Raw genomic sequence first — 72089 nt, 5'->3', positions numbered from 1 at the left:
TTGGATGGGAAAATAAGCCACACAAGGAAAGCTATAAAGAAATAAGTGACATAAAGAACAATCACAATCCTTTGGCTTTGGGCACTGGAAAGTGTTTATCAGTTGACTACTGATGAAGCACAGAGCTTCTGAAGGAGCAGGTCATGGAGACATCTTCTCCCTACCCCACACTGCTGCAGTTACTGGCAATACGAGGTGAGGAAAAGATGTTACTGCCCAGAGTCAGCAGCATGAACTTCTTCCGAGACTGGCATGAACCTATTTGGAAAAAGTAAATTATAGGTGTTATTTGCTCAGTTACATACATTAGTATCTATTTGTGTATATTTGTGTCCTGTTTCCTAGTGACCCATCTTTCCGTTTTACAGAATTTGGTTCCTTTGCCCCATATGAATTCTTCAGTAAGTAAATACAAAGCAAGACATTTCAGAATTATTAGTCAGAAATGTTATCAATGCAGATATTTCAATGTGTGTAACTTGAACTGAAAATCCATTTCCCTCCAGCTACAGGCATGTTTTTGGAAGTTATCCTTGATACGTCTGATTAGAGATTATACTGTCTTCTTATTGTTATTGTAACCAGAGCTGACAGGTTATTGATGCCTGCTCATCAAGACAGATTGTTGTTTAATAGTCCATCAAGATTTTGGCTCTTCCTTTAAGAAGGTTTTATCTGTTCTACCCAATATGGCAGACTTTGCCATCTAAATCTCTGTCTCCTAAACCATCTGGTCTTACAATGAACCCAGGGTCCATTTCAGCAATTGCTGTCACCTGTGTCAGACTGACATTTGCCTTTTCTATTATATATTTAGGAACGCAAAGCTAATATTTCAAAGACTATTCATCTCAACCAGAGATGTGCCCTAAAATTCAGGTACTGCCAAAAGTGACTGGTAGTGCCTGGCACCAGAATCCACATAGCTGTGGTTAATAAAAGAAAAACCAGCACACTTTCCAATTGATTCTATTCTGTCTGTGACAATACATTTGTTTCTATAAACCAAGGCAATAAAAGATCAATAAGAAATGATCAATGTTCTAGGCAATGGGTATCCTAAATACCTTGATTTAATCACATTAGATCACACCACATGCATCTATCAAAGTTTCACCTGTTCCGTGTACAAATATGTATTAATTTTAAAATAACTAAAAATGTAAAACACCAAAAAAGTGAAATATAATCTACAAAAATGAAGAAACTCAAACATCTCGGTAATGTTCTGCTCATAAATAAACTTTACAAAAAGTCAGGATCCCCCTTATCTTTAAACTACACATCTCTGTTTCATCAAGTTGACTCACCATCTTCCTAAAATGATTCATCCTCTCTCAGCTAAGCCAGCCACGCTCTGAGTCTGCTGCTGCCACCAGGACCCAATCCTTGGTAGGGAGTTTCTGAAGGATCAGAGCTGTAGTTTCAAGGCCCCTCATGGTCTCCAACTTCCATAAAAGAGGCCACTGAAGCACAGCCTACTCTTGTTTTAAAAACGAAGCTGGATCCTTTGAAGCAGAGGTACCTAGGCAGCTCTAGCTCCACACTTGATCATTCTAGTTGTATGTCCAGCCCAACTGTTGTGGCCTTCCAGATTCATGGCCACACACACACCCCACCTCATCCCACCCCCAACAAACGCACACACAACATGGCCTGTATGCTAAGATCTCTGATTCAACTCAAGTCTTAGACTATTACTTCTCGCTGGCTCAGCATCTGCTGCCTAGAACTCAATGCTGACATGGTACATTACTTTTAGAGAGCTTAATCAGCCATGGTGAAGAAAAGGGCTCTTTGAGGTCTCATATTGAAATTGTTTAACTAACTATGGCCAGGTGTGGTGGCTCACACCTGTAATCCCAGCACTTTGGGAGGCCTAGACAGAAGGATCCCTTGAGCTGAGGAGTTCAAGACCAGCTAAGGCAACATATCAACACCTCATCTCTACTAAAAACAAATTAAAAAAAAAAAAAAAGCTGGGTGTGGTGGTGTATACCAGTAGTCCCAGCTACTTGGGAGGCTTAGGCAGGAGGATAGTTTAGACTGGGGATATTGAGGTTGCAGTGAATCATGATCACACCACTCCATTCCAACCTGGGTGACAGAGAGAGGCCCTGTCTCAAAAAATAAAAAACAAAAAAGGTAACTAACTATAAGTGTCTTAGTTGTTCATGACACTGAATCTACATTTAGATTATGAGCAAACAACAAAAGGAAAAGAGAAAACTGACTTTTATGCTCATATATGCTTTCTGTGTGGGTTTTTTGTTTTGTTTTGTTTGTTTGGTTTGGTTTGGGTTGGTTTTTGTTTTTGAGACAGTCTTGCTCTGTTGCCCAAGCTGGAGAGCAGTGGCATGATCTCTGCCCACTGCAACCTTCACCTCCTGGTATCAAGCGATTCTCCTGCCTCAGCCTCCCAAATAGCTGGGAGCAGTGGCACGATCTCTACCCACTGCAACCTTCACCTCCTGGTATCAAGCGATTCTCCTGCCTCAGCCTCCTGAATAGCTGGGACTACGACCATGTGCCACCACGCCTGACTAATTTTGTATTTTTAGTAGAGATGGCATTTCACCATGTTAGCCAGGCTGGTGTCGAACTCCTGACATCAGGTGATCCACTCACATCGACCTCCCAAAATACCGGGATTACAGGTGTGAGCCACCGTGCCCCGCTTCTGTGTGGTTTTAATACCATTTTAGCACTGCAGTTGCTCTTGCCACATTTGAAAACATTGTCAATAATATTTTACAGGTCATACTTTTTCCTCTCAAGAAAATCCCTGCCAAAAGTGCAGACATTTCAATGTGTGTAACTACCATCCATTCTAGAGGTTCACATTACCATCAGGACTTGCCTTCACAGATTTGTACCAGAGTCCACCCACTCCCTGAATCAACCAAGCCTATACCTGCCTTGGTTTTTGCAACTGCTGTTTCTTCTGCCTGAAATGCTCTGGCTGCAGAGCATTGAGTAGGTTGGTCCTTCCCATCCAAGTCTCAGCTCCGAAGTCCCCAGAGAGGCCTTCTTTGACTGCCCTGTCTCGCAGATGTTGCTCCCCGACAGGATGTGCTATTACCATACCCTTCTTTAGTTTCTTCATAGCACTAGATATTGCCTGAGTTATCTTATTGATATATTATTAATAATCTGCCTCCTTTGTGATATATTTATGTCCACGAGAAGAGGGATCTTACCTGTCTTAATCACCATTTTCTTCTTAACTCCTAAAACAACGTTGGCACTGAATAGGTATTTATTGAATTACTTGTAAATTCTTCCTGTGTTAACCGTCTTTTAGGTCTACCTCATTACTCTTTCTTTGCACCCGACTTCTATAAAACTTTTTACTGCAATGACTTGAAACTCCTTCAACTGAATTGGACATAAATCCTGCTCTACATAAATATAAAATTAGTATTTTTATACAGAAAATTAGAAAACTTAGAAAAGCATCAGGAAGAAAGCAAATAACAACCATAATCCCACAATTCAGTGAATGCCATGATTAATATTTGATTCCTTCTAGCACTTTCCTAAGTACACATGTATATATAATACTTACAAAACCATTTTCGTTATGTTTTTCCTATCTCACATTAAGAGTTATACCATAGTTCATCAGTTCTGCTAAACGATTTTAGTGGCTATCTATGGGGAGATAAGCGGGGTTTTATAAGGAGGAGATTGTGGACTGCAATAAAGGATATTTTCACTGTTTACTCTGTGTACAATGATGTTTTCCTAATTTTTAAAAAAATAAGCATGCATTCATGCATTACTTTTGTAATATGAAAAATAAAAGAACATGGCAGGGCGCGGTGGCTCAAGCCTGTAATCCCAGCACTTTGGGAGGCCGAGACAGGCGGATCACGAGATCAGGAGATCAAGATCATCCTGGCTAACACGGTGAAACCCCGTCTTTACTAAAAAAATACAAAAAACTAGCCGAGCGAGGTGGCGAGCGCCCGTAGTCCCAGCTAATGTTGTCCCAGCTGCTCGGGAGGCTGAGGCAGGAGAATGGCGTAAACCCGGGAGGCGGAGCTTGCCCTGAGCTGAGATCCGGCCACTGCACTCCAGCCTGGGCGACAGAGCAAGACTCCGTCTCAAAAAATAAATAAATAAATAAATAAATAAATAAATAAATAAATAAATAAATAAATAAATAAATAAATAAATAAATAAATAAATAAATAAATAAATAAAAGGACATTATCCCAGTTGTAACTGTCATGGCCATCTTTAATATAATTCTCTTTTTTTGGTGTTTTGAAGCAGACCTCAAAATTCTTTGGGTTTGAGTAATATGTAGACCCTGTTTGTAGGTGTTGCCTTGGCCCATTGCCATGTAAAGGTGATGTGACTGTCTATTGAGGCATGAATCTTGATTAACTCACATTCTTAATTATGCTAAGGGAATTCTCCCAGGATACCTACAATAAGCACTCCCATTCCTAAAAGGAAATAATGAGACACAGACAGCCATCATTAGTCTGTGGCACTCTTGGATCCTGTCCAGCAGACATTGCAAGGGTCCTCTCAACCAGGGTGGGAATGTTCCTTGATTAGGCCTCAATTCTGATCCATGGTACCCCTAACCCCTACCCCTAGCACATTGTTTCCTGTGTTCTTAGCTCCACCTTCTAGAGGGTTTTTGTTTTTTGTTTTTTTTTTTAGACAGAGTCTCACTCTGTCATGCCCAGGCTAGAGTGCAGTGGGACAATCTTGGCTCTCTGCAACCTCTGCCTCCAGGGTTCAAGCGATTCTCCCTCCCAAGTAGCTGGGATTACAGGTGCCACTAGCACGCCCAGCTAATTTTTTGTATTTTTAGTAGAGACTGGGTTTCACCATATTGGCCAGGCTGGTCTCGAACACCCAACCTCAGATGATCCACCCGCCTCAGCCTACCAAAGTGTAGAGGAGTTCTTTTCCACTGTGAAAAAAAATAAAACGTGGGGCCCGATTTACTATGCCAAAACAAAAAATATATATAAGCTGAAAGCTGAGCCATGCAAGAAGCTGCCTTTCCTGTTGTTCCTAAGCCAATAGCTACAGACAAAAGGTTAAACTTCTCCATAGGTAGCCACTCTGTGTTCACCATATCTTACGTAAAGTGCTGATTTACTGACCACAAGACAAATACACAATTAACTATTCCCCTACCTGCTTCTTTTCTCTTGCAGCATGTGGACTATCACACACTCCCTCTTTCCCTTCCAGCCCACTTTTCGTCTTTAAATACTGAAGCCCTCGAAATCATCTTTGAAGAAAGGCACAGACCACAGACTTCCTGTGATTCCATGTTTATTTGTTCCGGGTATGTCCTTAACCTTGGCAAACTAAACTTCTATATTGATGGACATCTGTCTCAGATACATTTTGGTTTACAGATTGGTGACCAACATGGGGAACTCTGAATGGAGGTGGCCCTGACCTTTGACAAATCTATCAATGCTTGGTACCAGCTTGAACTGTCTTTATTGCTCAAACCAATGGGACAATTTGCTGAGGTGCAGAGCTTTCCTCTCCAGAGAATCCCTGATCTCCCCAAATGTGGTTGAGATCTAAGATTTATCTTGCTGTACAATTCCTTTTCTGGAGTTTCACTCACTTCCCACAAGGAAAGTGAGTTTTCCTGTTTCCATGTTGATGCAGTGCAGGCAACGCCTTTCTGGATTTTCAGCTTGCTTCCAAGAGGAAAGGCAAGTTTGAGTTGTTTTTTTGTTTTTTTGTTTTTTGTTTTTTCTGCTTCTAAAAGTAGCTGAATTGGGATTTTGTCTTGAAAATTCTCTTTAATGGCTAAAAGTTAAGATTGACAAGCAGCTGGTCTTAATTCCTCTTTACATTAGAGCACTCAGTAATTATATTCTTTTGTTTGTTATTGTTGTTGCTTCAGTCTTTCTCCCATCAGATTTGACCACCTTTACCTGACTTGGTCAAATCTGAATGAGAATTACGAATTATGGGAACAAGTCCTCCAAATTAGCTAAAATTCCTTACAGCTGAAAAAAAAAAAAAAATCACTTTGTTTCTCTGTTTGCTTCCTTTCTTAAAAAATTGTTCTTTTGTTTACTTTTCTTCAACCCTATTCCTTCTTCCTCTTTTGTCATCTTTGGAACAAAGTGGACAAAAAAAATCTAGAGAAGGCTCCTAATAACTTGGACCTCTTAACTCAGAATAAAGGTGCCACTTACCCTTTTTTGGGGTGTTCTGCTTTCTTTGTGGAGTTTCAAGAGTCATGGACAGATAATTCTCAGGTCTAAAGTTTTGCTTTCTTGTATGGCATTACTTGACTTCTTTGCCTTTTTGAGGATACCAGAGATTACTTTGTACTGTAAGAAGATTTGACCTTGGTGTGTGTAATGGTGGACAAGAGCTACAAAGTTGGGAGTAGCTGAGGATTTTACAGAAAATGACCATTACTACCGAAGACTACTTGTTTCTTTGAACATTCTTGAATATAAGAATGTTGTATATGCTTTCTTGGCCCCATTCCTTAAAACGCTCCACCCTAAAGCCAGTAATCTAATGAAGCTACAGTTAAAATATCACCTATCAAACTATTGATAAAGGAAATTTACATCATTAAAGGATATCTTTTTTCTTTTTTTCTTTTTTTTTGAGACAGAGTCCAGCTCAGTTACTCAGGCTGGAGTGCAGTGGCAAATCTCAACTCACTGCAACCTCCACCTCCTGGGCTCAAGTGGTCCTCCTGCCTCAGCCTCCCAAGTAGCAGGACTGCAGGCATGAGCCACCAAACCCAGCTTATTTTTGTATTTTTGTAGAGATGGGGTTTTACCATGTTGCCCAGGCTGCTCTAGAACTCCTGAGCTCAAGTGATCCACCCACGTCAGCCTCCCAAAGTGCTGGGATTACAGGCATAAGGCACGTCACCTGGCCAAAATCTCCAGTTTTTAAGAGCATCTATGTCTCTGCACCTAAACCACTAGGAATTTTAACTAAGGGGAAAACAATGGCTTAAAGTTTATATAACAGACCTTGCCTTTGTTTCGATCTAAGAACGTGCTTTTGAGATGTACATTGTCTACCTTGTTTTACCTAAAGTTAGGTCTTTGGAGATCCAAATTTTGTTAACAAGTGTGTAGGATATGGAAGAGGTAATCAATAAATTAATAGTCTAAAGTAGGGAAGAGAAAATTTTTGAAAACAGGCAAATGAAAAACTTTAAATTCATACAATCTGTCCGTCTGAGTCTGATATGCCTATATGTTTATGTATATCATGTGGAAATTATATTTCACTAGCAATTATATAAAAGAGCTCTAATTAATGGCATAAAGAAAAGTAAGCATTTATCAGACTAACAGAAACTAATTCAGAGGCTTTTCAGTTCACATGACTTTAGTAATCTTTGGTAAGATTAATTTGGTAAATATAGTCTCAAAATTCTCTCCAATAATTTAAAATCTGAAAGTCATGTCATGTTAAATTGAATAATCCTAGGATTTTTACTGAGAGTAGGGTTACTAAGAGTTAGAATAGACCAGGCGTGGCGGTCACACCTGTAATCCCAGCACTTTGGGAGACTGAGGAGGGCAGATCACGAGGTCAGGAGATCGAGACCAACCTGGCCAACATGGTGAAACCCCATCTCTACTAAAATACAAAAAAAAATTAGCCGGGCTTGGTGGCACACACCTGTAGTCCCAGCTACTCGGGAGGCTGAGTCAGGGGAATTGCTCGAAACTGGGAGGTGGAGGTTGCAGTGAGCCAAGATCGTGCCACTGCACTCCAGCCTGACGACAGAGCACGAATGTGTCTTAAAAAAAAAAAAAAAAAAAAAAAGAGTTAGGATAGCAGGAGAATAGGATGTTTCTCGTGAGGTTTACAAAAAACATGAATATGTGGTTTTTGCTTAAGAAAATGTAATTTTTTCTAGTTTAGAGGAACTTTCTGTAACCAAAACACCACTTCAGTTGTTCACTGCTTACAGTCCAATTAACAAGAACATGGTCTGGTATGAAGAAAGTGACTTTTTATTCCAAAGCCAGCTTAGGGGAAAAAGTACAGGCTTCCTGCCTTAAGAGTACCACTTTGCTTTTGGAGGCAGAACACAGACACTTTTTAAAGAGAGTGTGACATGAATGGCACACAGGGAAGAAAGTGAGCAGGCGGAGGTCTGCATAACTCGCTTCAGTGCCTTATCTGCTGGGTGGTTGAGCTGACAACTGCCGGCACCTTCCTGGAGAGAACTAGGTTGTAAAGGTGCCCAAAACTCTCCAAGTGAGGGAGATTTTCAGAGCAGGTATACTTTGGGTTGTAGATTGACCGTTGTCTCTCAGGTAACTTCCTCATGGGTGAGAGTTCCACCCTGAAGCTTCTAAGCACATAGTTAGATGAACTTTCCCTGTAGGAAGTGTCTGGTAAGAGGAAGGTAAAAGGTTATAATGGCATTTCTAAAGCACTAAGCAGAAAGTAGAGGGTGGGGAAAATGGAGAAAAGATAAAAGAAGAGAAAAAACTAAAACACGACAATAATTCATTCTCTTTTTCTTAGAAAAATGGAGTTCCTTGATTGCATTGCTACTGGTGTGGAGATAAAAACTACTGTTCACATCCAACCTTTTTTTTTTTTTGGAAACTGGTAAGTTTGTGTTGATATTTCATGGTTAGAGTTCCAAAGTAAAGGCTATCGGATCTTTATTTGTATGGGTGTGTATGTGTGCTTAGGTGTGTTTACATGTACATACATGTGTTTTGCTATGTGTTGTGGCCATAAGGTACCAAACTGGCTTAAAAATAAAGGAGTATTCATTAAGTAAATAAGCCCAAAGGATTCTCAAATTTATATAACTTAAGTAAATCTTTAATAAATAGGCAGGCTTTAAAATTATTAGCAAAATAAAATTAGAAATGTCTTCAGAATTGTCAACATACATTATTTCAAGCTTGTCCAACCCACAGCCCGTGGGCTGCATGTGGCTCATGATGGCTTTCAATATAGCCCAATGCAAATTCGTAAACTTTCATAAAACATTATAAGAGTATTTTGTGTGATTGATTGATTGATTGATTTTTTTTTTTTTTTTTTTTTTTTTTGTAGCTCATCAGCTATCACTACAGTTAGCACATTTTATGTGTGGCCCAAGATAATTTTTCTTCTTCCAATGTGACCCAGGAAAGCCAAAAGATTGGACACCCTTGCATTCTTCTTTAGATGTTTTGGTCAAGTGGTTGTGTATTTATCTCTGCTAAATATTATAAGGTGTCAAGATTTTGCATGATGCTTATAAAATCATAAAGCAGCCCAAAAGGGAATTATCTTTGTACAATTTTTTGATAAATAAGGCACTTAATATTGTTGGATTAATGAAAACAGCTAAATCCTGTGTTGTTCACAAAACACACACACACATTTATTTAACTTTAAGGTTCTTACTTTGGTATAAACACCTGAAACTCACAGGTTATAAAAATGGTTAACAGAGAAATAACTTTAAATGATGACTATCACAATTTTCATAAGTAATCTAGGTAAACTACTAAAAAATTAATTAGGCAAATGTAATGGAATAAATGCTTGTAAATAAACTTGTAATATACCTTAGAATCTGAAATTAAATAATAAATATGTATTAAATGTCTGGGTCATTTCTGATTTTTAAAAAAATTACATTATAGGAAACCATTTTTCTAAAAGAAGTGTTCTTATTGGCTGGGTGCAGTGGCTCACACCTATAATCCCAACACTTTGGAGGCCAAGGTGGGCAGATCATGAGATCAGGAGTTTGAGACCAGCCTGGCCAGCATGGTGAAACTCCGTCTCTACTAAAAATACAAAAAAAAATTAGCCGGGTGTGGTGGTGGGCACCTATAATTCCAGCTACTTGGGAGACTGAGGCAGGAGAATTGCTTGAACCCAGGAGATAGAGGTTGCAGTGAGCTGAGATCATGCTACTACACTCTAGCCTGGGTCACAGAGCAAGACTCCATCTCAGAAAAAAAAAGAAGTGTTCTTATTAAAAAAATAATTCTTGTCTAAGTCAAACATTATTTAAAGGTTATTTATAAAACAAGGTAAACAGAACCAGTAAATAAGAGAAATGTAAAGAAAATTATGAATATAAAGGAGATTTTTTGGTAAGAAAAGTTAAAAGGAAAAAAAATCTATATGAGAAAGAATCTTGTGTGAGGAATTTTTTTGTCCCAAAATAAAATGACTGGTTATTAAACACTGCATGTTCTCACTCATACGTGGGAACTGAACAATGAGATCAGACTCGGGAAGGGGAACATCACACACCGAGGCCTACACACCGAGGCCTATCATGGGGAGGGATTGCATTGGGAGTTATACCTGATATAAATGACGAATTGATGGGTGCTGACGAGTTGATGGGTGCAGCACACCAACATGGCACAAGTATACATATGTAACAAACCTGCACGTTATGCACATGTACCCTAGAACTTAAAGTATAATAATTAAAAAAACAAAAAAACAAAAAATAAAAATAAAAAAAATCATGTATACCTAGGCTTACAATTAACAATATGTACATTTTTTATAATTTATCTTTTCCTGTTTTTCCTCTGATTCTTTTTTTTTAGAGAGAGACAGGGTTTTGTCATGTGGGCCAGCCAGGCTGGTCTTGAACTGCTGAACTCAAGCAATCTGCCTACCTCGGCCTCCCAGAGGGCTGGGATTATAGGCATGAGCCACTGTACCCAGCCTGCCTCTGATTATATTTATTAAAATATATGTCTATTAAATCAAATAAAAAAGAGCTTATATTTAAAAAAAAAAATGACTGGTTATTAAAGAAAGTGGGATGAAATCAGAAGTCCAACCATTTTATAAACAGTTTGTGTAGGTCATAATAAGGTTTGTATAAAGAACTGTGAAAAAAACTTTACATGATCAAGTTGGCTATAATTAAAAGGAAATTATTTATACTAGTCTTTCTAGCGATTGGCCTTTAATATTAAAAATATATATTAATAAACTAAATAATTATTTAGAAAAACAAAATTTTCTTAAAGTATTAATTTATTCTTAATAAAATTATAAGAGATTTTAACATTTTTAACCCAAAAGCGCAACTTCTATTGTGTCTCGCTGTTTTCAGCTTTCTCTCCCCTTTGAGAAGGCCTGAGATAATAACTCCCTCCTTCAACTTTTTCATGAGCTCCTGTAATTTTTTTCCTCAGGTTCTAACTGTAGTTGTGGCATGATGCTAAAAATGTTTTAAAATCCAAAAGGTCTAATGAAAATGTTTTCTTCCAACACAACATTCTGTGCTCTTGACTTTAAACGCTTCTATTAAATAAAAAAAACTTTCACTTATGACCTAGGTCACACTCTTTCTAATTATTCAAGTCCTAGAAAACTGAGATTTTAAAAAATTAAGGTTATTACATCCATGTACTTTTCCGTATTCTTTTTAAAGTCTTTGTGCTGTTAAGTTACAGGGCTTTGACTCCTGGGTCTAAAATGGACACCAAGTCTTGCTAATTCTTAAACACTGACATCAGCTAAAGTGTTATCTTCAGACCTGAGAGAATATGACGATCAAAGTAAACTGCATTCATGAGACACACGGTCAGAAGTTAAAACTATTCAACCCCTCTAGGCCCAGGAACTACTGTGAAAGAGCAGGAACTATTGTGAGATTATAGGGCTGATTTTTGGAAAGAAAATTAGTTCAAAGTTTCTCTGTAAATTAAAAATGAATATCAATGGCAGCTATGCAAGATGAGCGTCTGAGCCCCTGTGTCAGATTAACAAGGTTTTCTTGGAGCATTAACCCACTCTTTAATTTAAAAAAAAAAAAAAGATTATTAAAAGGTTTATAGAAATTATATCTTATGGTCAAGATGATTAAAATGTAATGGATTAGCCTGGTGGGGTGGCACAAACCCATAGTTACAGCTATTCAGGACTAAGCTACTCAGGAGGCTAAGGCGGGAGGATCACTTGAACCCAGAAAGTAGAGGTTGCAGTGAGCTGAGATCATCCACTGCATTCCAGCCTGGACACAGAGAAAGACCTTGTCTCACAAAAAACAAAAACAAACAAACAAAAAAAAAACCAGCAAGAAAAATAAAATTTAATAGATTTGTTTATGAAATTTGAGAGACAGATTTAATTGCCTCATGCTGTCTTTATTAGGGCTTATTGTTTGGGAAAGTAAGTTTCCTTTCTCAAAGAATAAAGGTTTTCGCCTCTTTTTTTTTTTGAAATCTTTGAGTTATCACTTTGGCTAAATAAATGACTTATTTTACAAAACTTGTGATTCCATTTTGTGATACCAAGAGTTTTATACTTTTAATATCTGACAGACTTTCCAAAATCAAATGATAAATTCAATCCTTTTGGCATCATTAATTTTTTGATATTCTGTCCCCTGCAGTCCAAAAGAAACATATTCAGCTTATTTGGTACAATAAAATCATACAGGAGGCATTGTCAAATATAAAATGGTGCTTAAACTTCTTTGGATAATATTTATTTATTGACTTATTTATGAGATAGAGTCTCACTCACTCTGTTGCCCAGGTTAGAGTGCCGTGGCACTATCTCAGCTCACTGCAACCTCTGCCTCCTGGGTTCAAGCAATTCTCCGGCCTCATCCTCCTGAGTAGCTGGGACTACAGGTGTCCGCCACCATGCCTGGCTAATTTTTGTATTTATAGCAGAGAGGGGTTTCACCATGTTGGCTAGGCTGGTCACAAACTCCTGACCTCAAGTGATCCACTTGCCTTGGCCTCCCAAAGTGCTGGGATCACAGGCGTGAGCTACTGCACCTGGCTTGATTACATTTATATAAATGTGTTATTAGCATGTGTTCCAAAATTGTATGAGATTGCTGAGGTTCTGATATGTCTTAGTATATGTTATCAGTGATCATTAAAATTGCTATGTAAAACTGTTGTATGCCACAGAAGTAACCAAATTTCCTTGTCATTTGTATCTTTACCCATGGCTGTTCTAAGACTTTTGTCATCCATGATTGTTTTACTTCATACTTTTATAGGACGGTTTGTAATCAACTATAGAACTCTAAGGAGTACTCTTAAATATAGGTTTGTAATATCTTTAGAAAATATACCATTGGAACAAAGAGAAAGAAAACTCCCAGGACTCTCATGGAGAGCTGATGTATTCAGGAGGACTGCTGATCCAATATCGAGCAGAACAGGAATTAACTGCATGAACTAAACTAACAGAAGACTGAAATACTCTTTTTTCTTTTGAGACGGAGTCTCGCTCCGTCGCCCAGGCTGGAGTGCAGTGGCGCGATCTCGGCTCACTGCAAGCTCCGCCTCCTGGGTTCAGGCCATTCTCCGGCCTCAGCCTCCGGAGTAGCTGGGATTACAGGTGCCCGCCACCTCGCCCTGAAATACTCTTTTATGGCTTTTTGTCTAAAACACTTGCTGATTCTTTCAGTTTTGTTTTCTAGAGTCAAGAAAGTTTTCTCTTCTTTTAGCTGTTTACAGCTTTTAACAATTGAGTAAAGTATACTCCAATAAGAAAAATTCAAAACAATTCCATTGCAATTGCTTCAGAACTTGGAAACTATTTGGTGAATATCCTTAGTTTATGACAACGTAGTTCTTTGCATAAATTCAATAAGAATCTATTTTCTTTTATAACAGGACATAATTGGAGACACTGGTGATTTTATCAAGACTTTGACTGTAATGACATTTTCAGACTGCCTTGAGAAAATGAGGCTGACCTATAAAGCCAATAAAAGCCCCTTGGAAAATTTGGGATCATACATTGTTATTTGCAGAGTCCTGACCTGTGGTAAGTAAAGTGTCACTTTCTGACAGGCCCAGGAAACTCAAGTTTTCTTGGGACCTTGAAAAAAGAGGAATTCACCCAATTCACACAGGTGTCTGCAGGCACAGTAAATCCTTAGCTGGGCTCAAGGCTTTTAAAAAGCTCAAATCTTAGATTCCTTATGAAAAGCTTCCAACAAAGCCAATTTTATAAAGAGAAAGAGAGAATCTACCCGGCAAAGGATTATTCTTGCTGCACTTTATGCAAATAATCAAGCCAAATATAGTAGAACTAAAACGTATTTTAAACATAAATTGGTCCTACTACGATTTTGTCTTTAATAAAATTTGAACTTTTGGAGACAGAAAAATTACATTTCAAACTAAACTATAGTACACTGTTATTAGATTCTAGTCCTGCCTAATGTTTCTGATTTTATTATTTTCCACAATTTAGCCTGAATTCTAAAATTTTTCCTGACTCCAAGTCTCCAAAATAATCTTTTCAATTTTTTCCCTCCTTTTTTTCCTTTTTTGTCCATTTTTCCTGATTGAAATCACTAGGAATTAAGCTGTGCTCTTCTTAAAGCCATGCAAACTGAAGCTAGAAAACGTAAACTTTGCAAGAAAATAACAGCAACCTATTTATTTACATAAACCACTTTTATACCTGCCTACTGATGTGTGGACTTCAGAGTAATATGGCCTATGTCAGTTTTCCAAAACTGTTTTCACTTTTTGTTTGTTTGCTGTTTTCTCTCTCTCTTCCTCTCCCATTTTTTTTCTTTGTGGGATGTGAGACCTTACAACCTGCTAAAAATGAGCTTTCCTAACAATGTGGGAACTGTCTATCTAGGAATAAACTGTCCTAGACAAAACCAGAGATTCATTTTCTTCTAAAATGCTTTCTCCAAAAGATTTTAAAAAGGGCAGCGAAATGTGAAAGGAAAATAAAAACAACTCCAGTTCACTATGCTAAAAGAAAAAAAAATTAAGCTGAAAGCTGAGTCATGCAAAAAGCTGACTTTCCTTTTTGTTCCTAAGAAGATAGAAACAGACAAAAGGTTGTATCTCCACAGGTAGCTTCTCTATGTTCGCCTTATGTAAAGTATGCTGGTTTACTGAGTATGAGACAAATACACAATTGACTATTTATCTGCTCCTTTTCTCTTGCAACATGTGGACTATCATACCCTCCCTTTCTCTCCTCCAGCCCACTTTTCCCCTTTAAATACTGAAACCCTCAAAATCATCTTTGAAGAAAGGCACAGACCACAGACTGTTTCTGCGATTCCACGTTCATTTTTTCCAGGTATGTCCTTAACCTGCCTACTGATGTGTGGACTTCAGAGTAATATGGCCTATGTCAGTTTTCCAAAACTGTTTTCACTTTTTGTTTGTTCATTGTTTTCTTTCTCTCTAAACTCCTAAACCGATTGAGGATCTGTCTCAGATACTTTTGGGTTTACACCACATTATCCTTGTCCTTATCTTTTTTTTTTTGGAGACAGATTCTTGCACTGTCGCCTGGGCTGAAGTGCAGTGGCACGATGTCACCTCACCGCAACTTCCGCCTCCCAGGTTCAAGCAATTCTCTTGCCTCAGCCTCCCTAGTAGTTGAGATTTTACAGGCACCGGCCACCACGCCTGGCTAATTTTTTGTATTTTTAGTAAAGACGGGGTTTCACTATGTTGGCCAGGCTGGTCTCAAACTCCTGACCTCGTGATTCACCTGCCTCGACCTCCCAAAGTGCTGGGATTACAGGTGTGAGCCACTATACTAGGCCTCCTTGTCCTTATCTTAAGTGAGCACTGGAAAATGTGTTCTCTTTAGAGTCTGAGCAGCTTTCTCAGACACTCCCTGTCCACAGAAGGTTGAAGCCCCACTCCCACTTGGAGTCTATTTACGATTTCCTTTAGTCTTGACTGATAGCTATTTTGGCATGTCTCTCAAAAATTTAGCCAGCTTCTTCCATATTTGATTCAAGCTAGCTCTACATACCTTGAATGTGTGTCTCCATTGTACTAAGTCACAACTTTCTCTTTTACTTCATTTTTGTAGGTACCTTGACTCTATCAAGCTCTGTCATGGGAAGACCTGTGCCATGTTGTTCAACTGAAAAGATTCATGGGGTACCACTTTAATCTGTATGGAGGTTTTAGTCACATGTGTGACTATCACACCCGTAATTTGATCCTTGCCAAGAGGTTGAGTTCTAATCAGCCTTTGTTGCTCATCTCAGTTTTGTTTTTTAATGAATAATAATAAGAATCACTTGCATCTTCTAAACGTGCATGTCTCCAAGTTTATAGCATCCTATAATCACTTTCATTCCTAACTGCAAGCTGGACAATTATTTTCTGAACTCATCGTTTCCTGTATTATTAAGGCAGGAGAATAGGGTCTGGAGGCAGGGAGATTAATTAAATCTTTTTTAATTATCTAAGGCTGATTCACTCTGACTTCCTAAAACTAAATCAAAAGGAAAACTCCAACTTCCCATGCCCAAGTAACAAAAGGACTCAAGGCTACTCCCTTTGCAACCTCCATCTTTTCCGGGTGGCTGATAAAAAAATTGTAAGTACCTCTGATTGATCCCCTCGTGCAATCAATCAGGCTGGTCACAGTCCAAGTCTTCCTTTGCATAGGAGTATAACTTTGTAACTTCACTTCAGCCTCTGATTCGTCATTTTCTGCAACCAATTAGACATTTGCATAGGGTGTAACTGTAACTTTGCTTCAGTCTCTGATTGGTCCCCTCCTGCAACCAATCAGACTGACTGTGGGCCAATACTTTATTTGCATAGGGTGTACACCAAGTAACCAATGGGAAACCTCTAGAGGGTATTTAAACCCCAGAAAATTCTGTAATGGGGTCCTTGAGCTGCTTTCTCCAGCCTGTTCGTACCCTATATAGTGTGCTTTCATTTTCAATAAATCTCTGCTTTTGTTGCTTCATTCTTTCCTTGCTTTATGCATTTTGTCCAATTCTTTGTTCACAGTGCCAAGAACCTGGACACCCTCCACCAGTAACTGTATTTTATATAGTCAATAGTTACTGATACATGCCACCAGCTTTCCATTTTCTGGCCTTTTCCTCTAGAACTACTAGAGCTTCCCCATATTATCACTGGAGTTTTGCCAAAGGTTTCACTCCTGTGAATATGAATCACCATCTTTACAGTTTCTCCTATCACTTCCTTTGCTGTGTACTTCCCAGACACTGAGCCAATGCCATTTATTTAAAGGTTTTGTTCTAGTAACTTCCCCATTCTGACACTAATTTCTGTGTTAGTCAAGATTGGTTCAGTGTTCCTCTAGTAATAAACACCACAATTTAAATGGCTGAAAACAATAAAAGTTAAATTCATATTCATCATATATATCCATTATGGGATGGTGAGGGAGCTCTGCTCATTGTAGCTACGCAGGAACCCAAACTAACTGTGCAGCCACTATCTTGCATGTTGCTAGTTGCTGTAGTAGAAGGAAAGAGTTCTGAAGGGTCTTACAATGACAAGCCTGAAAGTGACTCATTTCACATCTGCTCATAACTAATAGGCCAAAATTAGTTACATGATATTATTCAACTGCAAGCCAGGAAGAGCAATTCTCTCTTGAGCCCAGAATGGCAGACAAAGGAATTATTTGTTTAACACCATGAATACTTACCAAAATAGGTAAACAAAAAAGATGACTAAAATACTTGTGATATGTGCTGTAAATGGGGGAAAAGCTGGGCTATATAATTGAGGGACCTATTTAAAGTAGGTGGTCTGGGAGGTCTCTCTGAAGGTTTGCATTGAAACCTCAAAAGTCAGAAGGAATGAACAAGACTCAGACGAAGAACATTCCAGAGAAGAAACAAGAAGCATAAAGGCCTTAGGGTGGAATGAGCTTGGTTTAGCTTGAAACTGACAGAAGACAAGGTATTTCAAAATCAAAGAAACAATGGGGGCGCAAGAGAGTGTCATGAGATAGGAGATACTATCAACTACCATCAGCAGTCAGTGCATAGAAGGCCCTGAAGGCCATATCAAGTAGTTAGGATTTTAACCTACCTGCAATAGGAAGTCTTTGAAAGATCTTAGGACAACAAGTGCATGTTTAAGTTTTAAAAGAGTAACTCCCAATGTGGGGAATTCTCTAGAAAAGGATAAGTGAAAATAGGACACCAACTGGGAGGCTATCACAGCACATAGCATCATAGCAGTGTAGACACAGATGACAGTGGCAGGGGTGGGGGATATGTGAGGGTGCAGGGAGTAGTAATAGTGAAGATGGCTTTTTGAAAGATTTACTGATGGATTGAATAAGAGAAAAGTTGAGAGTGGGAAGAGCAATTATGACTCCCCTGTTTCTGGTTTTAGTGATAGGATGGTTGGCAGCGCCATTTACAGTGATGGGTGGGGGACAACTAGGTTTAACATCTACAGGAGACCAGATCCTATTCTGGACATGTTAAGTTTGAGAAATCCAAATGAGTAAGAAGTTATATATAAGAATAGATCGCATAGGAAAAGTCTGGTTAATGGTTTATTTTTTATTTTTTATTTATTTATTTATTTTTTTTAGAGGATCTTGCTCTGTCACCCAGGCTGGAGTGCAGTGGTGCCATCATAGCTCACTGCAGCCTCAAACTCCAGGGCTCAAGTAATCTTCCCGCCTCAGCTTCCCAAGTAGGTGGGAAGGCAGATGTCTGCCACTGTACCCAGCTAATTTTTTTAATCTTTGTGTTTTGTAGAGGTGGTGTCTCATTTTGTTGCCCTGGCTGGTCTCCAACTCCTGGCTTCAAGCGATCTTCCAGCCTTGTCCTCCCAAAGTGCTAGGATTACAGGTATGAGCCACTGCACCCGGCCAAAGATATAAATCAAGAGCTCTCAGCATGATGTAACTCAGAAATCACACAGGTGGGAGTGTGTTGGAGAAGGGATGGAGATTCTAGGACTTGCCTAACAAACTCCCCTTTGAGATTTGTTTCTGGAAATGTATCACTATTGGGTATGTGGACTTGTGTTTCTAATTGTCAGGGAGTAAAATTAACAAAGAACAATCTAGACAGCTATTAAAATTTGGAGGGATTTCTTTTGATTTGAAACCTATTTGCTGTTCTATTCTGATAACAAAAAAAAAAAATACATTTCCAAACACTATTGACATCCCCATTTTACACATGTGGAAAAATGAAGCAGAAGGGAGTTCAGTAACTTGCCCAAGATGACACAAAATTAGCAAGAAGTGGGGCCTGTATCACAAACGAAGCAATTTGACTCCAGAGTCTGTTTGGAACCCCTACACTGCATGGCAATGGTGATAAAGTAGCTTGGTTAATGTGTTTTTGTGGGTTACAAATAATAATTACATATATGAGTTAACAGTAAGTTATATATGTATATATATTTCTAGTTCCAATAAGAGCTTTTATTGGATCTATGTTCATGTGCGCATGCCTGGATCATTAGGGTTGTGAGGAACAATTCAGATGGTAGCTGTGCAGTATGGCATTACAACTAAACACTAGGAAGAACAGAACTGACTTCACTAGAACAGTCCTGAAGTTTCAAACCATTAAAAACAGTAAATTTAAAAAACGCAAATTGTACTAGATATTTTGGTTTGTTCCGCTTTATGGCATCAAACTGAATTCCTAGTCCTGGACGTCATTTGTTGGTCAGGAAGATGAGTTAATTTTTTTTTCCCTGCCACACACTTAAGTTTTTTGCTCCAGAGAACATTACACACAGTGTTAACAAGCTCAATTTACATTGTAGTTTTAAGTGTTTAAGATTTCCTGGAGGGCAGGAATAGCGTTATTCCACCGTTTTCAGCCCAGTAATACTGGATAACAGAGAGAGGGAGGATGAAAGGGAGGGAGGGAAGGGGAAAGGAAGGCAAGAAGGAAGGAATTCAAATCAAACACTCTTATTATTCATTTTTAGAAGCTGAGCAAGATGCCCTCCAAGATTATGTTTTTTAAAAAGTAAAGTTTTTTCCATTAATGGTGGTGCAGAAGCGACATAACCCCTCGAAACTACTCTCACTCTTCCTCCACTCCTCCACTGTCTTGACCTCCCCTGGGCCCCCTTCAGTCAGCCTCCCAGTGCCGCCCACTCCTCCACTCTGGACTCCTGGCAACCTGCATATTGCGCATGCGCACTAGTGGCGCTCGCGCCAGGGACCCAGAGAGGGGCGTTCCGCTGAGAAGAGGAAGAGGAAGTTGGGGGAGGGTCCTAGTGGGGAGTGAACCGGAAGTGTAAAGGTTCCTGCCTCTCCTCGGCCAGGCGGAACCTGCTCTGCTGGGCCCGGTGGCCGCAAAAGAACTTTCTTTCTCCCGCCCGAACGGTCGCCGCGGCCATCTGCCTCGCCCGCCTGGCAGCCTAACCTGCCTTCTCTTCTTCTGCTCTCCGGCTTCGCGCGGCCCTGCCTCCCTCTCGCCCGGCGGCATCCGCTTGCTGCTGCCACCGCCTCCTCATCTTCTGCCCGGCCAACCGGCCTGCCCCGCTGCAGTGATGTGCGACAAGGAGTTCATGTGGGCCCTGAAAAACGGAGACTTGGATGAGGTGAAAGACTATGTGGCCAAGGTAAGCGGGGATGAGAAGAGTAGGCAAGAACACGGAGGTGGGCTGGAGATGTGGCTGAAGAAGCTCATGGGAGCTGGACTGCGGGGATGGGGGTGGGCGGGGGGGAGAGACTTCCTGGGTGGAGGCGGCACCAAGGAGAGAGGGGCGTCTAGGGAGGAGCTAAACCGAAAGAAGGGTCCAGGTAACTTGGTAGCGTTCTGTGTCAGGTAAGTGCTGTGTTAATACAGGTAGGCTCTACCTGACTTCTTGGCCTCTTGGGGGAGGGGAGGAGTGGTGTCTGGCTCATCCAGAGTTTCTTCTGCGCACTGATCATTTGAGTTTGGCCCTCTTCTACACCAAAGTTACTTGAACCTTTCTTTGAATGAGGTAATTCTCCATCTTGGACTTACCTATTACTAAATGAAGTAACCTAAGTAATTAGGATCAGTGGAACATTTTTTTTGACGCTGGGCCTGGTGTGAAGTTAAAGAATTCATTGACCGTGAAAAGAGTACTGAAAATAGCAATAGTTAAAATTCTGAAACTGGGTATCACTTCACTGTGGTGTCTTAACTTTGGGTGTGGCCTTTTTCCTTTCCCCCACCACAACAAATGCATATTTGCTTCAGGTGGTAAGGTTGTCAACTGGCATCTGGAAATATTTGAGATGTCTGAATAGTTTTTAAACAAGCACGTTAACTTCAGTTATTCCATTCTTCTCCCTGATTTCACCTGAAATGCTTACATATGTAGTAAATAGCAATGCAGTTTAGTGGCAGTGTATTTGGGGGGTAAAATCATGATGAAGAAAGCCAAACTCAAACCTCAGCCCCAAATACAAAACTGAATCCACATTGTGGCAGAGTGGGAAACTTGAAATTCCAAGCTAGTCTGCCCTTCCATCCTGAAACTGTGCCTTTGTAATTATGAGAGAGCTTAACATGTGATTTTAATTTAGTGATATCTAAAAAGAATTTTCCAAAGCAAGGATAATTTTATGACAACCACGGATGGCATCTTGCTCACATTCTAAAAGTGTGAGAACCCAGTCTAGATTTTAATTCTTCAAAGAATAGGACCTGACCTGGGTTTTTGCTTCAGAGACTATGTTAGGAAGTAAGTAACCAGAAGCAGTTTCTTAAAACTTACAGGATTGTGTAGGGCAAACTGCTGATGGTTTTTGCTTTATTTAATGCCATTACAATTTAGACTTTTTGGATACTGCTTACCTGCTTAGTTATTTGCAGTGGAGTTTTAGGACAGGCTATCTTCTAGATACTGCCTTCTTAGCTGGTAGCCGACTGAAACTTGACTTATTGGCTATTTCAATAAAAAGCTAAAAAGAAGAAATTATTTGGTACACTTACCAGTGGTGGGACACTGCAATACTCTGGAAGTGAGTGGGCTTTTGTTTTCCTGTCATGGTGGAACCTAGGTTGTTTGATATACTTGAAATACAAAAATTGATTAAGTACTAACTGAACTTACAGCTACCAAAATAACACAATGTATTTAGTGTTTCCCTGACACATTATTTTATGTCATCCTTGTGAATATTGTGAAGTAAGTTCTATTATTGGTCCCATTTTACAGATTACTGAGATGCAGGATACTTAAGAAAAGTTATGGAGATGGTAAAGTGTGAAGCAAGCACTAAACTGCTGACCCCAAAACTGAAACTTTTTACCTGCTCCATGCACTCTCTCTCAGTCTAAGATCTAATTGTGAAAGCATATCATACGAAGATTTCTAGTAGGACATTCCCAAGGTCCACATTCAGGCAGGTAAATTGTGCCCAAAGAATTCTCAACTACACAAAAAAAAGTTTATAAGAAAATATGTGCCAATAAAGATGGATTAATTTATTTCCAATTAGTTTTATAATTAAGTTAGGTTATCATGTTCAAATTGATTATTTTCCCTATATTACTACCATAGCCTGTCTTTCATTAATATAAAAAAATGTGCATAAGGGGGAGGGTTGACATTCAGAAAAAGCGAAAGGAAGTATTGAAAGTTGGACTCTCTGAAAAGATATGACTGTAACTGTAATCTGATGTACAGAGCATTGAGCTTTATCCTTTCTTAGTTTTGAAGATTTCATAAAGTATCTTTCAATTCATGAATGAGAAATAGTAACGAGCACTGAAGTTTGTACTGGCTCAGCTCCCTTATGGTGCCCATTTATACTTTCAGGTCCTTATTACAGTTTCTTCTGCCCCACAGCTGTCTTCCCTGCTTCTTTATTGACTCACCTTTTTCATCTACCAATTTGTGAACACTCACTTTTTGAGTTTCTGTAATGTGCATCTATCTGAGTAGGTATGTACAAAGAAAATACTGAAGAAACACTTAGACCTGTGTAGTCATCATTCTCAGGGGTGAGAGTCTATTTAAAAGTCTCTCCTCAACATTCCTGTGAAGAGCTCTCATATCGTTAACATAAGAATCTACCTGTAAGAGTAAGAGAAGCATTTTAGTATGGCCCTCCTCCTTCTCTCTCATTTTTTTTTTTTTTTTTTTTTTTTTTGGAAACAGGGTTTTTTTTTTTTTTTTTTTTGGAGACAGGGTCTTTGCTTTGTTGCCCAGGCTAGAGTGCAGTGTCATGATCATAGCTCACTGTAACTTCAGACTCCTGGGCTCAAGTGGTCCTCCTGCCTCAGCCTCCTGAGCAGCTGGGACCATAGGTGTGCACCACGACACCCAGCAAATTTTATTTTTTGTAGAGATTGGATCTTACTTTGTTGCACAAGCTGGTCTCAAACTCCTAGTCTCAAGTGGTCTTCTGGCCTCTGCCTCCCGAAGCACTGGGATTACAGGTGTGAATCACTGGGCCCAGCCCCTTTTTCCTTTATAAATTAGTATTTTTAAAAATCAATAATTATATTTTTCTACCTGCTTCTGACTTCTCTTGAAATTTGAAGTGTGAATATCCCTAAATCATTAGTTTTAGGTGAGTTCTTGAACTTGGATAAGTCAGTTCACAGTTCCCAAACCACTGAAAATTGTGTTTTGAAATGGAAAAGACAGTATTTAGAGAAAAATTTAGATTACTGTATTAAATGTTCATTTATAACTTTAAGTCAATACCTGAAGCAATTTTAAAGTCTTTCAGCACTACATTTGGCTTCTTGACTGACTTAAGGACCACATTTAGTTAATTCATTCATTTTTACTGGGCATCTTTCAGGTCTTAAACACTTTAGTAGTCTTGGGATGATAGTAAAGAAGTTGGGCACAATTTTCGGGAAACGTAAGCATCTATATTTAGCAGACCTACGTGAAAAAAAATTCAGACTTTTAGAGTACTATGCAAATTATAAATAACGTCTCATTTTCATAAAATTCTGTTGTCCAATTGGAAAACAAGTGAAAGTCAGAAAATAAGGTATTCATGAGCAGCTATAAGAGATAGTCATAGCCCCATTTTTGATCTGGATGTTTCTTTTGGGTGACATTATTTTTTACTTTGTCTTACATTTCTGCCTTCATGTTCTCCTGTTGGAGTTAATTCTAGCCTTACCTGAGTTTCAGACTGCATAAGCTCTGTTCATACAAATTCCAAATTGAGCTGTTTTCGTCTCAAAAACTGTTTTTATTCCTATTGTGTCTCCATTTTGACTAATGGCATCATGACCCAACCATTTTCCCAAACTGGAAACTGGGAAATTTTCCTAGATTTCTGAGGGTTAGCAGACTACCTTCTTAGTCTCCCTCATCCATTCCTCACTCTCCTTTCTTCTTCTCACTACTTTAGATCAGTTGCTGCTGCTTTCCAACCTGGACTATATTTTCTTTCTTGATTATTTTCTTACAGTCAAAAAAAATATAGTCCAGGCTGGAAAGAAGCGGCAAAAATTGACCCCTTCCTGGTCAGTTTACACAGTGTAGGTGGAGGGATCTCTTTATAACATGAATGTAAGCATGCAATCTTTTTCAGCCAATCTCCTTCACTGCCCTTAAAATATTAATACTTTTGTGATTTCTCATTGCTTATTTTAAAAGGGCCAACTCCTCCTTGGTATGGTGTACTAAACCACTATTACCTCATCTGGCCTTGCTTTTCTACACTTGCCCCTCTGTAAGCACTCTGCTCCAGATCCTACCATCCTGTTTCTTCCTTGTAGATCTTTTCATGTGTTCTTTCAACCTCCTTGACCAAGTCTGCTCACCTCAGTCCCTAACCCCCAACCTGGTAAACTCCTGTTTACCCTCCTAGGGTAAGTATCACCTCTTCCAGAAAAACATTTTGACTTCACATGGAGTGCTGCTGCTTTTACTGTTTTGCTCATCAGATTGCTGCGATTTTGTTTACATCTGTCTTCGTTAGGCTCTGACCTCCTGGAGGGTAGATAATATATTCTTTTTCATCTTTCTGTCTCCATAGCGCCAAGGAATTTTACCCATTAAAAGCATGTTTCTAGTAAGAAATTCATTTTATTCTTAACTTAGCAATAATTTCAACGTACTTCTTTAATTACAGAATAATAATTACCATTGACTGGATGACTTACATTGTCAGGTACTAGAAAGCACTCTGCAAGATGTTTTAGCTAAGTTTTTATTTGCTTCTTACCACAGTGTTTCAGTATAGGTAATAATCTCATTTTAAGGATGAAGAACCTGAGGCTTAGAGAACTGAAGTAACTTGACAAGGTCACAAATTAAGTAGCATAACTGGAATTTAAACCCAGAACTGTCTGAACCTACAGGCTCTGTGTGTGTGTGTGTATTTATAACCAGATCAGTTTGCTTTAAAATGGTTGTTTTTAGCTAACAGCACTTCGGAATTAAGAAAAGGAGAAAGAGGCTTATAAGAAGTAGGCACAACTAATTAGCTCTGACTGTGAATGAAGACAAAAATGGCGACCATATTTTTAAAATTGTAAATGTAACAATTCAGAAATAATTAGCATAGAGACAAACATCTCTGTAAACCTAAACTCTCATCAGAGACTGTCATCACTCAAGATGTGTCCATAAGAGTGACTAATAGCCTGCAGAATGTTTTTTTGTATTTATAGTCACTTATAATCTTACCTTATAATTTATGTTCCTAATTGTGATCCTACACAGTCCAGAAAAGGTTAAATTTTGTTTGCCTTTTTAGAAAGAAAAATAGATTATTGAGATTTATATTCATGATTATTTAAATAATACCAGTAACACTTTGAAAAAAGTGTGTTTATAAAATTTTATGTATTTGAGGATTGTGATGCAGTATACAGGTATTTCATTTACTTATCAACAGTAAGCAATGAGCATTATTAACAATGTTAACCCTATTTTAGAGATTTTAGAGGCAGAGATTAAATAACTTGCTCAAGATCATAAAGTTCTTAAGTGGTAAAGCTGAGATTTGAACTCACTTCCTTGGGTTCTGAAGGAGTTTCAAAGCCCCATGCTGTTAACTACTTCAGCATACCCTTGACCTTCATTTCTCAATAAGGCCAGATAACTAGGGAGGTACTATAATATTGAGTAAATAGTAAAAATAAACAATCACAGCAGGATGATAATCACACATTGAGACTACTAAAAGGTGAGCTTTGTGGTGGATTTTGAAGATCCAACGCCCTTACAGGTGAGTGCTTGTGAGTTGCATTGATAAATAGCCCCTTATAATCTTCAGCAGGTCTAATATATATACTCTCTTGTTTACGTGTACTTCCGTTTCACTTGCTGTGAAATAGAAGCCTGGTCTCTAACTTCCCTTTCTGTGTGGTTTCCTTTCCCTCCAGCCTCCATTCTAATTACATCTGTCGTTGACACTCTAATAGACTTGAAAAGCAACAATTGTGCACCGTGTGAAAGGATAGAATCTCTTGAACCTGAGAAAGATATCAGTTCTAATCTTTAGAAATTGCAAGACTTATTGAGATCACTTTTCACTTTCCTAATAAAATAGCCAATTTAAAAAGAGGCCCTGATTCAATCTACTTCGCATTTATTGGTTTTAGGCAGCTTCCTTTTTTTCTTCTTCTTTAAATTATTAGTTTCTTTCTTATAAAAATATATCACTATGTGTTACCCTTTCTACGGAAGGGCTGGTGACCCATTCAGAAAGCACATGTCAGCTTGTATAAGATACAAGTGTCCTCAGTAGACAGAGAAACTTTAGTATAGATTCTTTTCTAATTATTAATGCTTTTAGTCTTTTTAAAAAATATATAAAATAGAGGAAGATCTTTTTTTACATTGGAACATAAATGTTCATTCAGATGTACAGAGGCTATATAAAGTGTTTTGGTTTGAGATTCTAAACATTGTCCTTTTAGCACAGATAATTAAAATTGTAATGACTTAAAGCTGATTTAAATTATGAAAATATTATGTGCTTGTTATTTTAAAAAGCAAAGCTGTACTGAATAAAGTAAAATATCCCATTGACTATTATTCCTATCTATGTGGTTCCTCTCTTTAAAATATAAAATTGATTAGGTGTTTTTAAAACAGAAAAGAATAAGGAAGACAAAAATTGGCCAAAATTTTACTATTTAGATAACTCCTAAGTTTTAAAAAGTAAAATTAAATTAATTCAGATATGAATTTTAAAATGCCACAGTTAGGACTGAAAGTTAAAGGTCTCCCCTCCCCAATGCCTGTGAACAAATCAGCCATTCTTAACAGGTCCATGTAATTAACTTCAGAAAAACATTGAAAATTTACTTACTCATCTGTTTTTCCCTCTTAAAAAGCTCTGTAAACACTTCTGCACTTTGCTTTCCACATTGAAGTGTATTTATTCTTTCCTTTTTAAATGGTGAGTAGTATTCCATTTTCTGGATGTTCATTTAACTCTTCCTGTGTGATAAACATTTTGTTTCCAGTGACTCTTTGCAATTAAACAGGATTATAGTGATCACTTTTGTACATATACCTTGACAACTCTTGAGACTATATCTGCATGACTCTCTTCGTGAGTTTCATCAGCTTAGGCACACATTGGCAGACGTGAGACTGATGGTCCCCTCATACCATCAACAGCACTGAGCATCATCAGACTTTTTAGATTTTGCCATTTGGATAGGTGAAAAATGATTGTTTATGTATTTTGTTTATTTTTCTTTTAGTTGGTCTGTTTCTTACTGGTTTGTATAAACTCTATAAATTAGGGAAATCAGTTTTTTATCATGTTTTGCAAATACTGTTCCCAGTTAGTCTCTTGACTTCATTTATTTTCTTGTTCTACAATGGTCTTTTACGTTTTGTGGGGTTAAATGTATCGCTTTTTTTCTGTTTTGTGACTTGGATTTTGTATCCTGTTTACAAAGACCTATTCTCCTCTGTAAAATTACAAATAAATTTGCTCTTCTGGAACTTCATTTTTTCTTCCATTTTGGACATTTGACCTTTCCATTATTTGTTTTGAAGTAAGGCATGAAATAAGTATATAGTTTTTTTTTTTGACAGTTCTCATACCATTTATTATTATAGTTCCTCTTTACTAATAATTTGAACCATCATCTTTATTATAAACAGATTTCTTGCTCTTTTTCTATCTATACCAAACTGATTTAATGATGTGCAGTTTCAAAATATGTTTTAGTATCTCCCTCTCACATTCTCTTTAGGATTTTTGCAGGTGATTCCTTAAAATTTTTTTTTTCCCATAATCTCAAGAAAAATATTAGGATGATTTGAACCTACCTAAAACTTAACCTGTATCTTTTAATAAGCATTCAGCATTTTTTTTTTTCCTGGAATGCTGGGATCATGTGATCTGTGGAGCATAATACTTTAACTTTTAATTCTTTATGAATCATCTTAGGATAGGAGGTTGTCATGCACTGTGAGACTATGCCATGTCAAAGATTCAAAACAGAAGAAGTGTGTTTAGATAATCAAATCACAGCAGAGTTGGTAATTAAAGTTACTTTATGGTATTACATCAAAGGCCACCTTGTAATAAGAAAAATGACTGAAAGTAATTTTTTTGCAGCTATATCTTTACTAAATAATTCTGATAAGCTTAGAAGCTTGATTTTTTTTTTCAGTCCGCAGAAAATTACCAGTGTAAAAAGGAGCTATGATTACTGAAAGGAAAGAAACCAAAATGTAAGAAGCTGACCCAAGAAAGTGAAGGGCAAAGAGCCATATTTACCTTAAAGTTTCAGAGGCTCTAGGCAATAATTAATATGTATAAGTGTAACCTTGAGCTTCACGAAAAGTTTAAACTTGGTTACCTTTCCCTTATTTACAAAGTCAGAGACATGTATAACATATTTTAGGAAGATTTCAATTTGACATATAAAAAATAATGAGCATTTTGATACTTAGGCCTAAAGTAAGTATCTGAAAAATACTGAAAAATGTAGATACTAAAAAAAAAATTGTAGGCCAGGCATGAGGAATCATGTCTGTAATCCCAGCATTTTGGGAGGCTAAGGCAAGAGGATCTATCATTTGAGCCCAGGAGTTCAAGACCAGCCTGGGCAACATAGCAAGACTTCCATCTCAACAACAAAAAAATTATAGGTAGTAAACACTAAACATAGTACAATCGATGCTCATTATGGTACTATCCTTTAGGGATTTGGAATTGCATTATTGGTGAAACCATAGCATAGAAGCTAAATGTGTTGGCTTTGGAATTAGATCTTCCAGGTCTGGCCTTCTTACTAACTAGACACTTTGGGTGAATTAAGCACTCAGAACTTGAGTTTCTTCAATTGGTGAAAATGGGAATGATTTTAATGCCTACATAGTAAGTGTAAACTGTGTACCATTGTGCCTGACATATGGTGAGTGCTAGTAAATGTTAGCTGTTGTTACTAAATCAGCATCCTCATAAAGTTGTTTAGAAGCAAGATTACTTACAGAGCAACTAGTCCAGCTCCCTTATTTTATAGGTAAGGAAAAATTAGATGTGAAAGCCCTTGACCAGTTCATACTGCTAATTGAGATTGAAATTTAAATGTAGTTTTCCTGAACTTGGATGAGGGTTGGTTGGTTGGTTGGTTGGTTGGTTGGTTGGTTGGTTGGTTTTCCACTACACCATTGTGTTTCCTAATGAAGTCATCTTATGCTAGATGTTACCTTTAATAAATTACTCTTTTTCGTCCCACTACATCTGCTTGGCAAATTTCTTCTTATTCTTGAAGTTTTATATTCATGTCTATTTTGTTCTGCATAACTTTCCCTGACTGCTTGTGCAATTTATCATTTCTTGGTGACATCTAATATAGACCTTGTTTGTTGTGTTTATGTTCTGTTGTAGTTTCTTAAATTTGAGAGCTTATGGGCTTCTGGCTTGACTAACAAGTTATTAGACTTGAATTTGAAAAACAGTGGCTTAAGAAACTTAAATCTTGTTCTGTGCGGTATGTCTTTAATTTTTAAACTGCTAAAATGAGTTTCATCTTAATGACTGGTTAAGAAAAAACCAAGGTACATTTATAAATATGGATCAGTTATTACCATTTAGTCACTTAAATAGTGCCTCACAAACTTGAGAATTCAGAGGCTCTTCTCCACCGTACCCTTCAGCCCCCTAAAAAAATGTCTGCAGATCTTTAAGCTACAGTGCTTATATTGGGGCATTTTTCTGTTGACAAGGGTCACAGCACTTGAAGCTTCCTTCTGTGCTTGAGGAGTTCCCTACTTATATAGTATGAATCTTGATCAAAGGCAAGGTCTGGTGCTCACCACAACAAAAGCCAAAAAGGGCAAATAAATTGCTTTCTCTTGCCCACACAGGAAAAGAGCTCATAACCCAAACATGACTAATGGGATGCATCTATCCAGAGCTGATACAAATGCTCAGGTACAATAAAAGATGTAGTGGCAGCAGTAAAACACCACTTCCCAAAAACAGCAGAGGTTGTGATGTGCCACTTGTAGCATCTCTTCTGTGCCCAGGTGGTTCTTGTGACAGATTTTGATTTCACAGACAGTCCCAGACTTAATTTTTTTTTTTTTTTGACACTGTAATGGTGCAAAAGTGATACACATTCAGTAGAAACTATACTTCAGATTTTGAATTTTGATCTTTCAGAATCAAAGCTTTCAAAGTCAAAATCATATCACTGCTTAGGGATATGCATTATGGTACTCTCATAGTGCAGGGAGCCGCAGCTCCCAGTCAGCCGCTCAATCATGAGGGTAAATAACTGGTACTCTGCTGTGTATTGTAATGCCAGCTGTTTTTGCCCAATGGTAGTGTTCTGAGCACATTCAAGGCGGGCTAGGCTAAGCTGTGATGGCAGTTTAGGGATATTAAATGCGTTTTCAGTGTAACCCGATCATAAGTAGAGGACCACTTGTATTTCTTGCTTTTAAGCATCCTTGTTTTCTGTCCATTTACTGAGTTTTGTTCTTCAGTCCTCCTTGCAGTTCTGGGAGCTGCTTTTAATATCTGTTAATGTATTACATGTCTATTAATCAGTCTAATTTAGTTTCTGTTGCTTGAAATTAAGAACCCTATACTAATTTTTACCTATTTATCTCACCTAATATGCTGTGGGTTTGTTGAAGATAGCAATTATCTTTGTATCCTCAGTAGTTATCACATTGCCTGTTATCTGCGATAGTTTGTTACATTTGTATTTAATTGTTATTTGCAGAAACTATTCCTTCCTCTGTTTTCAAAATTGGTTTACCATACACTGCTTTGTATGTTAACAGATGTTAGTGTAAATGACGTTCTTTCATTTCCTCTCTTAGAAATAATTCTAAATTTTCAAGCTCTTTGTTGTTTTAAACCCAATGAACTTTGTCCAACTTTCCACACTGTTGTAGTGACAACAGTTGTATTAGTATAACAGCAACTTCCACTTGTAACCTCTCATGACTATCATTTTAGAATTTTAGTTAAGAATTTTTAACACGGCCGGGCGCGGTGGCTCAAGCCTGTAATCCCAGCACTTTGGGAGGCCGAGACGGGCGGGTCACGAGGTCAGGAGATCGAGGCCATCCTGGCTAACACGGTGAAACCCCGTCTCTACTAAAAAATACAAAAAAACTAGCCGGGCGAGGTGGCGGGCGCCTGTAGTCCCAGCTACTCGGGAGGCTGAGGCAGGAGAATGTGGCGTGAACCCGGGAGGCAGAGCTTGCAGTGAGCTGAGATCCGGCCACTGCACTCCAGGCTGGTCGACAGAGCAAGACTCCGTCTCAAAAAAAAAAAAAAAAAAAGAATTTTTAACACTATACAGTCTCACTAAAAGTAAAGATAGTTTTGTGCATGCTTCCTTGTGAAAAATAAAAATCATCAGTGCTTTTTGCTTGGTATTAAGAAACAAATGTTAAAACCTATGCTTAATGCCACATTACTTAGAACAATATAAAAGCATATGGACCCTAAAACTAAGTCCTTAGAAAACATTTTTTATTATTTATTATTTTGAAGTTCTCTATAAGAGACGACACTACACTTTCATTTTGGATTTCAGTAGACCTGGGCTTGATTCCCAGCTCTGTCCACTTACTAACCTATTCAATTTCATCAAACCTCAGCTTTGTATCTGTAAATAGGGATTGTGATAATAATTCATGTTGTGTACAAGTTTTAAAAGATAATGTAAATGTAAAATTTGCAAAGCATTGCTTAATACACTGAAATTCTGTAGTAAGTATTTGCTGTTTGTATTATTGTCTGTATAGATCTCAGAGGAGGATTAGAGAGGCCAATGCTTAATAGCAAGAGTTGGCAGACATGTTTTGTAAAGGGGCAGCTAGTGAATATTTTAGGCCTTGGCAGTCTCTATCATAACAATTCATCTCTGGTGTTGTGCAAAAGCAATCATAGATGATATGTCAACAAATGAGCCTGTCTGAGTTCCAATAAAACTTTATTTACAGAAACAGCATGCTGACTTTGACCCGTGAGCCATAGGGTGCACACCTCTACATAACATTGAAGTTAGTAAAACTACTTTGTCTAATATAAGTTTCACTTTATTCTCAAGTTTTTGAGATATAAAAAATTAAAATGTATAATATAAAACTTATTTTGGGGGTCAGCATTTCCGAAAACATTATTCAGAAATCTTTATGATTGAAAGGTGTTGGACTGGAAAAGCAAGGCATGGAAAGCTGCTTGTGGATAGATAGAAGAGAGAGGGAGTTTGAATGAAATTCTCTAAAAGAAAAAGCATAGAATTTTTATACTAAATTTGAACCTTAGGCAAGAGGCCTAGATTTCTGAAAACGAGGAATCATTACTGTAATATACAAACAGGAACTAATTTAGAGTCTTAAACTGAAAGTAGATTCTGCAAAATCTTTTCAGCTGCATGAGATCACCCTTCACCAAAAACGTTCCAGAATTTTCTTCCTAGCCCTAGTGTGAGTCCCATCCCTGGCTTGATTTCCAACTCCGGAAGTGAAAGAGAAGGCTAGTTAGCAGTTTTCACTGGTTCATTCATAATTCATGCAGCAAATACCATTTGAGCACCTACAATGTCAGCCACTCAGATGAGTTTTCTTTGGTAGGTTTAGTTAAAAGGGTTAGAGAACAAGCAGCAGATAAGATGGTTGTATGGATTCTAATACATTATTTCCCTTATTTAATACATGAAATGTGGATAAAACTTAGAAAGCAGCTATAAAGTTTGTTAAGATAAAGTTATATTTGGTTCCTTTCTCCTCTCTTCATTCCCTCCCCTCCAACTGTGGAGCCATGAATTAGAATCTTATAAATGAAGGTACTTTTTGGTTGTCAGTCTTTTTTCCAAATTGACATACTACCGTAATGTTTTCAGTGGATTTTCTTAATTTTGATAGTCTTTATTTATATAAACACATGTGTTTTGTTATTAAAATTTTAATTTCCCACAAGTAAGCTTTTAGAAAATACTTCACCATTTTCAGTTAGAAAATGTCTAAGTGTAATTAATTGCTTCTAAACCTTCCAAAGAAGAAAAATTGTGTGTATTTAATAGTAAATCAGCTGAAAACTAAAACTAAAATTTCTATAATTTGAATGACTGAAGTAGTCATTTTTGAAAGAAAAAAATGCCTAAGTTGAAGGTTGCAAGTAAATGTATAGATGGGCTAACAATACATAGCAAATGTATTTGTTACTCATTATTTAAAATGAGTTCATATTTATATCATTGAAAGTTTGATGCATTTGGGAGGATGACATCAGCAAGAGAAAGTTCATTTGGTGTGACGTTAACATTTCAGAAAATATGTCAAGTAAGAGCAGGTTGATGTTATAACTTAGTCCTTTCAGACTTTCTTTCTATTGTGCCATCTATCTGTTTTTCTGTATTGTAAAGTTCCAAATAAAGTATTAATGTATTGTCACCTTTCTTGTTTGCTTTGCCCCATCAGTGGTAGATTTTACATATAAACCCATTGCTGTGTTGTAATTTATAATTGTGGTATTGTTTGACACACTGATATCAGTCCCCAGTACAGTAATATGTGATTCTTTTTTGCAAAGTTATATCCTAAATAAGGACTTTTAATCTGGGGGATTGGGTAGGGAGGAGGACAAAGAGAATTAGGAAAGGAGGGACTATATTGTAACATTCATCTCAAATGGATCTGTCATTTTTATTAAACACTGCAGTCTTAAGGAATTCTGAATTCCCAGTGGGGAAGAATAATACTTAACTGTAATTGAAATTATTGGGGACTTCGACTCAACTATATAGAATTTTGTAAATTTAATACTTTTGCTGCTTGCTATTGTCAAGTGTCCAATATTTAATTTACATGCTGTGGTACAAAGTGGTTACACATATGCTAATTTAGTCTACTGTTTGTTAGGTAGCTTTTGGGACACTGATCTCTTGTGACAGTACGGTATGTACCTATGCCTTGGAACTCAGTGGCAGCAATGCAACAATGTGTACATACCTTACAGATCAAAGGAAGAGTATTATTTGTTTCTTTTCACCTGAAGAAAAGCCTAAAAAACATTCTGTGTAGGAGTTGGCCATTTCACTTAGAAATAGCATAAAAGGTACTATTTCATTGTAGTGTTTATTATTCAAATAAACCTAATGCTATATAATAGAGGCCTGTAAGAAGTACTAATCTAGTGAATAATCCCCACCAAGCCACACTGTGGAGGAGCATGAAAAGATTTTGCTGTTGAAGAGAAAATCTGAAACTGTTAAAAGCATACCACTTATTTGTTAATATGTTTGTGTTTCATTTTTAAACTAGTTAGGAGAGTAAGGGAGAAAAAATTGAAAACTGGGAAAAATCGAGTGAATAGTGGCAGTCTTTTAAAAACCATGTAATTTCATATTAATTTAACCGCCTCCAGATTGGTTTTTCACAGATTTGGTTTTGTCCATAAGTAATATTCTTGCCATTAATAGAATACTTTAATATTTTAACCTTTATTTTCGAAATGGTCTGCAATTCTAGTATTGAGTTCTTTGCTCCGTCAGTAATTTAGAAGATTTAGTATTGGTTTGGTTGTATGTGTTTTGTGTGTTATTTTTGTTCGTTCATTTGGTTTTTTTTCTTATGTTTACTTTGTGCTAAAGCTTTTGGTATTAATTTTGCTTTATTGCATTAGGATTAGATAATGGGTTCTATAAGGTTTTAGACTTTGGAATGTACTGAAGTTTTCTTTGTTCTGTTAGAATTATATTTTATTAATAGTCAGTGAAATAGTAACATACAATTTCCATAGAGCACAAAGTTAATATACATTAACAGTCTCATTAATTATTAATCATGCCTGCTATGTCCTTACCTGCCAAAGACTGAGATGATTATCATAGTCTCTCTGTGCAGTACTACTTTTGTCAGTTGTTTTCTTGCCGTTCTTCAGACAATTCATAACTAGCTTCACATTTTTTAAATGTAAAATGAACATCTTTCCCACTTACTTTTTTTGCTTTGATTCTACTTTATCATGTACTAATATTACTCTTCCTAGTTTTTTAGATTTATGTGCCTAGTGTGTGTGTGTGTGTATATTTTTTTTTTTTTCTGAGACAGAATCTCGCTCTGTCACCCAGGCTGGAGTGCAGTGGCTGGATCTCAGCTCACTGCAAGCTCCGCCTCCCAGGTTTACGCCATTCTCCTGCCTCAGCCTCCCGAGTAGCTGGGACTACAGGCGCCAGCCACCTCGCCCGGCTAGTTGTTTTTTTTTTTTTTTTTTTTTTTGTATTTTTTGGTAGAGATGGGGTTTCACCGTGTTGGCCAGGATGGTCTTGATCTCGTGACCTCGTGATCCACCCGTCTCGGCCTCCCAAAGTGCTGGTATTACAGGCTTGAACCACCACGCCCAGCCGTGCCTAGTATATTTTTGACCATTAAAATTTTTTTTTTCACATTTTCATATTTTGCTTTTAGGTATCTCTCAATAGCAGCTTCTGGTTGGCAATTTGTTTGCTTCTCTTTTTGTTGTTGTTTAACAAAATTCAAGATTCTTCTTTATCTTTAAATTTGACGTTAAGAGCCTAGCACATTGAACCTGTAATCCCAGCTACTGGGGAGGCTGGGGCAGGAGGATTGCTTGAGCCCAGGAGTTCAAATCCAACCTGGACAAGGCAGTGAGATGTCTCAAAAAAAAAAAAGAAAGAAAGAAAAAAAGAGGTATATATCTCAAACTCTCTCCAAATATCATTGCTATAGATAGTTTCTCTCTGTAGTCCTCTGGAATTTGGTGTTCTAGGGAAGCCACAAATATGAGACCAGTCTAATTTAATTTTTTTGGCGTTAATGTGATTTTGACTCTTTAACTTTGGGGATCTTTTTGCTTTATCTAAAGAAATTCTAAAACTGTATTTTTGGGAGGGGGGAAAATCAGCTGAATTTTTGCCTACAGTACAGTGAGTTCTTACAATCTATCGGCTCAGGCGTTTCCTGAGTTCAGAAAACTTTTTAAAACTTTCTATTCTCGTTCTGGTTCTGTGTCATTTGTAAGTTAGAACTTTACACTCCTAATACCAATCATCTTTTTCTTTAAACATTTGTACTACTTTATTACCTTGGTATTCTGGGAAAATTTCTTAAGTTTGTTCTCAAGTCTTTACTTGAGTTTTCTTAATTTGAATAGTGTTTCCCAACTCTACTGACTTTGGTACGCATTTTAATTTTGCAATTGCAGTTTTAATTTCCTTGCTATATGTCACTTTCTCTGCAGCTTCCCTTTCCTATCAGCCTGCACCTCAGTTTGTTTACTTTGTGTGTTTGCCTGTTCTCTTCTTAAGACACCCTTATTGAGCCCATGTCTTTTGGATTCCATTTTGATTACTCTGTAGATGTTTTCTAAAGGTAAGTTTCTTTTTTTTTAATTAAAAACCAAAAAAATGGGGACTGCTTCATGAATTTGCGTGTCTCCCTTGCAGAGAGGCTGTGCTAATCTTCTGTGTATCGTTCCAATTTTAGTATATGTGCTGCCGAGGCAAACACTGAAGTTAAGTTTCTTATATTAAATCATTTCAGAGGTATGTATTTCCTTAGAGTTTTTTTTCTTTATTTTCTTTTTCTACTACATTTTAGAGGAAATGATTTTCAATATATTTCTTATTGCCCTATGATTAGTTTTTATACACCTACCTCCATATTGGTTTTCTTCGTTACCTATCCTTTAAAGGGGAAATACTATCCAGAGTTAGGGTGTGCTAGCAGTTAGGATGTGAGGATTGCCTCTGACCACACTTAAAACCTGCTTATGTACTAGAAGAATCCTAGTGCTGGTGGTTCTTTTATGTTCTCTATTGCCTAAGGCATAACTTCATTACATTGTTTTAAAAAACATGAAATCGTGAAGACTGAAAAAGAGATTTTTTTTTTTTTAAAGAAAAAAAGTATTAGGCTTAGCCCAAGCTTTATTATCTCTTCATGGTAGCTTAATTAGACCCCTCCCAGGCTGGGCTACATCTCCTCTTCTGTGTTCCCAAAACAAATGTGTAGCCTGTACCACAGCTTTAATCACTTGATATAATTTAATCACATTGTATGAGTGGTTCACTTGTTGTCTTGCCTTTTATGGCTACAAATTCCTTATGGGGAATGACTCCTTTTTCAACACTATCTCAGATGCTTGCCACAATTCCCAAAACTTTATAAGCTATCAGTAAATGTTTCATGAATGATTAACCAAATTGATGTCTTTGGAAAATATTAGAATAAACTATTTAATAAGCATAAAATACTAGAAGGAAAAAACAACTTGGCATTGTAAAGAGGAAAGTATACCATATAAGTTTCATTTCATTCTGTTGTTGCAGTAAAGCAGAAGGCAGTACACTTCGTTTATCTTGATCTTAAAAAAAAACAGATGTTCCCTTAAAAAACAAAAAAAAAAACAAGGAGATGTTCCTCCTGAATAATACTGACAAAGTAGAAAAATCTTCCCTTGCTTGTAGTACTGTTAAAAAAAAAGCAAATAACTCAGTGGGGATAGCCAGGTGGCATATATTAAGCTCTAGGGATATTCCCTGTACAGCCAATAACGTTGCTCTCAGAAATTAGATCTAAGACGTGTTCTATTTAATATTTAATTTCTCTTCTCTGGATTAAAAATAGTTGATGGCACACTCACCAAATTTTCATGAGAATAATATCATCAGGTTGAATCAGTGAATTTCACCATTTATGTTCTTCAGAGTCAGCTTAATCTAATTCTATACTTTACACTCTAACATCTTAACCCACCCATGTATAGGTTTCAGTAGCGAAGCCAGGCATAGGCAATGATTGTTAGTGTTTCCACAAAGTACATAATCAACCCGTAAGTACTTTTCCCCCAAACTCCAAGGCAAAGTGGTGTGTCTGTGACCCTATTTTAGGGACATTAAAATACAGAAAAATGTGTGCTTTGGAATCAATGAAATATGGAACTGTTATGTTCTGTAAAATAAGAATTTTAGTGTTACAGGATATTTGATATTTATTGCATGTCTAGAATTAGAATAAGTAAACCATGGTACATCCATTTGATAGAATATATGTATCTTTCAAGAATGATGTCTCATGTGAGAGAATACATAGTGTAATGACAACTTTTTAAAGCAACTATTTTCATAGAAAAGGATTAAACACATTTATAGCAGAGTGGTAACAATGGTTGTATTTTGGATGGTAGGCCTTGCTGAAATAATTTGTAATTTCCAGATTTTATTTTATAAGTGGGTATGTGGTGGCAATGGGGTGGTTTATAACACTTATCAGGGGATCAGTTAGAAATCATGCTATACTGATTTTCTTTTTTTGAAGTTTCTAGACTGTTATAAAGATAATCTGAAATACTTCACTGAAATTTGAATGTTTCAAAGATATCCTTGGGGGAATGATGGGGAAGGATGATTGGCTCAAAGTGTCATGAACTAAATCAGGGATCAGCACATGATAGGTCTCTCTGACCCATTAGTGACTCAAATTCAGGATAACAGCAAATCAATGAAAATATTTAGTTGTAGTTAGAGTATGTTATGACTGCTAAACACAATTAATAACCTAATGTAAAAATAAGAATTGCTTGTGCCGTGTGTCTGCAAGGGATAGAACCATAACTAGTAAACAGTGAATTTTCCAGTACTGAGAGCAGGAATGGACTGATCAGCAAGGTTCTGAATTACCTTTCATTAGAGATACTCAGTTATAGGTTGGGCAGACACAGGCAAGGATTGAAACATAGAATGGGTAGCTGAATTAGATGACTTTCAGAGCCCCTTCCAATACCGAGATTGTATAACTTTCAGAGACCCTAATAACGTTTTAAAAATACCACTTTTTGAAGTAATAGCTGTTTGGTAGGCAACAGGTTGCATTGTGACAAAGCTGTTATAAGTGTCTGTAGGAATTATTAAAATAAGACTGCTATGCATAAGTCACCCACAGAGATTGTTGTCAGTATATAAACAAGTAAGACATTGTTCTTTCATTGTCCTTTCTTTAATGAAGTTTTTATTAAAGTATATAAATAACAAATACCTGATCAAATAGAGGTAAAGGTAATGAGATACATATAAACAAGAACTATGAAGATTAAAGGAAGGCAATTATATATCAAGAATATCAGGAAAATAGCAATAATATTTAACTTTTTTAAGTTGAAAAACCTGTCCAGTGCCCAATCCTAAAATGTCACGTGTCTTAGTCCATTTAGGGTTGTTATAAAGGAATATCTGAGGCTGAATACTTGATAAAGAACAAGGTGTATTTGGTTCATGATTCTGTTGTCTAGTAAAGCTTAAGATTGGGCACCTGCATCTGTGAAGGGCCACAGGCTGCCTCCACTCATGGCAGAAAGTGAAGGGGAGCCAGGTGTGGAGAGATCACATGGTGAGAGAGGAAGCAAGGGAGGGAGGAGGTGCCAGGCTGTTATTAACAGCAGCTCTCAAAAGAACTAATGGGATAATAACTCACTTATCCCACACCCAGTGAGAACATTAATCTGTTCATCAGAGATCCCGCTCCCATGACCCAAACACCTCTCTTTAGGCCCCCACCTCTAATATTGGGATCAAATTTCAACATGAGATTTTCCTGGACACACATCAAAATTATAGCACTACACTTTGGCATTGGAATAAATGATAAAATAATTAGTTTCTCCTCCAACATGGAACTCACCAACTTATTGATGTAAACTGGTAATGCATTGTCACTTTTTTTTTTTTTTTTAATTTTTTAACAGTAAGAGGAATTCAGGTTAGGACCAAGGAAGACTCAGAGAAGCCAGTCTCGGGTTGCCAGAATGTAATCTTAAGACATTTCTTGGGTTCCATTTGGTTTAGAATTTCACATAAACTTTTCTCCTTTCCACTATAATCTAAATCCTCATCTTACTCTTAGAGGCACCAGAAGTCAACCCATCCTAAAGCATGTTATGGTTTCTATGGTGGTTCCAGATAGAGTGTATGTATTTAATTTACTCACCAGAATATGCTATGAAGTAGTAGAGTGTCATATGTGTATTATGTGTATACATTACATATGTTACTTAGATTACATGTATGGAGTATACCATATTTAGAGAAAATAATAGCTTCAAAACAACTTAGTTTTTTTTAATATAATACAGTCTAGGTTGTGTATTTAATGACTGACAGACTTCATTTTGCAATGAAAGGAAAGAGTTTTAAGAGTAAGGGGAATCTTTGTATTTGCAACATGGAGACCCTTGACCTCAGCATAAATGGTTATGGTAACAGTGTTGAGGGTGGAAGCCAAATTAGAGTGGACAGTGAAACACTGGAGATAGCAAATATAGACAATCCTTTTGTAAAGTTTAGCCCTGGCAGGGAGGAAAGAGAACAGTAACTGAAGGGCAGATGTCAAGTCCAATGAGAGGTTGCTGCTGTTGCTTTCTTAGTGGAAGAGCTGTGAATGGCACATGCTGGTGAGGAGCCAATGAAACAGGAGAGGTTGAAAACACCGTCAAGAAAAGAAATAAACATGAAGTTTCCCCCAAAAAAAAAAGAAGGGATGATATACAGAACATAGGTGAGGGATGGCTTTTGATAGGATGAGAGGATGGGTCAGTTCCAAAAAGGTGTGGTAGAAGTTCATGAGGGAGATCATGTCTGAAGGCAGTCTTCTGTATAAAGAAGGATATGGGCTCATCTGCTGAGAATATTACAGACAATAGTCTGTAATAAGTAGAAGAGGTTTAAAATAGTTTCTGTGGAAAGTGGAAGAGCCAGAGGAAAAGGAAAACATGGTAACATTTCCATGTGAGCTAAGGAATGTGTTAGGATTGTGTATCTCTCTTCTCTATCCCCAGAATTTGGGAAAGAAAATGAGGGTTTTGTTTTTCTCTGTAGCTGGTAATGTTTTATGAAGTTAGAATGAAGATTACAGAATAGATGACTTTATCTCTGCTGATGTCACTAAGGCCTAGAGTATAGGCTGGAGACAGGGAAGAAAGGAACTATATAGAGCACTCTCTTCCTTTCCTATTTCATCACTGCCACCCATCAAGACTGCTGAAAACCTGGTGAAATTGTCATTCAGCACCCCCTAACCATGGGATCTGCAGATAAAGACAGCTTTAATTCTTCCTTTTCAAAATGGATGCCTTTTATTTCTTTTCATGCCTGGTTGTACTGATTAGAACTGCTAGTGCAACACTGAAGTGTTAAGAACAGTCATCGTTGTCTTGTTCCTGATCTTAGGAGGAAAGCATTCAGTCTTAGTATGATCTTAAATGTAGGTTTTTTGTAGGCCAAGGAAGTTTCTTTCTTATCCCAGTTTGCTAAATTCCAATGAGAAATGCATATTGGGTTTTTTTTTAATCCATTGAGATGATCAATCATATGGCTTTCTCTGTTTGTTAAAATGGTAAATTATATTCACTGACTTTTCGAATATTAAATCAACCTTATTCCTGGGATAAACCCCACTGGGTCATGGTATAATAGCCTTTTTACATAGTGTTGGATTACTTTTGCTAAAATTTTGTCTAAAATTTTTCCATCACTTTTCGTGAGGAACATTGGCATACAGTATTTTCTTATAACATCTTTGTCTTGTTTTAGAATCAAAGTAATGCTGAACTCATAGAATAAGTTGAGATAACATCCCATCTCTTCCATTTTCAGGAAGAGTGGGTAGAATTGGTATTACTTCTTCCCTTAAATGTCTGGTAGAATTTACGGTGGTGCCATCTGGAGTCTAAAGGTCTCTTTGTGGGGAGGTAATCTGTCTGTCTGTAGACCGATAATTGGTACGTTGTCTCTTCGCCCTTTTCCTGATGACGTTGGTAGAGGCTTATCAGTTGTATTGATCTTGAAGAATCAGCTTTTGATTCCTCTCATTTTTCTGTTTTCTGTTTCTTTGATTTTTACCCTGATCTTTATTCTTTTCTCTTGCTTATTTTGGATTTAATTTTTTTTCTAGTTTCTTATGATGGAAATACAAAGATTATTCATTTGAAATCTTTCTATTTTTCCAGTACAGGCATTTAGTACTATAAATTTCTCTATAAGTACCGCTTTACTAAGGCCCTGCTGACAAGGATTTTTTTCTGTCAGTCACACAAAGCCTTTTCAGTCTCATCGTCTTTTTGTCTGCTAAAATAAGAATTGTAATGTAAATGTCTGAAGGGATAAAGGAGAAGGTTTAAACTCACAGCTCCATTTCATAGGCATTTTGCACTCATATTAAGAGTGCAAGGGAGGAAATAACATTTTTTATTTTTTGAGACGGAGTCTCGCTCTGTCGCCCAGGCTGGAGTGCAGTGGTGCAATCTCAGCTCACTGAAGGCTCTGCCTCCCAGGTTCACGCCATTCTTCTGCCTCAGCCTCCCAAGTAGCTGAAACTACAGGCGCCCGCTACCATGCCTGGCTAATTTTTTGTGTTTTTTAGTTGAGACGGGGTTTCACCGTGTTAGCCATGATAGTCTCGATCTCCTGACCTCGTGATCCTCCCACCTCGGCCTCCCAAAGTGCTGGGATTACAGGCGTGAGCCACCGCACCTGGCCCTGGAGGATGTAACATTTTTGATTCACGGAAGTATCTTTGACAAAGATCTTATTGATGATTTATTGCACTTATTTATTTGCTTTGTCTCACTTTAAGGTCTCGTCCAGTTAATCCTGTCCAGCTAATATTAATAGAAAGGACATGTTAATAATGGGAGGAAAACTAATTTTATCTGAATTGTTAAGCATTCTTTCTCTCAACAACATTTTTGTAGTTGTGAATAAAGACTAAGGTGATATGCCAGTTTGCCTTTCCTATTTAAATTTGATTTTGAATATAAAGAATGTTACAATAAATGTCTTTAATTATTCATATTTCATTATGCAGAAACCTGCCTTAATCCTATTTTGAATAATCTTTTATGTCTAGTATAAGCCAGTACCAGGAATCCACAAAAATAATAGTTAACCTTTATTAAATATAATAGCCTTCATTAAACATTTATTAAACAATGTGTCAGGCACTATGCTAAACACTTTGCATGAGTTATCTCTTCTAATGAAACCCTGAAACCCTGTGAAGTGTAGGTATTTCTATTCCCATTTTATAGATAAGGAAACTAAAATTTAGAAAGTACCTGGTCTCTGGTCCCACAACTAAGTGGTAGAGTTGGAGTGCTAACCTGGTCTCCAGTGATTTTAGGCACATTATACATCCTTATATATATCTTATATATATACATTATATTACATGTATATACATTATACATTCCTTCTATATCCTGATTTACAGGAGGCCCTGTTGTGATGCATATATCAGATACTGACTTAAGTAAACAATCTATTAGAAATTATTGCTTTGTATTATTGAAGTAGTCTTAACTTAGATTGTTTTATCATCTAATATTTCAGAATAGGAAAATGCTTTCTGATGAAACTCTTGATCCTCCAAAAATATATATATTTGAAATACACATGTGGGCTTGAATTTGGAAACAACTCTATAATTTAGTTCCCTTAGTGCTTCACTGATACCATTGGTTGCTATGGTAGACAGTTGATATCACCCTTCTCTCAGAATGCTTACAAATAAGTGAATTCATATTTGAGTATACCTATTGTGTACATAGATAATACTTATAGATAATAGCTAACCGTATTTCTATTAATATTAGCTAATATTATATTTAAGTGCTTTACATGGATCATGTAGTTTAACCCTAACAACTCCATGAGCCATAGGTACTGTCATCTCTGCACATAGAAAGTAACTTGCCCAAGGTCTAATGGTGATGGAGAACCTGCTCTTAACTCCCACATCGTACTGTAGGATAATGTAAAGAAGAAAACATAATTTCTACTGTCAAGGAAGTTGCATTCTGTTGGGAAAGAAGGCGTACACGAAGTTGTAAGGGTACCATATATTTAAATACTAACTGATTCTTGTGAGTTTTACGAGAAGGAGAGCTTACCATTATCATGGAAAATTTCATAACAGAGTAAATCTTAAATTTGATTGAGGCTTGTAGGACCTATAGTATTTAAATTAATGGGAAGGTAAGTGACAAAGGGGAGGGGGAGTTTGGAGTATGTGTGTTTGAAAGAATGGTTTATAGTGGCTGTAAAATGATAGGGCTCCGAACATCTTGATTCAGGGTATGGCTTGATGAGTTGACCAAACTATGCTAAGTGAATAATACAATCGTTGAGAAAATAAACTTTGTTTGTTTGAGCCAGGGTCTCACTCCTATAACCAAGGCTGGAGTGTAGTGGCAGGGTCATGACTCACTGCAGCCTCAACTTCCTGGGCTCAGGTGATCCTCCTACCTCCCCTCCCAAGTAGATGGATCACAAGAGCATGCCATCACGCCTGGCTAATTTTGTATTTTTAGTAGAAATGGGGTGTTGCCATGTTTCCGTTGCTGGTCTTGAACTCCTAGGCTCAAGTAATGCACCAGTCTTGGCCTGCCAAAGTGCTGAGATTACAGGTGTGAGCCACCACACCCAGCTGAGAGGATAAACTCTTTAGAATGTTTTGCTCCTCAGTAAAATCTGAACTCCCCTAAGAGAGAAGGGGCAAATACTGAAATAGAAGCAGCATGTTGGTACAGAAAGAGAATGGGTTTAAATCTCTGTTACTAACTGAACCACAGTAAAAAGTTATTTAACCTCTTTCAGCTTTAGACTTTTCATATATTAGATGGAGGTTTTCTCTTCTTGGGGTAGTTTGAAGTTTAGAAATAATGGGTGTATCACAGTGCCAGATGTGTTGCAGCGGGTCCATAGAGAAAGTAGTCATCATTTTTAGTCTGTTAATCTTCAGTGAATGAAAATGACTTTTTTTGACTTAAGTTCATTTTTCTGGCACTATACCTCCATTCATCACCGGGATTGTCATGTTCTTCTGAAAGCCCCGAGGTCCTTTTTTTTATAGCACTTGTATTTTAAAATTATATGTTTAATTATGTGATTATTAATATCTGCCCCCAACCCCAGATGGTAAGCTTCATACAGTCAGGAGTCTTGTCTGATTTTGCTGACCACTGTCTTCCTACTGTCTAGCACAGTGCCTGCCACACAATTGGGCTTTACTGAATGTTAAATGAAATAAATTCTTAATACCTAATACTGAAATTACATTATGATATTGATGACTGCCTACATCAAAGTGGGAATACTTTCTTTGAAGAATTTAAATACATGTAATATGAACTGTGTAAAATATCAGTGCTTGAACTCACTAGTCTATTGTGGTCACATGTTGACATTATGCTGATTGAACTCCTTAGAAATGGAGGATAGTAATGTATTTCATTACATTTATCATTGTTGTATATTGTTTTCAGCTTAACTAATCGTGGCTTGAATTTCCATCATACTGTATGTTAACTCTTGTGCAAAATTTCATTTCAAGTTTTTGGTTATTTTATTTTGCAAGAAATGTTTCATGAAACACGGCTTTAAGAAAGTGAAAATATCAGGTGCCTCGTTTCACTTCTTCAGTCTTCCATTCATATAAATATTGTTTTCATTTGCTTTTCTTAAAAGGGAGAAGATGTCAACCGGACACTAGAAGGTGGAAGGAAGCCTCTTCATTATGCAGCAGATTGTGGGCAGCTTGAAATCCTGGAATTTCTGCTGCTGAAAGGAGCAGATATTAATGTACGTAGAGGACATGATCATTCTTGAAAAAAATTTCTGTTAGTATGCTATAGGTAATTGTTTTCTATAGATTATAAAATAGTTATTTGTAGAAACTTCATTCTAAATAAGAATACAGTCTGAAATTATGCCAAATTGCCTATAACTTAGAAATACAGAGGTGGGATTTTTAAAAATAAGCCAAAAAACCTGACTTTTTAAAGCTGACAAAAATTGAAGGTTAGGATGTTTCCCCCGTGGCTGTTGCTTTTCAAGTTCTAAAGCTTAGGGAGTTAGCACTGTCTGTGGGTAACAAATGGCGATGATGTAATGGAGCATAGGACTCTGCAGTCATAGGCTAAATCTGAACTGGATTATTGGACAGAGGTCGATGGGCAAGTGGTCAGAAAAGTGCAGTCATCTTCCAACTTTAGCCTTTTGTAGCTTCTGTATTTCAAGGGATGCCGTGCTATCTGGCCCTTTTACCTCGTCATTGGCTGTGTTTTACCCCTGTCTTCCCTTACTGGACCACATTGGCATTTCTACAGTGGTGGGGAATCAAGGCTTAGAGAGGCTAAATAACAGTACCACAGTAGGTGGCAGAGCCAAGATTTGAGCTGAGGTCAAAGCCCTGCTCCCTATGCTCTACTACTCCGACTCCTAAGGAAAGACATTGTTCATGGGCCTGGGTCTCTGGTGGCTCTAAGAGGCTAGACACGACTGTGGATTTATTTATTTATTTGTAGAAAGGCAAATAGGTAAATCTAGTAAGAGTTTTCTAGTTAAAGCTAGAAAGCAGGAAGAAATGAAAAACGGATAAGGTTGTCTCTTTATTATTTCGTAGGCTCCAGATAAACATCATATTACTCCTCTTCTGTCTGCTGTCTATGAGGGTCACGTTTCCTGTGTGAAATTGCTTCTGTCAAAGGTGAGGTCAATTGCTAATTGTGTTGCTTTTTCTATTACTATGTTTAAGCCAAGTATTTGCTTGTTAATTTATTTGAATTTTGTGTGACAGCAGGGACAGAAAACTAGAAGCAGTATACAAAATCGAGGTCTAATGCTTGCTACTCAGAATAGCTGGCCCATAAACTGTTACCAGTTTGTGGTAGGTAAGGAGCTTGGGTGAATATAAATCATCAGTCCCTTTGTCAAGAAAATATTTTACACACACAAAAATCAGCCTGAAATAACCATTGTACTTGATGATATAGACGAATGTCATTTTGGACAGTAACGCTTTGTGGAGTGACACCAGGTTCATAACACCACGCTTTGAGTAGCACTGGTTTGAAATGAATACATTTCATTTTCTGGAATATATACCAAGCAAAATGGTTTAGAGGTAGTTTGCTGTAAGTAAGGACTCTCCAAGTTATCTGGTTTCTTGATATGCTTAAGGTAGTGGTAAATTCGGAGTTTTCCTACCTTTTCTGTCTTTGCTATTATAAGCCCTTAGATGGAGTTCAAAATCCAGACTCAGAAATTAACCATTTAGTTGCAACCATTCTAGGTGTATTAGATGGATCCTACAGATGTTGGAAAGCAAGAAATCTTCAGAAAATATTACCAGTTACAGTATTATCACTAGTATTTAATTCCAGCCTTGTCATTTTATGACCATACTCTGGAAAGTGTTGTTTATAATATTTCATTTGGGATCTTAAGCCCTGCTAAAAGAAGCAAGAGAAAAACAGAAATTAAATGAGTAGATGTATATAAAGCATTTTGCCACAGTGCCTGATACATAACAAGTACTCGATAAGTAGTAGCTTTTATTATAACTAAGGCTGAAGAGGATTTTATGCTTTGTAGTGTCAGCTTCAATAAGATACAAAGAAAATTGGGAAAGAAGATAGCACATTTATCTCTTAACACTTTATTGACAACTTTGTAAAGACATAGTTCTAAACATAGTTAATTTGAGTCCTCTAATTAGAACTAGGGTTTTTCTACGCATAGCTTCATGTTAACCACAATTGCTGGATTTCTTTAAATATGTTTGTTGTTGTTTGGGTTTGGGTTATATATCAAGAGCAATTTTTATACCTTACTGATATGAATGATGCATTTGTCCAAAAGCCAAAATAAATGGAAATATTATTCTTTGCCACTAGTGGATCCAGCATCTGTGACAGGGTGTGCTCACAAAGATTTCCAGTCACTGTCTCTTTACTCTTCATCCCTCCCCAAGATCCGTGAAAGGAGTACCTTTCAAAGTACCTTTGAAAACTGCTAGATAATTTCATCCCTGGGAAATATTTTTGCTTACTGTATCAAAAACAGATTTGCTGTTTATGAAAGATTTACATAATTTCAATATTGTATTAGTTAGGACTCTGTCTTGCAAGTAACTGAACCCAGCTCAGACAGGCTTAAACAGTAGAGAGATCTTATTAATTTATATAACTGTACAGTTGAGGCACAGCTTGACCCTGTATTTAAGATCCATGACCATGATCTGATTTTTTTATTTTTATTTTTGGCCTGTCTCAGGTCTCTTCCTCAGCATTGGCTTTATTTCCATGGCTTCAGCCTATCTGCTAGCTCTCAAAAGAAATGGAGGACTCCCTCCTTACCCTTCTTTCCCTCTCTTTTCCTGACCTTTTTTTCACCAGCCAAGGGTTTTGTTCTCTGAAAATAAAAACCTCCGTGGGATCATTTTTTGCTTAGGTCCTTGGTCATTTACTCAGTGAGCTGCCCTCAATGTACTCTTTCCTTCTAACCGTATCTCAAACTGTAGCTCAGAACAATTTTTCTTTGTGTTAGACCTCTCTCTCCTCCTAGGAAAAACAAAACAGGATATAATTTTTATGCTATAGAGAACCCAAACCATTGTTCTGTATTCCTTATTCCCAAAACATGAGGCTTCAGGTCATTGAGACCTTGTGGTTGTAAGTTTCCATTGTTAAAGAGTTGAAAACATTAAATGAGTTCCTGAAAAGTTGGCTTGATTTGCATATACATTAGGCGCTAAGATGTCATCCTAGAAGGTTCTCTATGTGTGTACTGTGTTGCTAAATTATTGATTGTGAGTTGTCTTACTTTTAACTAGTTTGTTTTTTCTTTTGCTTATGCCCATTTTGTTCTTTTGTGTCTGAACCTTGACTTTTTTTAGCCAAATAAGTGACATTTGGAGATAGCTATGTTGGTAGCAGACCATTTGTAACCATGTAGAGCTGTTGTATTATATGAAAGAGATTTTCTTCTTACCTTTTTGAAATCAGCATAGTACATTTTAGTTCTGCTTTTTCAAAGTTAATTACTTTGATTTTATTATTGCATAAGCTTCTTTAATGGATACCCTGTAGTTTTTGTTAGGCAGATTTTTTTTTGAAAATTGATTATACTCTTTCAAAAATTCTTAGTTGTTAAAACAGAGCTGTTCCAGTGCATCTTTTAAAAGTTGTAATCAGTGTTTATATTAAGTCTAGTTTGTTCTACCTTTTATCAAAAGTAGAATTCTTATGGATTATTATGACTTCACTTGAAAAGACTTGGTTTAAGAACTTTCCAGATTTGTTGGCATTTCCAATACATTATCCAGTTGATTTATCCTTAGCATAGGAAAAAAGGCAAAATAATAAACAGGGATTTAGAAATTCAGTATGACCACAACTAATGGGGGAGAAATCAGAAAAACAAACATGATTGCTAGAATATTTGAAATCAAACTTTATATGATATGCTGTATCATTTATAAATTATAAACCCAAATACTTAGATATTATTATCTCTCTTTTTTGGGTAAGGAAACGATTTATCTCAGGGTGGTCTAACTGCTTGAAAGTCAAATACAATGCAATGGAATCAAGATTTGTTCCAAGATGTAGGATTCAGCAGCCTGTGTTCTTACTATTACTTGAAATTGCCCTTCAGAATTACTGTCAGGACAGTTAATGAGAAATGGAACATGTACATATCTGCAGGTAAAAAAACTTGTGGCCTCATTTTTAATTGGCAAGCTGGTAAATGAGAAAAATGTAGAGATCAACAGATGGGAGGCTTCCATTTCAAAGTTTAGGTCTGAGCACATTCTGTGGTATTCCCTTTTTGCCCCCAATGACAGAAAAGATGTTTTTAAAGTGAGTTGATTAGTATCTGCTTTGGAACAGAAGAATTGGATCCATCAAACAAGAAATCATAAGGAAACCTTGAAAGACAGAAAACAGGCAGGGTAGGGCCAAAGAAGAAATTCCCAAATATGAGCAAGAGAGTATTGTTGCAAACGGTAAGAGCTGATCCAAGGCCACTCCCAGAGGTGTCCAGTACCCCCAAACAACAAATGGAGTGATAACTTGGATGCACTTCGGGAAGAAGCAAATTAAAGCCAAAAGGAAAGACTGAGATGCAAAAAGGGGAATAAGCAAGAAGTTAGTATGAATTAGTATGTGAATAACTCTAAACAAATATTTAACACTGAAGTTTTTAAAAAATAAGCTGGAACCAAATAAGGTAAATAATATGAGATGATCAAAGCTTCTGGTATTTTCACCAAATCCAGAGTACCTGAGAAACATGGTAAAACTAGCAAGAAGAAACAAGGGAAAGGAGGCAGATAATGCAGCCTCAAGAAGCATCCTAGAAGAGGTAGCAGCAGCAGAGGAATGAGAGTTTGAAGAAGCTGATGTGAGTGTGTGAAACAGACACCCATAATAGAAAAGTAGCAACTGACCAGTACAGCAGTCTGTGGAGAGGCCAAGCCCAATGCCTGTTTTTATCAAAGCAATAATAGGCAGCCTGTATAATCATGTGTCATTTAGAATTATAATTATCTCAGTGAAATAAGGTTCCCCTTTATTTGCCCTAAAAAATCTTAACCAAGAAGTTTTTGGAATGAAAAGGGTACTTAAAAGGTGGTATTAAAAAGCCCTTCAGTTCAAAAGTTGGCAAACTTTTTCTCAGGCATACCCTTTTTGCAAAGGCATGCCTTTGCAAACCATATGGTCACTGACGTAACATTGTCACAGACAATACATAAATGGATGGGCATGGCTCTATCCCAGTACAACTTTATATACAAAAACAAATACCCAGGCCATAGTTTGCCAACCCCTGCTCTAGCTCATAAATAGTTTGGAATTTATAAGTCACGTTGTTTTAAAACCCTGACCCTCAGTGGTAAGATGATGCTTCCCAAGTGCTACAAGGTGAGTGTATATCCTGCTGGATGCTTTTATTAGACTATGCTAGCACTTTTTTTAATGTAGCCAAACAAGAGTTTATAGGACAGTTATCTGGGATTTTCATTGTTCATTACTAAACTGGTCTCTCTGATTAAAATCTTAAACGCTTGAATAATAGCAAGGTTGCACAAACACATTAGAAGGGGTCTAAACATGAAACCATATTCTTGAATAGTATTAGCTGATGGACTTTCCCAAGTTCACAGTTCATTTACAGTAGTCCCCCTTTTCTGCAGTTACCCATGGTCATGATGAGTACGTTACTAAGATACTTTGTGAGACAGACACCACATCCCCATAATTTTATTACAGTTAACTTTTATTAATGTGTTATAATTGTTCTATTTTATTACTATTATTTCTTACTGTGCCTAGTTTATAAATTAAACTTTATCATAGGTATGTATGTATAGGAAAAAACATAGTGCAGTCATGTGCCATATAATGTCGTTTCAGTCAACAGTGTGCATATGGAGGAGCTGGTGTGAACAAGCCTACCTCACTGCTGCTCATACATAATACTTGGTAATGACTATGTTACATGTTTATGTATTTACTATACTAGGCTTTTTATTATTATTTTAGACTAGAGTTTCTTCTACTTATTAAAAAAAGTTAGTGTAAAAGAACCTCAGGCATGTCCTTCAGGAGGTATTCTAGAAAAAGGCATTTTTATCTTAGGAGTTGACAGCTCCATGTATTCTCTTGCCCCTGAAAACCTTCCAGCGGAACAAGATGTGGAGGTGGAAAAAGTGATATTGATGATCCTGACCCTGTGTAGGTCTGGGCCCGTGTGTGTTTGTGTGTTAGTTTTCAACAACAACTTACAGAAGTTTTGTTACAGAAGAAGGATATACAGAAAAATATAAATATAAAGATATAAAGAAAAAATATTTTTGTACAGCTGTACAATGTATTTGTGTTTTAAGCTAAGCTTTATTACAAAACAGTCAAAATGTTAAAAACATTTAAAAGTTTATAAAGTAAAAACATTACAGTGAGCTAAAGTTAATTTATTGCTGAAAAAACAACATTTGTGTTATAAATTCAGTGTAGCCTAAGTATACAGTGTTTGTAAAGTCTATAGTAGTGTGTAGTGATGTCTTAAGCCTTCACCTTCACTCACCACTCGTCTCACTCAGAACAACCTCCAGTCCTGCAGGCTTCATTGATGATGAGTACCTTATACAGGTGTACCATTTTTATCTTTTATACTGTATTTTTACCATACCTTTTCTATGTTTAGATACACAAATAGTTACCATTGTGTTACAACTGCCTATAATATTCAGTACAGTAACATACTGGATATAGGTTTGTAGCCTAGGAGCAATAGGCTATACCATATATCCTACATGTGTAGTAGGCCATATCATCTAGGTTTATGTAAGGACACTCTCTGATGTTCACACAATGACAAAATCCCCTTGTTAAGTGACATGTGGCCGTATATATTAGGGTTCATTACTGTCTGTGGTTTCAAGGCATCCATTGGCGGTCTTGAAATATGTCTCCTGCAGATAAAAGGAGACTACTGTATTTTTCACAGTTACATATAATTGGACATCTTAATCTAGTTTTGTGCTTTAAGAAAATTCTTTAAGAGAAATAATAGTAGTTTGCCTATAGCGTTAATACACTATCATGTGGCACATTTATTTTGATTTTTTTATATTTTTAAGTTTTTTTGAGACGAGTCTCCCTCCGTACCCCAGGCTGGAGTGCAATGACGTGATCTCGGCTCACTGCAACCTCTGCCTCGCAGGTTCAGGCAATTCTCCTGCCTCAGCCTCCCGAGTAGCTGGGATTACTACACCCAGCTAATTTTTATATTTTTAGTAGAGATGAGGTTTCTCCATGTTGGCCAGGCTGATCTCGAACTCCTGACCTCAGGTGATCCGCCTGCCTCAGCCTCCCAAAGTGCTGGGATTACAGGCGTGAGCCACCACGCCTGGCCTCATGTTGTACATTTCTAATATTAACATAATACATACAATATTTAAGATTTTATTTTCTATAATACTCATTAAAATTCCATGTAATTTATATAATTCCTTATAATTTTAATAAATAATTTTAAGAAGTTCAGTATTCCTAATCCTAAGGAATACTATTTCTAAATAATCAACTATGGGGTATTATGGGGAAATAATCCTAAATATTTACTTCTTTTATCAATCATTTAAAGATGTTATATTTGCTATAATTTAGAATTTAGACAGATAAGCTTTCAGTCATTTATGCTGATGTGTTTACACTCCATGCCTTACGTGGTATATACTGCTATTTAAAATGACCTCTCAATCACCTATAGAAATACGAATTCTTATAAATAAATAGGAAAAGTTGTACCCCAGCATGAGAAAATCAAAATCTCATGAGTTGAGAACTTAATGAAAGTTTCAAAACATTGTAATTAGTTTTATTCTTAGATTACAAAAATAAGCTAACAGCATACGTAATTTGTTATTATAAGCTATCATTTTGTTACTAGTGATATTTAGCATACTGAGCTATACCTGAGAGGAGAAAGCCCAAAAGAACGGCTTTTTTGTTTTCCTTTTTTTCCTCTGCTTCTGTGTCAAAAGAATTTATCTCCTCAGGAAGCCAACTCTAATCTTACAGCAACAACTATATGTATATATATACCACTGATGGTTATGCAACGCTAATTTTAGTGACTCAGCTGCTTCAGACCATCAGTAAGTTAACTATTCCTGGCTTGAGAACAAAGGTATACTCAACTGCATTCTTACTTAAAGGAAGTCAAAATGTAATTCATTCTGCTGGGGAAATAGAAAAAACCATCTTGTCTGGTAACATTCATGTTTTTGATAAATGTATTTTCTGTGCTTTTTCTTTTTAATCAAGCAGCCAGTTAGTAAAACTTGAATACCCCTCTCAAGTATCAGCATTGTTGACTCCTCAGGGAAGTGTCTGTGGTGCAGAATGTGCTACTTGAATTGGGAATCAAATTGTGTAAGATATAAGGGCTGAAAGTCAGCCCTTTTCAGCATAAGCAAATTGGTGTGCTTGCAGGCAGAACAAATATTTACTTGAATTACTATTTGTTACTTGAATTACTATCATACCTCCAATAAAATCTGAATAGCTTCAGATATTCTCATGCTCACATTTTAGGAGTATTTGGAACCCCAAAATTCTGTTCCATATAATATGGTCAAGTTGGGTTTCAAAAGAAACTGTGTCATAAAGGGCCTACCAGAATGATATATCTACAAGATTTGTGCCATAAATAACTGAAGAATCAATTGTTAGACTGTTTTGATAGGTTTCACAAACATCATACACAACTATGCCCACGGTGTAAGTTCATTGTCGTTAACTATTTAACTTTATTAGACTACAGCACATCACTTTAGCTTCTGTTAGTGATCTATGCTATGTGTTGGGGCGCCACACACCTACACATACACAAGTTTAGTTCTCAGTTCTGCTTCTTAATAACTCTGTGGGTATGAGCAAGTTTCTTACTATCTCAGCCTAAGCTTTCTCTTCTGTAACCTAGGCCTGTACTTATCACATAGAGTTGATACGAGGATAAAATAGCTCACAGTTAGATGACATTTCCAATGTACAAGTACAGTTTTGAGGGCTTTGTGTATATTAACTCATTTAATCACCACAGTAGTCTTATAGAGTATTTTTTTTTATCCATTTTACCATTGGGGAAACAGGCACAAAGCAATTTAGGAAATTTGCCCAGCATCACAGAACTAGCAAGAAGGGGAGCTGGAATTCAAATCCAGTCAATTTTGCTCTAGAGCCTGTGTCTGTAACCATTACATTATACTACCTCTCAGTATAGCCAAGTACTCAAGTGAGATAATGTGTATAAGCCGCTTGTTGAAATGCCGAGCACATCATAAATTCTCAGCAAGTATTAAGACTGTTCAGGATTGATGGGCTTCTCAGGAAAGGAAACACTTGCTGTACAAATGAGGGTTCCCTGAAGAAAATAAGCTTTATGAGAAGAACTTTGTTTCAAGTGTGAACATACTTTTTCATCTGAAACTTAGGATGTGCCGCCTCTTAAGTAATATAACTGCAGCCGGGCACAGTGGCTCACGCCTGTAATCCCAGCACTTTGGGAGGCCGAGGCAGGTGAATCACCTGAGGTCAGGAGTTCGAGACCAGCTTGGCCAACATGGTTAAACCCCATGTCTACTAAAAATGCAAAATAAATTAGCCAGGCGTGGTGGCAGGCGCCTGTAATCCCAGCCACTCAGGAGGCTGAGGCAGGAGAATAGCTTGAACCAGGGAGGTGGAGTTTGCAGTGAGCGGAGATCATGCCATTGCACCCCAGTCTGGGCAACGAGAGTGAAACTCCGCCTCAAAAAAAAAAAAAAAGGAAAAAAGTAATATAACAGCTCAGTATCTGAATGTCCTTGAAGAGGAGTGCTTTGAAGGCTCATTTGTACTTTAACCCATCCTCTTAATTCCATGATGAATTTTTCTCTGAAACCTTGAAATGATCTTGCTACTCATGCTAAATATGATTGCTGTAGAGATGTTAAAATCATATTTTTACTAGGGGTACCATAAGAACAAATCTAAGACCATTATATATGCAACTGAAAATGAACTATAGTTAACTGTTCAAATAAGGAATAAAACGAAACATAAAATGTGTCTCATTGCTCACATGTGTGTGAGTCTCATTTGTTAGTTTTTGTCATTTAGACAAAGTTTGAGCAGCTGCTTGGAAAGCTTGAAGTATCTGCCTGTTTAGATTGTTTTGACTGACCTTGGGCAAGTTTCTTAACTGAGCTTGAGAGCCTGTCTACAAAATGGAGTTAACAATGCCTACTTCAGGGGACTGCTGTGAGAAAAATGTTGTTACATATTTGTACTGTTACACTAAAAACTCAAAACTGCTACAAAAAATGTAAGGGATGTAACAATCACTGTGTTTTGTATTATATTAGACCTTATAGGGCATCCAGAAATTGTCTTTACTGTCTCCTGTATCAATATGTAAATTAAATATGAAATTAAGTGTACTATGAAATCATCTTGCACCAGTAGATAAAACTGCAAAGTATGTATAAGTGTAGGTATTTGAATAATTTTTTAATGTCACTAAATACCAAATTCATTTTTAGTAGTTTCCGAAATTGAATTATACATGTGAGTTCTATGGTAATGGTAATATTTAAGTATATATTTAAACAGTGTAAGGTTTTAAGATTCTGAACATTTTTCTCACAGTACCAGAGAACTACAAACAGTTGCCCCAAATCATGAGATAATGGAGTTCTTTGTGAGTATAGCACAGTTTCTCAAGACTGTTCTAAAATGCATATAAATTGATTCAAAATAGTTGACAATATTCTAATGATACAGTATTACATACTTAGACAAGATAGTATTTTTAAAAAATTAATTTTGCATTTTAATTTGGACGCTTGTGTTCATTCACTAAGGGTAAGATTTCTGCTACTGTGACCCAGATGTGAATTTTTTTCATTTATTTAATATTCATTGAGCATCTGCTGGCTACCAGGCATTATCCTAGGTATTAAAGCCACAGGGACAAATATAACAGGACCCCTTCCTTCGTGGAGCTCAGCCTAATTTGGGGAAGATACACATGTTAACAGTTAATTACAGACTGGTAAGTTCCCTAAGAGAGGTAGAGTTTTGCCATGAGTAACAAAAACCCTTACTGCAGTGATCCAAACACGAAAGTCTGAAGGTGTGCAGTCCAAGGCTAAGTGACTGGCTCCACTGTGTATGTTGTTGCTAGCCCACACTGCAAAGGACAGGCCAAAATTAGGTCAGATAGCCACCTGTGGTTTTAAGGGAGTCTGAGGATTTCATTTTTTTTCAACCTCTGTAGTAGAGGAAAGCAAGGAAGAGCAAATTGGAAGTGGGTTGTGTCAGATGCTGAGTGAGCTACAGTATTGACCTGTGATCTCCAGGGCACCAACCGCCTGGGAAATCCCAGCAGGCTTCACAGAGAATCTCACAATTGAATGAGAGGTAATTGGGTGGTTCCAAGGAAAGAACAAAGAATGTCTTTGATCTTTTACATTTTTCGAAGTCTTCATGAGACATTTAATATCAAAAGGAAGTACACACTGTATTCATTTAAATACTGGGGATATAGGAGTTAACGAGGTAAACAGATCCTCTGCTCTTGGACACCTCATTTTCTAGAGGGAATACAGAGTAGACAGGTATACAAATAAATGTAACTTAATTTCAGGTAGTAACAAGTACTGTGGTGGGGGCGGGGAAGAAACCTTTGTAAGGGTAAAAAATAACTATTTGGATAGAAAATTTCTTAAGGGTATTATATACTTTTCTCTTAAGCAGAGTAACGGCATGGTGATTTCCTTGAAGCCTTACCAGCATCCAACCCTCGAGGGGGTCTGTTGAAGTTTCGGTTAATTGTCCTTACACTAGCTAAGCTTTAGCCGGGCTCAATCTTGGTTTCTTTCTTACTATGGTCACGTCAAGCTCTTGTCAGATGTTACTGTTGTTAGTGTGACCGTCTTCAGTAGGCCTTCTCTCCTTTCTGTTTTCTGTTTCTGATTTTATTTTGACTGAGAAAGTCTGTATTTGAAATACAGATTTCTGAGTGAGGATGCCAGCATGCTTCTATGGAATGATAAAGAGCTTAAACTCTGTAAAGCTGTTTCAATGGTTTTTTAAAGTTTTATATTCACGTCGTATCAGTTCAAATCAACATAAGGTTGCTGGAATCCTTACCTGATAAGTATGTCATAAAACCTTAAACTAGAAACATTGCAAATATTCCTTGAATTGCCTTTAATCCTCAACTGCAGTCTTAGTCCTTTCAGACATTCGTTTTGTATTTGATTCTAAACCGCTTTCTTTCCAAAGTGAATTGACCATTCAAAACCATGCTGGCTAAAGAAAATTTTCTGAAGTAATTGGTTATATTCCAAGGGGGAGGGTATGTGTGTTGTGTGTATGTAGATAGGTAAATCCGTATGCATACATAGAGATAACACACAGTTTGCCCTCCATAGCCATAGGCTTTGCATCCATGGATTCAACCACAGATCAAAAATAGATTCAGAAAAATAACTAATAGCACAGTAATTAAAAATAATATAAACTAAAAAGCAATACGGTGTAACAACTAGGTGAGCCTTGAACAGTGCAGGGGCTTAGGGTTGCCAATCCCTGCACAGTCAAAAATCCACATAGAATTTTTGACTCCCAAAGAACGAATAGCTTCCTGGTGACCAGAAGCATATGGATGACATAAACAGCACATATTTTTTGTATGTGTTATATACTGCATTGTTACAGTAAAGTAAGCTGGAGGAAAGACTATTAAGAAAGTCAATACAAAGACAAAATACATTTACTATTCATTAAATGGAAGTGGGTTACCATAAAGACCTTTTGTCTTTATCCTCATTTTCTTTGCTTCAGGTAGCTTGAGGAGGAGGAATTGGGGGTTGGTCTTGCTGTCTCAGAGGAGGAAGAGGTGGAAGGAGGGACAGGAGAGGCAGGCACACTCCGTGTAACTTTTATTGAAAAAAATCTACTTATAATTGGACCTGCACAGTTCAAACCCATGTTGTTCAAGGTTCAACTGTATTTATATAGCATTTACATTGTATTAGGTATTATAAGTAATCTATAGATAATTTAAAATATACAAGAGGATGTGTGTATGTTATATGCAAATCCTAAGCTATTTTGTATAAGGGATTTGGGTATCCAAGAGGGAGTCAGGAACCAATCTCCCTCACACACAGAGGGATGACTATATATATAGATGACTGTATTTATATTTGGTTCCAGAGAGAGAGAGAGAGATGTCTGTGTGTGTGTGTGTGTGTGTGTGTGTGTGTGTGTGTATCCAGTTAGCACTTGGATATGTATATGTGTGTGCGTGCATGTGCGCACTAATTTTCTGCCTGATTTTATAAATTTTGCATGGAAACAAAGCTGCTGGTTATTCTGTCATTTTATCAGTATAACTATAAGCAGCATCTTCAAAAACCTTGCCAAAAGCCTTTTGTCAATAGAACATCAGATAACCTCTGTAGGAGTTTGAGAGTTTCATCCTTAAAATGTTACTAGTCTAGTTCTCTTGGCCTATTTGTACATGCTAACAACTGATAATATACAGTGGAATTAGGCTATCTGCAGTAAGAAGTAGATAAAGGTGACAAGCAGGTAAAGATACGTTCTTGTTGTTTCATGTGGGTATATCTTATCTTTCCAGCTAGATTGTAAATTATTTATGCGTGGAGATAGCATGACTTGAAGTTTTTTTAAACATTCTCCATGTTTGAACTCACACTATCAAATAATACTTGATTATCTACAAGTGTGGCATTTGAAGATCAATAAATTACTTGCAATGTCTTAAAAACGTTTACTGCCTAGAATGACAAACAACCTGTCTGGGTCGCTTTAACTTGGCCATAGCAACCTTTTTCTCCTCCAGAAAACTTCAGAAAAATCAGCAGAATCATGCTCTAAATGTAGGCAAATGAACCTAGTTCTGATTGTAATCAGATGTCAGCAATAAAGGGACTTCTATGTTGAAATTACCTGAAAATAAGTATAAATAAGTATGTTATATGGTGTGCTAGTACACAGGCAGCCTATTCACAATGGAAATGCTTTGTTGATCTATTCACAGCAGTCTGTCTTTAAATCTGCCTGATTCAATACTATAATTATTTTATCAAGTTCTTTATCATATATTTTTAGTTTCCATTTGTATCTGTTTTTGTTTTGTTTTGTTTTGTTTTGTTTTGAGATGGAGTCTCGCTCTGTCACCCAGGCTGGAGTGCAGTGGCGCAATCTCGGCTCACTGCAACCTCCGCCTCCTGGGTTCAAGTGATTCTTCTGCCTCAGCCTCCCCAGTAGCTGAGATTACAGGTGCCTGCCACCATGCCTGGCTAATTTTTGTATTTTTTGTAGAGAAGGGGTTTCGCCATGTTGACCAGGCTGGTCTCGAACTCCTGACCTCAGGTGATCTGCCCACCTCAGCCTCCGAAAGTGTCAAGATTACAGGTGTGAGCCACTGTGCTCGGCCTGTATCATTTAATAAACATTTATTGATTACTTCTTATTGGGCCTGTGCAAGGCCTTGGGATTGCAAAGACTAATAAGCCTTGTTCCTGCCCTCAACATAGTCTGGTAAAGGGAGACAAATATGTAAAACAATCAGTGCATTGAAGCATTGTGGTTGCTGTGACAAGAGTTATATGCAATATGTAAAGACATGAAGAAGAGGGCAGTTGTGGTCTTAGGAAGTTAAGGGGGTAGTGTGTTATGAATAAGAATGTCATTACAGCTCCAGGTACCACAATTGTACTTTCATAAAGCAGTTGACATTTGAGCTGAACCTTAGAAACTTAGTGTCTAAGAGTCCAGTAGAGAATTGGGGCACCATCCCAAGCAGAAGCAACAACGAGAAAAGTCACAGGGACAAGAAAGAAACCATGACGTATTAAAGTGCAGCACGTTGTTTGGCATAGCCACACAGTCAGGTAGAAAGGATTTAGCAAGGCCTATGACTCAAGGGGTAGGTAGGGAACAGATTCTGCCTTCATGTGTCATGTCATTTATCTTTATTCTATTTCATGAGAATGCCATTAAGGGCTTTTAGGTATTATGAACAGTATGATCAGACTGGCATTTGAGAAAGAACACCCAAACATGTGGAGTCTGAATTACAGTTGTGTAATTTAAAAACAAAAAAGGCTGAGGACAGTGGCTCACGCCTGTAATCCCAGCACCTTGGGAGGCCGAGGCGGGTGGATCGCGAGGTCAGGAGATCGAGGCCAGCCTGGCTAACACAGTGAAACCCCATCTCTACTAAAAATACAAAAAAAAAAAATTAGCCAGGCGTGGGTGGTACAGGCTTGTAATCCCAGCTACTCAGGAGGCTGAGGCAGAAGAATTGCATGAACCCAGGAGGCGGAGGTTGCAGTGAGCCAAGATTGTGCCACTGCACTCCAGCCTGGGTGACAGAGCGAGACTCCATCTCAAAAATAAAAATAAAATAAAATAAATCATTGCATCAAAATGTTTATACCTGAACTAAAAAAGTGATGGTAGCAATGGAGAACCAAGGACAGATGGGAAATGTTAATAGTATGGTCTGAAGACTAAGTAAACAAGAACTGCATACTGTCCTCCACATCTTCTGGAAGATGGTAGTATTCTTCACCTTGTTAGAGAATATTGAAAAAGGAGCAAGGTTTATAGGAAAAGATTACAGATTCCTTTTGGGAGAGGTTGAATTCAAGGTAGTTATGGAACTTAAAATAGGTAAGTCTCAAAGCCAGTCCTCAGAATGAGGACCATAAAGGTTGGACATGGATGAGATGATTAGGAAGAGCATGTTGAGCAAGTTATGAAGAGTGTTAAAGACCTGAACCCTGTATAAAGGACAGCCAGAGAAAGTAAAGGGAGGCAGGGGAGAGTAGAAGGAGTTGGTGCAGGAGGGAGAGGCAGGCTAGGCAGGAGAATGTGGAGATAATACTGTCTTCAGAGTTAGGACAATAATGAGTTGGGAATAAGACTATCATCACTGTTCAGATACCATATATATTGACTAGACTTGGCATTTAGAGGATGTTAGTGACTTATTTCAAAGTGTTTTCAGAGCAGTGTAGGTCAGGTTGCAAATTGTCTGCCATGTCTGATTTTTCTTTTTGCTTTAGAAAGAAAACCCCAGGTTGTAGTTGTCCACATGGCAGCCTAAGTAGTCCTTGTGTCTCAGCTTTCCTTGCAGTTTTCATTATGGCTGTGTGTCTCACTTTTAGGCTAATAGGGATATGCACAAATGATGTGTGTCACTTCCAAATCATTACAAAATATGAAGCCACTTGCTGTGGACTTTTCTCCTTATCTAGAAGGCTAAAAGCAGATGTAGGATGAGCCAGCTCCAGCCATATGGATGAGGAGTGTACCCATGGAAGATCAACAGAATGGAAGGAACTTAGGTCCTTAGATGACCTTAAAGGACAGAGCCACCCGCCAACGTCTGTGTGCTTAGCACTAAGACTGTTTTATGAGCAAGAAATAAATTAGTTCAATTCATTGTGTTTTAGGTTCTCTCTGTGGTAGCAGTTTACCTTAAGAGTAACAAATTGGTTCATGAATTAGTCTGTTCTCACACTGCTATAAAGAACTACCCGAGACTGGGTAATTTATGAAGAGAAGAGGTTTAATTCACTCACAGTTCCTCAGGCTGTACAGGAGGCGTGGCTGGGGAGGCCTCAGGAAACTTACAATCCTGGCAGAAGGCAAAGGGGAAGCAGTGGTATCTTCTCATGCTGGCAGGAGACAGTGTGAAGGGGGAGGTGCTACACACTTTTAAGCAACCAGATCTCATGAGAACTCTATCACAGGACAGCACTAGGAGGGTGGGGGGTGGTGCCAAACCATTAGCACCCGTGACCCAGTCACCTCCCACCAGGCCCCACCTCCAACATTGGGAATTGCAGTTAGACTTGAGATTTGGGTGGGGACACAGAGCCAAATCATTTTAATTCGTAAGTTTGTGGGACTGGGGAAGACTCAGGCTGCTACTGTAAGTGTTACCTTCTGATTCTGCCACTTGTGAGGATTGCACAGGTTGCAGTATTGGAACAACAGAGAGAAAATGACTAGTCATATTAGTCTGCTAGGTGCCACCATGAGCAGCGTTTACCTAGAAATAATTTGAACGTCACTTATTTTAACTATAAGAATTGATAAAAACACAGTTTTTACATACCAGAATATTAAAGTTAATCTTGACAAAATAGAAAAGCTGGCAAATTAGGAGGTGAAGGGAGTGATGGGAAGGTTGAGAAAGTATCTTATAAAATTACTTTATGAGAATTGATGGAACAAGAAATACAGGTTTAAATAAATATCACATTTATAAAGAACAAAATATTTTAAGTATAAGAAATTGCGAGGGTCTAGGGAAGGGTGGTAGTGATGAGCTAAAGGCTTACCTATGTAGCAGGAAGTCAAAAGATAAAATCTAAAGTTATAGCTCAAATATCAGCATGAGTATATTATTTAAAGTTATGCAAATAACTAAAAACAATTTAAAAATGGTTTCTTCAAGGAAGCGATAGGGCCAAATATACTTAAATTCTTCAGTTACTGCATCAAGTACCAAAAAAAGTTGTTTTAATATTCTTACCTATATTGACAAAACTGGTTCATCTTTTTTAGAGCAACTGGTTTTACTTTATTAAATTCATTATTTTATTTTATTTTATTTTATTTTATTTATGTTATGTTATGTTATGTTATGTTATGTTATGTTATGTTATGTTTTATGTTATGTTATGTTATGTTATGTTATGTTAGACTGAGTCTTGCTTTGTTGCCCAGGCTGGAGTGCAGCGTCTTGATCTCATCTGTGCTTACTGCACCCTCCGCCTCCTGGGTTCAAGTGATTTTCATGCCTTAGCCTACGGAGTAGCTACGATTACAGGCGTGTGCCACCACATGAGGCTAATTTTTGTGTTTTTAGTAGAGATGGGGTTTTGCCATGTTGGCTAGGCTGGTCTGGAACTCCTGGCCTCAGGTGATCCACCTGCATAGGCCTCCCAAAGTGCTGGGATTACAGCTGTGAGCCACTACGCCTGGCCTTAAATTTATTCTTAAGTATTTTATCCTTTTTGATGCTACTACAAATGGAATTTTTAAATTACATTTTTGAATTGTGAACCTTTTATCGTTATGAAATGTCCTCTTTGTCTCTAGTAATTTTTTTTATCTTAAGGCTTCTTTTGTCTGATATAAATATAGTCACTCTACTTAAAATTACTCAATCATTTTTTAAACAAGTATATATGTATACATATTTAGAACAGAAGAGTAGTAGGAAAGACTAAGATGTTAACATTACTTGTATCTAACCTATAGAATTATGAGTTTTCTAAGTTTGCATAATTAGGAAAAAGGTGACATGCACATTTTAAAAATATTTTATCTAAATACTTCTGGTTGCAAATAGCAGAGATAAGTCAACAAGCAGAAAAGGAGTTTTTGAAAAGCTACTGGCCTGGTTGCAGAATCAACAGGAAAAGCTGGGAACCAGGCTGAGAAGAGACTGAGCTGTGGCAACTGCAGGGCTCTGGGTAGCAGGAACTTCTCAGCTGGTTCATCGAAGGGGATGCCCTAGAAATGAGCTCTGACTTCTTATATTCCCTCTTTTGATCTCTTCAGTCAAGATTCAAAATCTAGGAGAGAGTATTCCGCTTGAGTTAAATAAATCTTTGAAATTTGGTGAGGAAAATAAGCATCTCCGTTTTATAATCCCAGGACTGTAGAGGACACTGGGAATGGGTAAGGGGAACAGAAATACACTTACAATGAACATGATCTAGTATCTGGTAGCACAACAGGGCTACAGTAAATTGTCAACTGTTATTAACAACTTATTGTTTACGATTGTTAACAATTTACTGTGTATTTTAAAATAAGTAAAAGAGCGGAATTAGAATGTTCTAACACAAAGACGTGATAAGGGCCCTGATTTGATCATTACACATTGTATGACTGTATCACAACATCACATACCCCATCAATATGTAGAACTGTTCTGTACCCATGATAATTAAAAATTAAAATTAAAAAACAATAGGGGACAAATGATTCCCCGAGATGAAATTAGGGTGCTGCCATCAAATGGAGGGAAATAAACTCCGGTAGCTAAAAAGCAATAGAAGTTCACTATAATATGTAACTGTTAGTGCAGAATTACAGTTTATAATGCTAGTCATAAAAACAGCCATCAAAATGAATAAGAAATAACTTTTTGGAATACAGTTATCCCAGTTGTCCCTTAACCCTTGTGGCGGGACTCACAGCATTGAAGTTCTCACGCACTGACGTCTCTCCCACTTGACCCTGAATTCCATGTCTTCCATGAAGCAGTTAAATTGATTCAGAAATGAAGAAATAGAGACTTTTATAATAATACTGAGGAGGACTTTGTGATCATTTAACACTTCCTAGAATGTCATCTTCTCCCTGGTTTACTAACCAATTAGCCTGTACTCCTCGTCAAGACTCAGCTCAGGCCTTTTACCTCATCTCGGAAGACTTTCTCCCTTAAAACGCCCTCCTGCCACGTCCTGTTCTGATTATGGGCCACTCATCCCTGTTACTGTTCTCGTCTCACGGTGTTGTGTTGGTTGAGTCGTCTGACTCTCATACCATCCAGACTGGCAGACTCTTGTCTTATTTTTCTTTGATTCTCCAGTCCTTTACACAGGATGTGCACATTAAACATTCAGTAAATATTTGTTGAGTGAATGGGTGGATTTGCCAAAGAAAAGGGTAAGGCATCCCATGTAGAGCCCGCATGGATAAAGGCGTGACACACGGCAGGAACTGGTGGGAAATTCTGTAGGATTAGAGCATGGAGAGGTTAACTGGAGAAGAAACTGGTAAAGTGGACCAGTGTTAGCCTCTAAAGGACCATATATGCCAAGTTTAAACAATTCTGTAGGCGTCAGGAACAAGCAGAAGAATGCGTGAGATTTGGCAAGGGGAGTGGGTCAGGACTCCAGAGATTATGTGGTGAATAAATACTGGCTGGAGCTAAAGCTGGTGAAGAGAACCCTCAGATGGTAGGATGTTGTCTCTGGAAGTTAAGAATCAGACCTGGTTTGGGAGCAGATTAACCTACCGTGTACCTCGGCACTTTTCCAGGTGCTGGGTGCTGGGAGTACAGTGGTGAATTACTGCCCCCATGGAGCTTTCATCCAGAAAGGGCAGACAGATAAAACAACATACAGGCACAAAAGGGCACATACACCCTCTCAAAACCAGAATGCCGTGTTGCAGATAAAATGTTCCAAGGCAGCACTCTCCAGGTTAAGCGTTCAGAGCGGTCTGGTATCTGCACTGAATATTTCCCTACAATATCGCAGGGAACCGTCTTACAGTCCGCCTCTCAGGCATTTACTGCGAAGTGTTTATAAGTAAAATGACCAATACTGTATATGTTCTTGATGTAGAGTGCATTAAGTATTATATACAAAAAGTGTTTCAAATAAGAAAAAAGAATTTGTCACAGAAATACTTTAGCAAAGTGATTTACTTTTTCCCCGTTTCATACTGTGCATAGGGATATTATTTTTAAAGCCTAATTAGATAAATATATGATAGTATAAATAAAAGCCAGTGATTGCCTGGGTTAATTTTGTAGCTTACAATTCTTAGTGCCTGAAAAATAATGGGGCGTTTTTACAACATTAATCCATAACATTGCCAGCTTTTTTGTTTTTCTGCAGTAGAATAGTCTCCACTAGTAAAGAATTTTTAATTCTTGATGTAAACATTAACCTGTGCCGTGCAATCTAGTCTTACATTCTCTTCCCCCAGTTGTGGGCTCATTGAATGATAAGGACCCTTTCCTCTCTTTTCCAGGGTGCTGATAAAACTGTGAAAGGCCCAGATGGACTGACCGCCTTTGAAGCCACTGACAACCAGGCAATCAAAGCTCTTCTCCAGTGATGGATGGATGGACTGATAACTTGGGAAGAATAACTCTCCTGTGGCCTCACACTGCTGCCTGTCTGTCTGTCACTCTCTATCTGCCAGCTTCTTCAGCTAAATACTTTCAGAGGGGTGAGGGGAGAGAGAAATTCATAACAAATCAGACTACCGGGAAAAAAAAAAAAGTGTTTTGGAGGAGGGGCAAAAAGAACCATGATCAGGCTTTTACTGGGATTCCTGATCAAGTAAGCCTCTTCCCTTTCTAATACACGTTATACCCAAGGGAGAGCAAAGACAAAATACACCAGTATCATTTGACCTTTTCAGCTCCCTAGCTAATTTATTAATTGATTGTGTTGAAGGTCTGATTCTACAAAGGCCAACTCGACATATTTGGTAGCCCTAACTGTGTAAACAGTAGTGGCTGCTGTGATGTAAACTTAGGGTGCTGAGATAAGCAATTAGCTCCAGCCTTCTGCCTTAAGAATGCATTCTACTGGGGATTTCCTGGCATAGTTAAGAGCGCTGCCTGTAAGGTTGGTGACCAAATCTTTCCTCAGTGACTTTAAGCTTTATGTGAAAGCTTAGTTAAGGTGAGGAGGGGCACACTCCTAAATTGCTGGATGACTGAACTTTGGATTTTCTCTCCCCTTTCACATGGATTTCATGTCTCTTTAGATAGAACTGACTAGTTTTATTTATAAAATCTTAAGTTTTGGAAGTCTAAAGGAGAAACCATTCCAGTATGCGTATTTTTTTCTCCTCTAGATTCATACATTTATATAGCATTGAAACACTTTCAAACTCCTGCTGGTAGTAAAAGGGGATTTAAAAATAGAATCATAGCCATAAGCCTGTTAGTATCATATAAAGAGAGAACAGTTATCTTAGTACCTATGGATTTTCTTTATTTGCTGTTTGAATGGACCTCGGTTATGTATGGAGAATTAAGGAACATTCTTTGGAATGCCTCTCTCAGACCCATCTTGGATGCTGATTACTTATTGCACCAAAGCTATCACTGGGGTGAGATTTACTGCTTGGACAAATTTAGCCCCATCCCTTCAAAAATATACTTGTAACCAGGTTTCCCAGAGTTGTTGATAGGCTTCTGCTGAACATATGCCAACCCACCTGCATAATATATTTTTGTTGCTTTTATAAATCATGCATCGCGTAAAGTGTGACAACTCCAAAATGTATTCTCTGTTCTTAGAATACAGTGCCCCAAAATGGTGTTCTTATGACTTGCAGAAAATATTTACACATATTTCCAAATATTTATTTCATGAGCAGTACAGCTAATTAAAATATATAAGCTTAAATTTTGTATCTTGCATTTAAAATGTTAAGATTCCTTTGACTTGCCATCCATATAACATTACTAAAAATATTAAGAGTTTTTTCTTAGCCAAGTCATGCAATAATTGAATGTACCTCAAATTTTTAGAGAGGGGAGGGTGGGTTAGGGACTGATACTCAGATTGTGGGTAATAATTGAATTGATTTTTAAAGGCAACATAGCATTCTACAGCAGGGTTAAACTATTACCAAGAACAGTCACCCTGGTTAATAACAAGTTTTACTGATCAGTTGCTGATTGGGCGTGTGGGCGTGTGGGTGTGTGTGGGTGTGAGTGTGTGTGTGTATCTTTCCCCATGAGCCCTTTTTTTAATCCTGTGGCTTTTTCACTTAAAACTAGCCTAACCCTGTAATTTTCCTATATCCAAGAAAACAATCACAAAGTAATGGTTTAAATACTTTGTTGTATTTGGCGAATTTTGCTGTCTTAATGCAACCTGTTAAGAGTTGGGTTAAAAATCAGTAATCAGTACTTTATTACATCACTGAACTAAAATATGGAGACATCCTCATTGAAAATGGAGGGCACTCTATCAGTCTATAACTATCAACGTAGTGCAACAGGGTGTTTTGATACCTTTGTTTTCACCTCTTGACATAATGCTATTTAAAGGCTTGAATTTTTTCCCTTTACATAATTTTCACCTTTGCTTTCAAAGTGTTTTGTTGTAGTTGGCTATTGCAGAGAGTGCATTGTCCTATCATTCCTAAACCTGGTCTGCTTTCTACATTCATGGTATGGAAACCATGTAATTCTTTGTACAGTTTATCCTGATGTTCCTTGTAATGCAGTAGAGGCTATTTCGCCTTCCCTCTTCTTTCTCAACCTTTTTGTAAACCCCATAATTATGAAGCTATTGCTTGAGAAAGTAACATATAAACATAGAATAGAATAGACTGACCAAGATGGTTCACAGTTTCTTTTTTTAACTAGGTTATTTATAATGTATTTCTGAACCACTTGGCAGACAAATTCACAACACTTAATGTTCATATTTTGAGTAAAGGAAGCTAAAACCATGTCTGCTTTCTGGTACTACATGCATTAGCAAAAGGTTAGGTAAGTTTTTTTCTCCACTGAAGTAATACTTAACATCTCAGAAAAAATCTTGCATGTTCTGTAGTTTTGTATTAAATCAGTCATTTCATATGCACTATATCAAGTACAAACAGGTAGTTTACCTGTTTATAGTAGTGTACTAACAAAGTCTCCCTTGCAGCTTCAGACTGGTATCTATAGGCTTATCGTTCAAATACAGCACTTGAATATCCCAAGTAGTTCTTCTACGCATAGCTCACCTTTCTAAACCCAGTTAAGCATGGAAGAGAGGTAGTAGGTAGGTGCAGTGTGTGGAAGCTGCAGACAAGTAGGCCTTTTATTCATTGATTTCTTTTCCCAAGTACTGGATTTTAAATCTATATGTATCTATTTGATTTTTTTTTCTAATATTTCAGTTGAGCTGCTGTTTTCTTCCATGCAATATTGTATACTCAATTGTGTATAGAAGAAGCTGGTGAGAGTGCCCTCCTACATAAATAAGCAATTGCAGTGTTTTGCATGCAAAATATAAAAAATTTAAATTGTCCTGATTCTATTTTGTAAATGGAGAAACAATCATATCTTTCTAAGCAGTAATGGAGGAAGACTAGTGCTTTGTGCATTTTGATATATTTGAGTTCATTTTTTCCACAATGTCATACTTTTGACACAATTGGGTTTCTCATAAGTATCCTAGTTCATGTACATCCGAATGCTAAATAATACTGTGTTTAAGTTTTGTGTTGCAAGAACAAATGGAATAAACTTGAATTGTGCTACAGCTAGTGTGTCAGCAGCATTTTTCTCATTTACTATCAATTTCATTTTGTAGTCACCTCTAAAACTATACCAGAAGCTTGATTGACTCAAACATTCAGTTAATCTAAATTAATATATCCCACTTCTAGGAAAAAAAAGGAATGGAGGGAAAATAAAACATAAAGATTTAATTGAAGTAAACCTTACCAGTCTTTGAAAGGATTTGCTTTTGTGTCAGTCTCCTGACATTAATTGTTTTACCGTAACTTCAGTAATGCTCCTGGTTGATGGGGAACAAGGTATAGCCAACACATCCCAGAGCGTCAGGATCTTCAGAGGGGTTGAAGAAAATGAAGTCATGGTTAAACCTCTTTGATCCTTTCATTGCTCACATTTCTTGGAGATCTGCATTTCCCAAACTCAGCTACAAGCACCTTTTTAGAGTGTAATTTTCAGGATGATTACTTTGAACCTTATAACTGAACAAAATTAAATACAAAATTAGTTTGATTGTGTTGTAATCTTGTCAACACCAGAAGACTATTCTGCAGTTTACTTTTAATGATAGAAAAAAATATGTGCAGATACTAAGTTACAGCAAAAGCTATGTTTTAGAACTTTCACGTTGTTGACTAAAGTATAAATGGGGACCATGTGCGGCTTTAGGGGGAAGTGTTTACAGAAAATGTTTGAAGTTCTCATTTTAAGAATTGGAATCTAGGACCGGTGCAGTGGCTCACGCCTGTAATCCCAGCACTTTGGGAGGCTGAGGCAAGGAACATCACTTGAGCCCAGGAGTTTGAGACCAGCCTGGGCAACAGAGGGAGACTGAGTCTCTGCAAAAAATTAAAAAACAATTAGCTGGGTATGGTGGCAAGTGCCTGTAGACCCAGCTACTTGGGAGGCTGAGGTGGGAGGATTGCTTGAGCTTGGGAGGTTTGAAGCTACAGTGAGTGAGCTGTGATTGCACCACTGCACTCTGGTCTAGGCAACAAAGTGAGACCCAGTCTCAAAAAGAAAAAAGAATTGGGCTCTATAAAGAAAGTTTAAATCTGGTTAAATACGTTTTAAAGGGAACAGAGTCCCCTTATATAATGATTGAAGAACAGACCCGCATATATGGATGGAAGGCACACATCTGGTAGAAAGAAAGAGCTTAGAGGAGAATTAGTTTGCGATTAGAGAATAGCTGTCATAGAACTTCCATGCAGCACAGTATACCAGACCACCACGAGATTATTTTTTTTCCTCTTTCTGTAACATCATTGATTCTCAAAATGTGGTCTCTACACCAACAGCATCGCCATAACCTGGAAACTTAATAAAAATGCAAACTTTTGGACCCTAGCCAAGACCTACTGACTCAAACTCGGGCTGGACCCAACAGCCTGTGTTGTAACAAGCCCTCTAGGTGATTCTGATGCATGCTGAAGTTTGAGGGCCATTGAATAAGACCATAAGAGCAAGAAATAGTCAAATAGCCGATATATAGATGCCATCAGAAATGACTTCCTAAAGAGAAAGTAAATGGAAGCCTTTAACACGTGAAATGTAGCAAAACTGGCCAAGTGTTGAAGCTCCAGACACCCAGGACAATCTTTAAAAATGAATTTCAAAGGTATACTCCGGCCAAAAGAAGTCAGGGGAAAATGGAACAATGGTTCCAAAGATGTAACACTGGTGAAAATGACCCTCAGTTATTCTTAGGGGATTTTCCCTCTTATGTCCCCAAAGTTGGATTCCTGAGACTCAAGCCTTACCTTTACCTTACCTTTCCTTGAATTCCGAAATAAAGTGGAGAGTGGAAGCCGGGCACAGTGGCTCATTCCTGTAATCCCAGCACTTTGGGAGGCCAAGGTGGGCAGATCACTTGAGCTCAGGAGTTTGAGACCAGTCTGGCCAACATGGGAAACCCCCATCTCTACTAATATAAAAATTAGCTGGGCGTGATGGCACATACCTGTAGTCACAGCTACTTGGGAGGCTGAGGCACAAGAATCGCTTGAACCCAGGAGGCAGAGGTTGCAGTGAGCCGAGATCACACCACTGCACTCCAGTCTGAGCGACAGAATGAAACTCTGTCTCAGAAAAAAAAAAAAAATGTGGAGGGTTGGGAGAGACATGCAAAGATTTCTTGGGACCTATGACATGAACTGCGTTCTCATGCTTTTTACATGCAGGTCATTGTGGACTGGCAGGCAGAGCCACTCTGAGGAGGCTGAAGGCTGTTTTCTTAGCCCAATGCCCTGTTTACCATCACAGTGTGCTGTGCAGATGGATTCCCCGCTGCAGTGGGTGTGCCACTGGCTTGGGAACAGCAGCCTTGGGGCCAGGTGCCCTGGAGTGGTGTGTCCCAATTTCTCTACACAGTGGAATGGCTTTTGCCCTCCGTTTTTCTTTTTGGGTGGCCACTCATCCTATCCAACTAAATAGGTCCCGTATCAGGTCAATGATCTTCTCCAGATATCGGCCGTGGGATATTTTTCTCCAAGGCTTTTACTTCTTAAAATATGAT

The 72089-nt window shown here is 37.6% G+C and overlaps 2 protein-coding genes across 2 annotated transcripts; both read left to right on the top strand.

The window, feature by feature from the left end:
• Positions 1–19907: 19907 nt before the first annotated feature.
• Positions 19908–69596, top strand: MTPN (myotrophin). Its single transcript, XM_011941261.1, has 4 exons — positions 19908–20333; positions 45650–45763; positions 46587–46670; positions 66346–69596. Exons 1-4 carry the CDS (start codon positions 20262–20264, stop codon positions 66430–66432), a joined length of 357 nt encoding a protein of 118 aa, XP_011796651.1. The 5' UTR covers positions 19908–20261; the 3' UTR covers positions 66433–69596.
• Positions 67381–69596, top strand: LUZP6 (leucine zipper protein 6). Its single transcript, XM_011941552.1, has 2 exons — positions 67381–67440; positions 68901–69596. Exons 1-2 carry the CDS (start codon positions 67381–67383, stop codon positions 69081–69083), a joined length of 243 nt encoding a protein of 80 aa, XP_011796942.1. The 3' UTR covers positions 69084–69596.
• Positions 69597–72089: the final 2493 nt, after the last annotated feature.

Source organism: Colobus angolensis, unplaced genomic scaffold (assembly GCF_000951035.1).
Source record: "Colobus angolensis palliatus isolate OR3802 unplaced genomic scaffold, Cang.pa_1.0 Scaffold2, whole genome shotgun sequence".
NCBI lineage: Eukaryota > Metazoa > Chordata > Mammalia > Primates > Cercopithecidae > Colobus > Colobus angolensis.
This window is presented reverse-complemented; position numbering and strand designations above follow the sequence as displayed.

Bases quoted from the DNA above. Each gene is read 5' to 3' on its own strand.
- LUZP6 (XM_011941552.1), top strand. From the start codon at position 67,381: ATGCCTCTCTCAGACCCATCTTGGATGCTGATTACTTATTGCACCAAA. The intron at 67,441-68,900 runs GTGAGATTTACT...CATGTTCTGTAG, and splicing joins GCACCAAAGCTATCACTGGG to TTTTGTATTAAATCAGTCAT.
- MTPN (XM_011941261.1), top strand. From the start codon at position 20,262: ATGTGCGACAAGGAGTTCATGTGGGCCCTGAAAAACGGAGACTTGGAT. The intron at 20,334-45,649 runs GTAAGCGGGGAT...TTTTCTTAAAAG, and splicing joins TGAAAGACTATGTGGCCAAG to GGAGAAGATGTCAACCGGAC. The intron at 46,671-66,345 runs GTGAGGTCAATT...TCTCTTTTCCAG, and splicing joins TGAAATTGCTTCTGTCAAAG to GGTGCTGATAAAACTGTGAA.